General features: G+C 34.6%; 1 protein-coding gene across 2 annotated transcripts; it reads left to right on the forward strand.

Annotated features, from left to right (window-relative positions):
• Positions 1 to 21330: 21330 nt before the first annotated feature.
• On the forward strand, positions 21331 to 56515 carry Slc35f5 (solute carrier family 35 member F5). Of its 2 annotated transcripts, none has more exons than XM_046445538.2 (16): positions 21331 to 21629; positions 22410 to 22500; positions 22680 to 22821; positions 28572 to 28715; positions 30701 to 30763; positions 32516 to 32597; positions 34263 to 34453; positions 40009 to 40090; positions 40984 to 41071; positions 44476 to 44540; positions 46358 to 46462; positions 47627 to 47786; positions 49740 to 49830; positions 52138 to 52292; positions 53121 to 53225; positions 55659 to 56515. In XM_046445538.2, exons 1-15 carry the CDS (start codon positions 21590 to 21592, stop codon positions 53194 to 53196), a joined length of 1575 nt encoding a protein of 524 aa, XP_046301494.1. In that variant the 5' UTR covers positions 21331 to 21589; the 3' UTR covers positions 53197 to 53225; positions 55659 to 56515. The 2 variants fall into 2 exon arrangements, with proteins under 2 accessions (XP_046301494.1, XP_046300662.1); XM_046444706.2 differs by having other exon boundaries at positions 53121 to 53217.
• Positions 56516 to 72089: the final 15574 nt, after the last annotated feature.

Raw genomic sequence — 72089 nt, forward strand, 5'->3', positions numbered from 1 at the left:
GGCCTGTATTAACTATTTATTGCTGCAAAACAAATGATCCTAAAACTTAGTGGCATAATAAAAAATACTCACATGGTTTTTGTGGGCCAAGAATTTGAAAATAACTTAGTCTCTGACTCATGTTTTTTGTTTTGTTGTGGTTTGTTTGTTTGTTTTTGTTACCAGGGATGCTTTACCCCGGAGCTACATCCCCAGACCTTTTTTTTTTTTTTTTTTTGAGACAGGGTCTCACTAAGTTGATGAGGCTGGCCTCCACTTCCAGTCCTGCGTCAGCCTTCCAAATCGCTGAGGTTACAGGCCTGTGTTGCCACACCTGGCTGGCTCATGGTCTTTTAAGGGGTTGTGGTCAGGATGTCATCCAGGGCACAGTAAAGGCAATCTAGGGGTTGGAGGAGCCACTTCCAAAAAGTTTCACTCACCTGGTTGGTAGAAAGCCCTTTCTAAAGGGCTTCTGTTAGGTTTCTTTGAGGAGAAATGGAGAAGAAAGCATTGCTTTGAGAATCTTATTTTTTTGTAATGGATGCTATTGATTGCTACAAGATCCATCTCTTTCCTCACCTGGAACCCCCCCCCCCCCTTTTTTTCCCCCAGGAACACAGATTTCATTCTTCTTGGTGTTAGAGGTATTGAAGATTGACGTCTGTTAGCTAAGTCACTACAGAGAGCTCTCTCACTCAGGGTCACTGCCCTAGAAGCAGCCCTGATCCAAACATGGGAAGTGGGAGGATAATGAGAATGAAGGTCCTGCTGGGCCCAGAGCTTCTCTAGGGGCCATCTGGGTCCTTTTAGAATATTTCTTTTACTTATTACATTTTATACTACTGTACCTTCATTTATCACTTTCACATATTACTGTTTTGTTATGGTATATGAAGATTGAGTTCTTTTCATTTCTTCCTTCTTCTGATTGGGGCACTATATTAAATTCAACCATCCCTAAAGAGTTTTGAACATTAAAATTCTATTAGCCATTAATACTTCAATGTGAATGAACCCTCCCAATTTTTCCACATATGAAAGCTGGTTGAGATCACTTTGAATAAAGTTTGGTATCTGAATAGAAAAATAAATCTAGCAGAGAGATACAATGTGATGAGAGAGAGAAAAATGTGATTATTCCTACATTATTACCTATTGTTTTGGTGTTTGCTTCCAAATATCTAAATGACCCATAAAAATCTTGGTCTTAGTCATAATATCAAAGCTAGTAATAATATGGGACAGGAAATAGAGCCTTTTAGCTGAACACATTGCCAATTTGGATAAAATCTTGGTTCTCTTGGAATGGAAGGAAAGAGTGCACATCGAGTAGGTGACCAGCATTCACCACCATGTCTTTATAATTAAAGGTATTTTTCTATTTTAAAAATGATGGCATCTGATTATTTAAAGAGAAATAGTGGAAAATACTACAGATTGAGAAGTTTATCCTCCTTCTTCTCCTCCTCCTCTTCCTCTTCTTCCTCATTCCCCTCCTTCCTCCTCTTCCTCCTCCTCTTCCTCCTCCCTTTTCTTCCCCAATGTTGGGGATTGAACCCAAGGCCTCACACATGCTAACCATGTGCTCTACAACTCAGCCACACCCCCAGCTTAAAACATTTTAAAAATATGTACATAGACTACTACTTCTAATAATCTTACAGAGAACTATAAGGTTTTCAAAGTTGTTTCAGAGAATATTATACAAGTTGATGGTCCTAATAGTCTGGTGTAGTACATGTTATAATCTTTATTATATAGAGGATGAAATTAAGGCACAAAAAGAATAAGTATTTTCTTCAAGGTCATATGGCTCTGAGCTCTAATTAGTTCTCTAATATTCCTGCTTCAGCATTGTGTGGAAGTATTGTAGAAAGGAGAAAAGAAGACTCTTGCATGCAGGGTTTTGGTAGTGCTGGGATAGAGAGAAGAATCAATACTTGCAAACAGTGTACCAATGTCAAAGCTATTTGCCTTCTCCCCAAACTGTTCTTTCTCTGAATCACTCCAAATTTGTCAAATAGGGCTGGAAGGGCCATCCCCCTACCCCATACACACTGTTTGGGATCCCAGTCACTGTACTGTAGTAATAAATGTTTTCATCAAATGCTATTTGACAAGTATTGTGTGGATTTGTGAGCCTCAATAAGGGAAAGTACCAACTTGGTAGTTAGAACATTTGGTAATATTGTTAGTAATGTATATGTTAGCAGACTAGTCTCCCCATCCATCTATCTACCTATCTCTCTATATCTATATTGCATAAACAGAGCAACAAGAGTCAGGTTATTTAGAACTGCAGATTGTTCAATAATAAGTGATAGCTGGGTGTGGTGACATGTGCCTGTAATCCCAGCTACTCAGGAGTTTGAGGCAGGAGGATCACAAGTTTGAGCCTGTCTCAAAATTAAACATTTTAAAAGTGCTGTGTGTATAACTCAGTGTTAGTATGCTTGCCTAGTGTGTGCAAGGACCTGGGTTCTATTTTAGTACAAAAAAATAAAAAATAGACAAAGTGAATATTAATGTAAGTGGTTAAATGCTATATACATCTTGAAAATTCAGATGTCTTGCAATTATGGCTTTTATTTATTCATTTGAGTTGTGCATGAATTAGAAACTTTGTTAGTGGCAGGTCTAACAAAAAGGAAAAAATTCAGTCAATGGTATTGTGCCTTTAGGGAAAATGTTACTAAAGCATGATAATTTTTAACTGAAAATTAACTATTTCCCTGGAAGGATTTGGCTAATAAAATTCTTTAAAACCTTTTGCACCACACTACCAAGTACCCAATTGAGGTCTGTACTATATAATCTTTAGTAAACAGTTAATAGCCACTGAAGTAACTGACGGTATTTGAAATATAAGTTGTTTGTAAATTCAAACTCTCTCTCTATATATAAAATATATCATATAATGAATATATATTAGTTGTATTTTATACATACATACATACATACATATTAAAATCACAAATAATCTCAGCTCATCATTTTATATATATATATATATATAATGGTAATCTGAGGAAATGAAACTTTCTCCTTCAAACTCCAAATGTCTGAGAACCTATCCATAGTAGTAACTTGTTTAGGTTCTCTCTATGTTCAATATCAGTAAACATATATTACATACCATATACATAGTACCAGAAGTATTTCACTGACCTTGTCTTTCACATTACATAGCTTTTGGATAAAAGACAATTTAACATTTATTTTTTTTTGTAGCTTACTTTTAAAGGAAAATGTCAAGCATAATGAAAATAGAATAATGTGATGAACCCCCAGGTACCTATCATTTGGCCTCAGCTGTGATAAATTATTGACTAATCCTGTTTCATATTTTTGTCTACTCTCTCTCTATTCCTTTACTACACCAAATAAATCCCAGATAACATAGCTTTCTATTAACTAAGGCTTTTGGGTACATACCTCTAGAAGGTATCTACTTTTGAAAAACATCACCACTGTGGTGAATTGTAGATGGCATCCCATTGACACACTCCTGTCACTGGGAAGTGAAGTCTAATTCCCTTCACCTTGAATCTCAGCTCACCATAGAAAATTGCTTGATTAGTACAATGTGACAGAGTTGTATCATCCTGGCTCTTCAAAGTTAGGTCTTAAGAGACTCTAAGACCTTCCCCTGGGCCTCTAAGCCACCAAGAAGAGAGTCTTGGGCTGAGGCATTTTTACACAATTTGATTCCATACTTTTACCTGTTTCTCCCACCCTTCTCCCAGTAGGCAGGAGCCTTTTGCCTTTTGTTTCAAGGATCCTCAGCAACATGATAATTTTCAGTCTGCATTGCATTCATCCACCCATAATCCAGTGTTCTTTCATAGGAAAATTGGAATACCAAGGAGCTATTCTCTTTTACCTCTTGTGGGTATTGTCACAGTGAGTTTCAGTTTGCTTGTTAACCTAATTAACTACCTCAACACTAGTGGCTCAAAAGGATGATATTGCAATGTTTCACAGAAAGAAAAATTATACCAGAAGAGGTGAAGAACTGGGTCAGTAACAAAGTCTATCAGAGTGAAAAACCATGATTGGTCTTCCTCTGTTAATTAGCTAGAATACTTCTATAAAAAGAAGCTAACCAGTTTTTTTTTTTTTTTTTTAAAACAGCTGAAACTTAGAATTTTAGAAAATTCACAAATTACTTTTAAAGAGTTAAAAAATTATTTATGGACTTCATATATATTTGATATATTTAAGTCCATTGTAATTACTATTCTGATTATTGCTTGAATATTTACTATTCTGATTATTGACCCATCTATTGATAGTGTGAGTTCATGAAATTGCTCCTGAATTATTTTGATATGACCAGTCATCTTGGAAGTCTTGCTTGTTTCTGGGAGGAAGGGTAGGATGTTTTAGGCTTGAGATTGAGCATTCAGCACTTAATTTTATGTTATAGAAAAATCCAACAGTAGAGGAACAATTTATTTTTTAATATACCTAGAGAGAGTTTACTTTCAGTTGTTGAAAGATTTATGTTTTTACCAGGAAAAATGTGCTCTAAAAAATTCTAATAACTAGTGGACACAATTGTGCACACCTATAATCCCAGGTGAAGTAGGAAGACTGTATGTTTGAAGCCAACCTCAGCAATTTAGTGTGACCCTGTCTCAAAATAAAATTTTAAGAGAGTTGGGGATGTAGCTCAGTAGTAGAGTGCCTGAGTTCAGTCCTAAGTACTATGGGGGAAAAAATCAACTAATTTAGTATGGTGGTATAATTGTTTTCTTTCTTTTCTTTCCCTCCATCCCTCCCTGCTCCCCCCACCCCCCTCGCCCGCCTTTCTTTCTTTCTCTTTCCTGTACTGGGGATAGAACTTAGGGCCTCTTGGATACTAAGCAAGTGCTCTATCTCTGAGCAACATTTCCAGCACCGTCCCAGACCCCCTGGCTCTGTTTTAAACAAGAGTTTTACTAAGTTGCTGGGGGGCCTCAAACTTGTGATCCTCCTGGCTCAGCCTCCCTAGTAACTGGGATTCCAGGTGTGTACCTCTGTGGCCATCTGATGTTTTCATGTATTTAAGAAGGAAACCCAAGCCATATTTGATGAGGGCTGTCTTCAGAGACAGAAGATCACTGTCACATTTCATGTCGGCCTTTGTTCCTCTCTACTCTTGAAACAGGGATGTTCTGAGTGAAATCTTGCTCAATACCAAGGTCTAGACTTCATCTTTGGCTTTTTCAAGACCTTTGTGATAATAGCTACATCTGTCCTGTATTCAAGAGTACTTAATTCATTACTAAACTCAATTCAATAAGTACTAGTTGAATTTTAGCATTGAAAAAAAGCAACTAGTTAGACTTCATATGAAATATAGAAGAAACAAATGAGAAAAATAAAACGTACTACTTTGAAGAGATAAATAAATTCAGAAGCAATTCAATTATGTCACAGAATAATATGTGTTCAAACAAGTAGTAAGTGATACTATTTAGTACTTAAATTGCTGTAGGATTTCAGAGGAGAAAAAGAGAGAGAAATGAATTAGCTTAGATAGCGTGGTCAGAGGTAGATTTAGGGAGGAGCTATGTCTTGATCCAAATGCTGAAGAATGGGTTTCATCTCCGTGAGAACAAGAAACACATAAACATCCATAAAGGAGGTGGTAAAATGATATGGAGTCTAGTAGGAAAGCTAGACACCTTGGAATAGATGCCATCCACTTCTGGTTGGGAAGTTGGGCAGATACCTGTGGAACACATGGGCTGGAATCAGTTTCTTGGCAAGTTTAAATATTAATCTGAAGAGATTAGATTTCAGGACAGCATCTGTGCCCTTCATCTCAGCTGCCAAGGTCTTAACCAGTAGCTAGCATATTTATTTCTAGAAAAAATCCAGAAGTATAATTAAAGTTGGAAAAGAACTATTCGAGTTTGGTGTGATAAATGCAAGATATGCAGAATAGGAATTTAAATGAATGGCAAGAAAAAGGAAGTAGCAAATTCATAGAGGAGACTCGTTTGTTCATTGAACAAATATTTATTTAGTGCCTCTATGTGTAAGGCACGTGGTAAGCACTGAGGATAGAGAACAACACTCTTCCTTAAGAACCTATTAGTGGTCTGAATAATTGAAGAAGAATCAATACCTTGAAGTAGATGGTTTAATAATTTAGTCCTTAAGAGTAGAATTTCAGCCAGGCGTGATGGCACATGCCTGTAATCCCAGTAGCTAGGGAGGCTGAGACAGGAGGATGGGGAGTCCAAAGCCAGCCTCAGCAACATCAAGGCACTGAGCAACTCAGTGAAACCCTGTCTCTAAATAAAATACAAAATAGGGCTGAGGATGTGGTTCAGTGGTTGAGTGCCCCTGAGCTCAATCCCCAATACCTCCCCCCAGCAAAAAAAAAAAAAAAAAAAAATGTAGAGTTTCAGATGAGGCCATAGTTCAGGAGAAAAGGAGAAGATATTTTTTGTCACAGTTGGTTTTCCTATCATCATAGATAATTCTATGTGTACTAACATGTAAAGCCAAAGCCAAAAAGTGAATGGATCCCCTTCAAAATCTGTCTCCCTCTCTCCTATCTCTCTGTCTCTGTCTCTACTCTCCTCATATTTATGGTCTTTAAAAGATTGTAGAAGGACAAGAAAGAAGTGACAGCCAAAATTCTGGAAAGTTGAGAATGTTAGCACCAACATATTAATTGTAGGCTAGCTTTGTGGAGCAGGGGTCTTCTTAAGATATATTGTCAGATAGCATGTGTCACACATTTGATTCGTCTTTAAATGTGATTCAGGTTCCACAAACACACAACACACAACAAATGTATGTGATGGGAAGGTAAGGGCAATGATTTTAGATTGAGTAGCTTGGGGAAAACCTCTCTGAGGAAATAATGTTGACATGCATCAGAAATAGTGTAGGGAAAAGAATGGCAAATGCAAAGGACCTATGACAGGAAAGGCTAGAATGATGGAGCAAAAGCAAGAAGGTAGTGTGGCTGAAATGAAAAGTCAGTAGTGTGATACCTCCAGCTTTGTTGGTTTCACTCAAGTTTGCTTTGGCTACCTGGGGTCTTCTGTAGTTTCATACAAATTTTAAAATTGTTTTTTAAATTTCTGTGAGAAATGACCTTGGCATTTTGACAGGTGTTTCATTGAATCTGTATATTGTTTTAGTTATTGTGGATGTTTTAACAATATTAATTCTTCCATTCCATGAACATGGGATGTCTTTCCATTTATTTGTGTTTTTCTCATTTTTTTTTTTTTATAGATGTTTCATTGTTTTCAGTGTACAGGTCTTTTTCAGTGTCTATAGTATTTTTTTTTTTTTTGTTGTTGTTGTTGTTTTGGTTTTGGTACCAGGGATTGAACCTAGGGGCTCTTTACCACTGAGCCATATCCCTAGCATTTTTTAATATTTTATTTTGAGACAGGGTCTTGCTAAGTTGCTTAGGGCCTTGCTAAATTGCTGAGGCTGGCTTTGAGCTTGTGGTCCTCCTGCCTCAGCCTCCTGAGCCACTGGAATTATAGGCATGCACCACCATGCCCAGCTATAGTATTCTTTAAAGCATTTTCCTTCAGACCCATTGCCTTGCTTTTACTTGTCATTTTGTGACATATTTCAAGCTCCTCATCTCTTCCTATCTCTGTGCCTTTATGAGCTTCTATGTTAAGATAGAAGTCTTATGTTAAGATACAGGTCTTTCATCCCTTATTTAAGTCACTAAGCATCAATTATTTAGCACATGTTATGTGGTTAACATTATATTAAGCTAGAGGAAGACAAAAAGAAGTAGATATGAAATTTCCTACTGTATCATCTCTTAAAAACAATATTTCCATTTATGAAATTACTAGGTTATAGCTCCAGGGTAAACATAGACAAATGTGAAATCAGATGTAAATGCTCAAAGAATTGAGAGAGGGAAAGGATGGAAGGAAGGAAGGAAGAAAGGCAGGCAGACAGGCAGATACTGTAGGGTCACAATTAGCCTCTGGCTCTGTGTTGAGCATAGAGTTACTCTTCTTTACTAGAACTTTTGGTGTAACCTGGTCACCAAAAGTTTTTAAAATTCCCCATATAATTCTATGGTGGCCCTTAGATTGAGAATCATTGTACTAAAACCTGAGAAACATTACTGCAAGCAAAACCAGATGCTCATTTTTTTTTTTCATTTTTCTGACATTGGCTAACCTGTTTCGGTTTGTAATTTTGATATGTTTATATTAACCTCAAGCATTTAACTTTAAATGAGAGTCCCTAGTAAGTGAATTCCTCCAGAGAGGATTTAGTTTATTGTTCAGTAAATCTGTGAATACTGTAATTCCAGTCATGGACCAAGGTATCTCAGCCTTGGCCCTATTGATAGTGGATAATGCTTTGTTGTGGAAACTGTCTTATGTATTGTAGGATGTTTGCATCCTCCACTCCTCACTACTGCTAGATGTTAGTAGCACCTTCCTTTCTTGTTATGGCAATCAAATGTCTCCAGATATAGCTAAATGTCCTCTGAGAACTACCACATTAGTCTGAGCTCCTTGGAGACAAAGGTGATTTCTGATTTACTTATTGTATGTCACGCACTGTATCTGGCACACAGTAGGTACTTGATAAAGAACTAATGAATCAAAACATGAAATTTCTAACTTGCTTACTATGCCTACTGTATTTTCAGTGATTTGTATCCACTAGAAATTGTCCCAGGGATTGAATGAAGATGGGTTGGATTGGCCCATGTAATATTTATAATGAAACTGCATTTCAGTTAAAGTTCAAAGACCCAGTTGACCAATTATAAAGCATAGATATATCAGTATGCCATGCAACTAGCTTTAGAGAGTTTATTCTTTCCATTTAAGGAAAAAGATAATTGACAGTTGTAAGTCTGGCAGGGCAGGTGGTGGGATGACAACAACTGATATCCTATAAGTGAAAACTCATGTGGATATTCAAAGGAGCTGGCCTTAGTGCCACTGGTGGAGTGATTGTCTTGCTCTGTGAAGAATGTTGAGGGTTCAGTCATACTAAACTATCAGAGACCCTGTCTGAGCTACAATTAATTCACAATATGAAAAATAATATTTTAATTGGTTTATTTTTGTCAGACAAGGGAGTTGTGAAACTTTTTTTCCTAAAATTACAAATTTTAGGAAAAAATTAAAAATTCTATCTTGACATGGTGTGGGATGTTATCATGGGATAGGCCCTTGTGGGAGTGGGGCAGGAGTAGCAAGGGACACATGGGAACTTTGGTCTTTCACTTGGGTTTTGTTATGATTTAAATTTGGTATCCTCCAAAAGCTCAAGTGTGAGAAAATGCAAGAAGGTTTGGAGGAGAAATAATTGGGTTATAGCTTTAGCCTAATTAGTGAGTTAATCCCTGATGGGATTAACTGAAGTGGTAGGGTGTGGCTAGAGGAAGTGGAAATTGGGGCGTGGTTTGGGTATATATTTATACCTGGCAAGAGGAGTCTCTCTCTGCTTCTTGATCACCATGATGTGGGCTGCTTCCCTCTGCCACCCTCTCCCATGATAATGTTCAGCCTCACCTTGAGCCCTGAGGAATGGATCCAGTCTTCTATGGAATAAGTCCTCTGAAACTGTGAGCCCTCAAATAAACTTTTCCTCCTCAATAGTTGTTCTGGCCAGATCCTTTAGTCCCAACAGCGAGAAAGCTGACTAAAACATGTTTGCTATGAACCTAAAACTGCTCTAAAAATAAAATATTTGAAAAAATATTATCTTAACATTTGCTAAATATTAATGCTAAGTTTGGTGGATTCTAAACGTAGTTTTCCAGTTTTTCTATTTCATATGTCCTTCTCTTATAGTTAGTGACCTCAAAAATTATATTAATTCAGTGATAGCAGCTGCTCCAAGAATATACTAATGAGGCAAATTTCTGGTAGGAGGAGAAGTTGAAGTTAAAGTCATTCTAAAATGCGGACTCTCTGAGAGATTTTCGTTGCCTGGTCTTCTGACCACTCACAGATTTCTAATTTTGAAAGTACTTATTTTATTTTATTATTATTATTTTAAATATACATGACAGTAGAGAGTATTTTGACATACTATACACAAATGGAGTATAACTTATTCTAATTAGGATCCCATTCTTGTGGTTCTACATGATACGGAGTTTCACTTCACTGGTGGTATATTCATATAGGAACATAGGAAAGATATGTCCAACTTATGCTGTCTGTCCTATTCCCATCCTTCTCCCATCCCTTCATTCCCCTTTGTCTAGTCTAGTGAACTTCTATTCTTCCCTCCCTCCCTTATTTTGTGTTAGCATCTTCATATTAGAGAGAAGATTTGACCTTTGGTTTTGGGGATTGGCTTATTTCACTTAGCATGATAGGATCCAGAGCCATCCATTTATCAGCAAAAGTCATAAAATCATTCCTTTTTATGGCAGAGTAATATTCCATTGTGTATATATGCCACATTTTCTTTATCCATTCATCTGTTGAAGGGCACCTAGTTTGGTTCCATAGCTTAGCTGTTATGAACTGAGCTGCTATAAACATTGATGTGGCTATTTCACTATATTATACTGGTTTTAAGTCTTTTGGGCATATGCTGAGGAGGGGGATAACATTTGGGTCAAATGGTGTTTCCATTCCAAGTTTTCTGAGCAATCTCCATACTGCTTTCCAGAGTTGTTGCACCAATTTGCAGTCCCACTAGCAATGTATGAGTGTACCTTTCCCCCTACATCCTTATCAATACTTATTGTTGCTTGCATTCTTGATAATTGTCATTTGGACTGGAGCAAGATGGAACATTTTTTTTTTAATGTATTTGTTGACCATTCTTATTTCTCCTTCTGTGAAATGCCTGTTCAGTTCTTTGCCCATTTATTTATGGGGTTATTTTTTTTGTGTATGTGTGTTAATTTTTTTGATATATATATATCCTAGAGATTAATGCTCTATCTGAGGTGCAGTTCTCACTGATTTTCTCCCATTCTGTAGGCTCTCTCTTCATGCTCTTGATTGTTTCCTTTGCTGTGAAGAAGACTTTTAGTTAGATACCATTGATTCTTGATTTTTATTTCTTGTGCTTTGGAAGTTGGTGCCTAAGCTGACATAATGGAAAGTTGGGCCTACAATTTCTTCTAGTAGTCACAGGGTCTTTTGTCTAATGCTTAGGTCCTTGATCCACTTTGAGTTGAGTTTTGTGCAGGGTGAGGGATAGAGGTTCAATTTCATTCTGCTATATATGGATTTGCAGTTTTCCCAGCACCATTTGTTGAAGAGGCTATCTTTGCTCCAATGTATGTTTATGGCACCTTTGTCTAGAATGAGAGAACTGTATTTATGTGGGTTTGTCTCTGTGCCTTTTATTCTGTACCATTGGTCTTCATGTCTGTTTTGGTGCCAATACCATGCTGGTTTTGTTATTATAGCTCTGTAGTATAATTTTATATCTTAATTGAATTCAAATACCTTGAAAGCACAATAAAGAGCACTTTAGATGGAAAAGCAATACCTAGGTCTTTTAGATTTTGCAACATTTACTTTTTAAAATATAGCTTGGGCTGGAGTTGTGGCTCAGTGGTAGGGTGCCTGCCTAGCATGCGTGAAACACTGGGTTTGATTCTCAGCACCACATATAAGCAATTAAATAAATAAAGGTCCATCAATAACTAATAAAAAACTTATAGCTTATCCATATAATAATATCCACATATACAATAGCTAACTGTTTTAAAAAGAAAAAGGAAAAGGAAACCCAGCGGTATAAAGGTATTCCTTAGGGGCAAGTTGAAGATATTTTCAACTCTCCTACCTTTTATAAGTCAAGGCAGTTTTTTGGTTGGCATATCCCATCATTATTTAGTTCTCAACTAATTTCATTTTGAGTGTGCAGCAGCCACTCTTATTCTATTATTCTCCTGCCTCCATCCTTGTATAGTTGACCACCTATTTTCTCTGTAATATTCTGTAATGGGTATTAAAGTGACACATACAGTAGAATTTGATGACACTGTTCTATACTTATTTTTTTGTTCCTATGTTTCTAGATCCTCAACAAGTTTTACTTACTCAATAAATATGTTCACATTACTGGTACTCTTTAAAGCAGTACAGATATGCAGATTGTCTGAGATGATAATTTAATAGTCTCCATGTTAATTCCACATTCTGTTCATTAGTTAATACCATTTTTAAAATCTATCTCAATCTGTCCACCTCTATAACTTCCTCTCAAGTCTAAGACACTGTGAATGAACTTGATTATTACCATGTCTTTTGATGAGTTTCAGGGGCAAAACCAGTTCCTTGAACTTTCCTGAAGGAACGCTCTCTCAACATTTTCAGATTTCTATGGTACTCTGACCACAGAAGCAAGCCCCCTTCAGCAAAATCACTTCCTAGGAAGCATTCTCACATGGTTTGGGTGAGGAAGAGAGGTGAGATGGTTTTTTTCTTGTACTTATCAACACTTTTGAGAGTAAAACAGGCAAATAAGTGGTCAGAAGTCTACATGGAGAACTGCAAGGTCAAGAAGTCTACCTTTTTCCTTAGAGTTCCTAGGATTATTTTGTTCAGTCTTTTATGAAGGTACTAATTTTACCAAAGGGGAGAGGGGCTTTTCCATAGCTCCAAACCATAAATCTGCCTCTACCTGACAATTGGTTTTCACAAGTCCACTGGGGCCTGGACAAATAGAATTTCTGTGACATGCACTACAAAGCAAGAACAGCTAATAGTAAGGGCAAAATTTAGGTGCCCTCCATCAGCCTGGATTTGATCAAGCTTTCAAGTAGGTACACATTCATAGTAGTAGTTATACCTTACTTTCACTGGTTATACTCCAACTGGCATGCACACATGATATTGGATCTTGTCCCTCAAAAAATTTCCTATCCTTCTTTAATTATTTCTGGAGTCCCTAGATACTCCTCAACTGTACTCACATACAAGCTTTCTCTCTTTTTAACAATTATTTCATTAACTTTTGTTCTTAAGTTTAAAATCACAAAACGTAAAATTAACCATTACATGATGGGCTCTTTGGTGACATTTAATACATTCATAATGTTGTGAAACTACCACTTCCATCTAATTCCAAAACATTTTAGTCACTTCCAAAAGGAAACCTCATCCCCACTAAGCAGTTGCCACCTCATCCCCTGCCCATGCTCCCTTTCTGCATTAACTGGAAGTCAATGACATCACTGAACATGGATGTTTATATGTTGTTTATATGGATTTATCTACCCTGGATATTTTATGTAAATAGAATTATAGAATATGTGACTTTTTTATGTCTGGCTTCAACTTAGCCTAATGTTTTTGAGATACACCCACATTGTAGTATATATCAGTACTTCATTTCTTTGTGTAATATTCTTGAATAATATTTCATTATATATACGTACCTCAATTTGTTGATTCGTTCATCGATTAGTGGACATTTGGGTTGCTTTCCTCCTCAATTTCTTACAGGATTTTCAAAGGAAGTACTCCTTTCCTTGTTACTAGTCTTCAGTATGAATCATTTTCCAACAAATCTCAATCTTCATGTACTGTCAGGTATCAGTTTGCCAACCATTCCCAGATAATTCTGAATGCCTTTTAGACTCAAGCTAGAATTCCATCCCTGTCGAGATGACAAAGTTCACAAGAAAGTCTAACAGATTCGCAAAGTGACACATCTTGATTTGAGATAACTGAACTATGGCTAATGCATGTGTATTTGTTTATGTATGCATACTGTTTGTGGTGAAAATATGTCCATAAATTTGACATATTTCTCTACAAAAGGTGGAGCCTAATCTCCCTCCTGTTGTATGTGGACTAAGTGACTTACTTCTTACAAATTTAATATGGAGAAAGTGATGGTGTGACTTCTGAGGCTAGATCATAAGGACACTGTGGTTTCCTCTGGGGAAAGTGATGGTGTGACTTCTGAGGCTAGGTTATAAGGACACTGTGGCTTCTTCTCGGCTCTCCCTCCTATAATTTTTGTCCTGGGAGAAGGAAGGCAGAAAGCTGCCATGTCATGAGGATACTCAAGAAGTCTGTGGAGGCCCTGATGGTGTAGCTCAGTGGTAGAACCCATCTTACCATATGGTTGATCTGAGCTTTTATCACTAGCACTAAAAACAAAACACAAAGAACAAAAACGTCCTGTAGAAAGGCCTACATGGAGAGCTGCTAAGGCCCTGAGGCCTCTTGCCAACAATCAGCAAGGAACTAGTCCTTCCGCTGATAGCCATGTGAGCATTCTCTTTGAATTGGATCCTAAAACATCAGTCAAGTCTTCAGATGACAGCAGCCCCAGTATTCTTTGACTGCAACCTCATAAAGAGACCTTGAGCAAGAACCACTACACTAAGCCCAAAATTCCTGACCCACATAAATTATGAAATAGTATTTTTTAAGCCATTATTTCAGAGCCCAATCTCTCTGCTATTGTATGTGGGCTAGACTTGGTGACTTACTTTTAATAAATACAATATGGGGAAAGTAATGGTGTGATTTCAGAGGCTAGGTCAAAAGAGACACTGTGATTTCCTTTTTGCTCTCCCTCTTATACTTCTTATTCTGGGAGAAGCCAGTAAGCTGCCATGTCATGACAATACTCAAGAAGACTGGAGAGGCTGGGGGTGTACCTCAGCAAACACATTCTCAGGATACACTTCAGAGAAAATTCCTCACAGAAATATAGAATCAGGGTGTTTTGTTTTGTTTTGTTTTGTTTTGCAGTGCTTGAGTGCTATACCACTGAGCTACATTCCAAGCCCTTTTAACTTATGTATTTGAGACAGGGTCTCATTAAGTTGCTGCAATCCTTCTGCCTCAGCCTGCCAAGTCTGGATTATAGGTATGCACCACCATACCTGGTTTAGTATATGTTCTTGAATGAACGGGACTTTGTAGGACACAAGCAGAAAATCATGTTTTTGTTTCCTAACTTTCCCCCTAAACACTTACTTGCCCTATTTGTTCTTTATAGTCCTGAGATGAAAGAGTAGGCCTGTTGCTTTGCTTTACTGGGTACTTTAAATATCAGAAAGTCCATTTTAGTCTTATGGTCTTACAACACTTCTTCCATTAAACTTCACCTCTCTGCCAGTTTAGGTCTTTTTCAGGCCTGAAAACCTGCGGTTGAACTTAGCTCACTTTCTTTCTTTATTTTTTTAAACTGGGGATTGAACCCAGAGGTGATTTGCTACTGAGCCACATCCCCAGTCATGTTTGTTTTGAAACATACCTTCACTAAGTTTCTGAGGGTCTCACTAAACTGCTGAGGCTGACCATGAATTTGAGATTTTCCTACTTCAGCCTCCCAAGTTGCTTGGATAATAAACACATGTGGCTTCATTTCTTTATTCCTAGTCTTCTTCTATTTCCTTTCCCCCATTCACTAGGCTATGTCTGCTACTTCCATGGGTAGGAAACAAAGTAGAGGAAGGAAGCCACGTAAGAAGGAGAAAAGTATTACTTGATGGACTGGTCTGATTGTGATCTGGCTTTTGTGCCTTCTGGGAATGGTACAGTTGTATGCCAGAATCTTCCTGTACTGACTCACAAACACTGGTTGTTAAATTTATCAGGAATTTTACAAGGTGGTGGTTAAATCACTAAAAATTAAATTACATGTAAACTTATAATTAGATAAATATATTAAACACAAAGGTAGTAAGTACTTATTACCTCCCAGTTATTTAACTATTGTATACTTTACCATTATCTGTATTCTTGCGCTTACTTATATTTTTTATGTATGCATGATAGAAATACTCTATTATGGTGTCCTACTGTACAACTTTTTTCCAACTCCATGTTCAGTGATGTCATATTGGTAATTTGGAGTAGGCCTTGGTGGGAGTTGGGAACCATGAAATCACACCACAGAAATCAGACATACTAAAAATTTGGGCTTTTTACCTGGAGATCTGGTTCTTAAAACCTTTACCAGAATACTGAATAACAACCTATGTTCTCATGAATGCTTCTGCTGAGAGATATGTTATATTCCAATGCAGACCTATTTCTGCTAGGAAATGTAGGTCTTGTTTCCCTGACCACTTACAAATTTTTCAAGTAGTTCTCTATTAGAAGTATTATATCTCTGTAGGCATCCCTTACTGAATAAAATCCATGTGAAGAAATCCAATATGGCTTCTTTCCATGGGATCTCTTTCTGTCCTATAAGAAAGTCATCTTGATTTGTTCTGCTTGAAGTATACAGATCATTCCCATCAGTGTTCCCTTTCCTTATTTTGCTGTCAAAGCAGCAAGCTTCCTATAGGCTCCCAGATCCTGTCACACTCAGACTCAGCTATTAGATTTGCTTTTTGTTTATTCAGGCATGTCTATTGGTTGTAAGGATTTTAAACTATATTCAGAATTTTGAGGCTTTTCTCAATAAAAGGTGGAGCCTAATCTCTCTGCTATTGTATGTGGGCTAGACTTGGCGACTTACTTTTAATAAATACAATATGGGGAAAGTGATGGTGTGATTTCTGAGGCTAGGTCAAAAGAGACACTGTGATTTCCTTTTTGCTCTCCCTCTTATACTTCTTATTCTGGGAGAAGCCAGCAAGCTGCCATGTTATGACAATACTGAAGAAGACTGTGGAGGGACTGGGGATGTACCTCAGCAAGCACATACTCAGCATACACTTCAGAGAATATAAGCCAATATCTTTGAATGTTCTTTTGAGGTGGCTATTCAGGTCACCAGATGACTGTTTTAAAAAAATCCTCTCTTCCATCTTTTCAAATCCCTTTATAGATTCCTAGTTTACATATACAGCCTGGACATGAATGTTGTCCTGATGATAACACTGGGTTGAAACACCCCCTTTATAAATCTCACCTGGATTTCATAACACCCCACCTTAGACCATGACTATCTTTGCCATCTATTGTTTTTTTCTTTGTTTTGGGGGTGGGGGAGGTCTGCTCAAATGAGGAGACAACAGGAATAGTCACATACAACAACTTGCTACATATATGGCTGGTTACTTTTGTTTAGATGTTCTTTTTTGAGAAGCAAATCTAGGCTGTACATTTGTCACATGGGGTTGGGAAGGGTTCCAGGGACTATCCAGCTCAGGCCAGGTTTTTCACTTAGCAACTAGAAGAAGATAAGAGCTCAGGTGTTGATTGATGCAAATGAGAAAAGAGAGACAAGGTTGTCCTGGGCAAGCATTATCAGATATCAGGAGCAGAGTACATGGGAGGTAAGTGAACAAGTTAGAAGCTGAGGAGGAATAGAACATGCTGGGAAATAGGTGTGGCTGTAAATGCGCTCCTTAGTACTGTGTTCTTCTTTGCTCACATAGGCCTCTCAGCTGAAGAGAACTTGGTCAGCTGTTTTAAGGCAAAAGGTAGACACGGGGCAATGCTATTTTAAATTGTTCAGGAGTCAATCATATGTGCTTTTTACTTTCTTACCCAATTTCTTACCACTATGCCTTCAATATTAAGATATAAAAGAACGTGATTCTCCAGTGACCATTTTCAAAACATCTACCAATTTGGTGTCCTGAATGATACAGAGTGCTAAGAGGATACTATGAAAGGCATTTAGATCCAGTATCTCCTAGCTTAGCAAATACTTGGCCTAATTACATGATCTGTTTTATCTATAACACAATTTGAGGGCAGGCCCCATGGGTACTCCTACAACACTACACTGGTAGACATTGGGCAGATAACTAATAATATCTGGTTTACTTTATTTCTCTTTAGCTGGGGGTATAGGTTAGTAGTAGAGCATTTGTCCAAAAGTGTTTCTCTTACCTAAAATCCCTCAGCTTTCTGACTGCAATATGAATTAGAAGTCTGAACTCTCTTGCTTAGTTTCCATTTCTCTAAAACTCACCTAACCTGTCTTATTTCTCATTACTTCACTACATACATAACTGTTCTCTGTCAAACCAGTTTTATAACCTGTCTCTGGATACACCTTTTTCTCTTGGTCACACTTTTTTTTTTTTTTTTAAACCAAGAAAAAAAAATTTCCTCTCCTGTATTTAAATCAAGGTCAGATTCAACTTCTTTCTGAAATCTTTCCTGTCTATACCTACAGAAAGACATTATGTCCTCAGAACTCTGGTTCATGCACTCAAAACATGACAATGAGTCAACAGGGGAATCAATGCCTATTCTATGGAACTTTTATTTAAATATCTGCTGCTATCTTGCCCTTCCAACTTGCCCTCTAAATCTATAGAGTTTAATTGCATATTATAACACTAAACTTAACCTTAGATATCTCAGAACCTCCCAAGTTTATGATTTGTACCATAGCATATGATTTACTCCATAAAATGAAGTTTCAAATTTAAAAGAAATCTTTTACACATGTATTTTTTAAAATTGTGAACCTCAATCCATTTAACCATGTCTTAGAAGCAAATCAAGTCAACAAATATTTATTAAACCAACTATGTTTCCAGCATTCGGGTAGGTGTTGTAGAGAATATGACATATGTTTTACTCTTGCAAGAGACCAAATATGCAAACAATGGATCAAGCACATATAAAAATAGAACTCTGACCTACGACCTGTGCACTAACCAGTTCATTTATAACCTATTATAAATGAACAGGACTTGGTACCTGAATCTTTTTCTTTAGTCCACTATAGTTTTTACATTGCTCTGCTTGCCTTTGAATTACTACCAAACACAAGTGATGGTGGATGTCTGTATTGGCAAACTGCAGATCCAAGTCATCCTTTGGTATCCCTAGAATTGGTCTGAAGAACCCCTGGATTCCAAATTTTAAGGATGCTCAAGACCCCATATATAAAATGGTGCAGTACTTGCATAAAACCTACATATGTCCTCCCATATACTTGAAATAACTGCTAGATTATTTATAATACCTAATACAAATTAAATGCTATGTAAGTAGTTATGTTTATTCAGGGAATAATGACAAGAAAAAGTCTTTATGTGTTCAGTACAGATGTGACTTTTTTCTTGATACTTTCCATCTATGGTTGGTTGAATCCATGAACATGGAACCCACAAATACAGACTGATTGTACATATTCTTTGCTTATTCTCATTTGGATGTTCATTTATTTCCATACTTGGAATTCACATAATTATTATAGTTGGTTCCAACTATTAACTTAAGAGACTCCAAAGATTCAGGATGTAGTCATTTGCAATTTTACAAGGGCTTGAATTTAAATCGTCGTCTTATTTAAGAGTGGTATACTAGTTAATGACTAACCTGTATACACACACATATTGATTTTTCTATTCATATTGTGGCATATGTACTTTACTAGGGAAGCTACATTCTCTAGACTGCATTTCAGGTTGTTGTTTTTAATGTGTCAGATTTATAATATGATGAATTTTAAGAGACAATAGGGATTTCAAAAGGACCTGAGGAATGATTAACTTTGAAGAGTAAAAAGAAAATTAATCAAAATAAAAGATAAAGTCTATGAGAATAGTAAAACTGCTACCAATCTAAAAGAAATGGAGATTTGGGAAAGGAATTAGATACAATGAAAAGGGCAAGAGACAATAGGATGTTCAAGTTCAAAAAATATTGACTGCCAATTCTGTAAAAGACAGTTATAGATGCTGTGTATATACACACATATATGCATATGTACCTATACATATACATATGTATAGGTACATACACACATATACAGTGGAGAATAAAAGTCCTTACTCTTGTAGAACCCAGTTCAATACTAGCCTGGGAAACTAGCCAGACAGTAGAGTGCTTGTCTAGCATGTTCAAGAACCTGAATTGGATCCCCAGTTCTTGAGGGGTGAGGGGTGGGGAGAGTTGACTTTATCAGATCAGACAGCAATTTCAAGAACAAAATTTGAGGTAACTGAGGACTTAGCCTTTGTGAGAGAAATGAGAAAAATGTCATGTTGGTACCACAACACAGAAACCATACCAGAGCCTATTTTAATAGAATACATCCATGGAACTTCCTTCACGGAACCCAAGGAAAAAACATTAATACAAGAATTAAAATAAGTTTTGAAACTACTTGAAATCAGTCTGCCTAGAAATATTTTATCCAACATACAAATATTGGCATCACTGACCTTTAGCAGATACTTTGGAAATACATGGCAATAATGGTAACTTACACACAAAATACTATTGCTTGCATTATTTGAAGTAAGAGGACCATATTTATAGAAGGAGACAATGAGGCACAATAGAATGTTGATAATCTTCAAGATTACATAACAACCTGTGGTCATATTAAGAATTAGAACCCAGTTTTTAGGACTCTTAGATCCTGAGAGATATTCCTAACACTATTTTTTTTTCAGACTATACATCATACATGTAGCATAAAAAATTCTTATGCATATTATGAGCCTGATATCCTAAAGAATGTTAAGAAAAATAATCTAATTTTGGAATACTTTGATTAATGCCTGCAAACAAATTTTCCCAATAATTTCAAGTAGATGGTTATAGTTTTTCTACTCTGCAAAATAAATTTCTGAATGATTTATTAGAGGTGCTTCATGCTTATAATTAGAAACTGATTAAACCAACACAAAACTTCATTGATATTGTCACTAGAGCATGCATATAATTATACATACCAGAGTATGCTACATACATAGAGTATGTATATAATTTCATACACGAACAATAAAATTTATTTACTCTGCATTATCTGATTAAAATGTTAAAAATGCACTTGTAGTCGACAATTTCAGTTAAATTACAGAACCCTTAAGTCTCGTTTTTGTTTTCTAAATACAAATCAGGATGCTGGCCAAGCCTCCTTTCTTACTGGATATTTAAGGTATTTAAAAAAATTTAAATAAGACTAACATTTGTGAAGTTCTTTATGCATCATGAGGTTAATCCTTTACGTTTGTAAACACGTGTGATATTGTGCACGGTCCCGGAGCGCGCGCGCACACACACTCTCTCTTCTCTCTCGTTTTTAGATAAGGGCCAGGATAATAAGGAGCTTGCCCAAGGGCACACCTTGAAACTCCAGGAGTTAGGATCTAGTTCACATACGAAAGGCTCCAAGAATCCAAAGTAACCCCAAGCCAACTTTGCTTGTCTTCTCCTGAAAGGATATTTTAAGTTTCCTGCCCTCTTAAGAAAAGGAGCTGCCAGGGTGGGCTTAAACCCTCAGTCATTTCCTAAACCCTTCGCACTTCCCCAGCCACCGGCCCCGGCTCCCACCTTCTACCCTCCTATCTCCTCCCTTCACTGGCGCGCCTTCTTGCTGGGTTCCCTATTGCTGGCAGAACTCCACACCCCGCCGCCAAGTCACCGTGGAGACGCGCCCCGCCGTGGTCCGTCGTCGCACCGACGTGACGTAACCTGTGCGCCGCGGCCATCGCCGGGGGCGGGGCCGCTGGGCTGGCCGGCCGGGGGCGGGGCCGGGGCCAGGCCAAGCTCCGGGCCTCCGCAGCCATCGCTGCGCAACCTACGCTGTACCTTAGCTTTCCTCACTCCCCGTCCCGCTTGGGCCGAGTGGAGTTGAGTGGCCTCAACGGCCTCGCCCTGAGGGGCACGGCTGCTTCAGAGGCTCTGCCTCCTGCGCGGCGCGATGTCTGGCGCCGAGTCGACCCTCTGAGTCTGAGGCCGCGGCCGTGGCGCTAGGCGGCGGCAGGGCCGGGCCGGGTCCGCTCATGGTGCCGCCAGGACGCCATCGCGGGGCAGGAAGGCCAGGTAAGCAGGCAGGGAAAGGCCCGAAGTCACCTGGGGCCAATGCCGGAACCAAGTGCTCTCGAACTGCCCCGCCTCCGGGCCGCAGTGGCAGCGGTCTCTGGGGACGGGGAACGCCGGAGGCTGATGGGCGTCCGAGCAGGGTCTAGACTGGCAATAGGGGAAGCTGCTGGTGATCGTTGCCTCAGATTGACCACGCTCCCTGAGGAGGCGTCACCTGCTACCCACCAACTCCGAAAGAGGAGGATTCCTTTTAACAGCTGTTTCTCCACCCTCCTCGTAAATCGCTGTGGCGATCCGAAATAACTAGATGTAGTGACAGGGTAGGTGGGGGACCATGGGGTTCCTTTTCCTTTACCATGGGCGCTGAGCGGAAAGGTTCCTGCAAGACCCACAGCAAATCACTTCCTCTTAAGTAACCACATTTCGCTGGAGATCAGGGACAGAAGAAACACTTAGGTAAGGGTACGTGTCTACACACTGTCCCTGGGGTAGATTCCTCTGGAGGGAGAAGCCAGTGGGAGTTCTGTTATCTGCGAAACTCTCAGAAGCTATTTTTCAGTAGTTAACTATTCTTAAATATTTCTTTCCCACTATGTCATACACTAATCTGAGTATTAATTTGAACCGTAAAATGGATTACATGAAAGTCTAGAGAAAAGTATCGTTTGTATTTAACACATTTTTAGTATTTTTCTTTCCTTTTCTTTCAATTTGAAGGTGAGTAAAAAGGTGATGATTCTTGAGTTGTCAGTGTTTTCACAAGCAATTTGTGGTTTTTAGGTGCCCTGAGTTCTTCACCTCCTTTTAGACTGAGAGCTGCCAAGTTTTCAGGCTTTGCTTTTGAGAATCTAAGAGAGGCCATTAAAACCAGGTAAATTCTACACTTTTTGTATGCTGTATCACTTTCATACTGAACATTAGTTAACAAGTGTTAGATGTTTCTATTACGTTCCTTTTCTCATTTTTTTAATATGGTTTCTTTTGGAAGTCATTTTTTTTCTTCTTTTTTTGGAAGTCATTTCTAATTAGATGTATATTTTCAAAAAACAGATTGCAAATGGTGTGTGTATTTATCATGAACCGAATGAATTCCCAGAACAGTGGCTTTACTCAGAGAAGGCGAATGGCTCTTGGGATTGTTATTCTCCTTCTTGTTGATGTGATATGGGTTGCTTCCTCGGAACTTACTTCGGTATGTACCTTTTCTCTAGGAATGATGTTATAGTAAAAGTGTTAATGTTAAAAAAAAAAAAAAAGTATTTCTAGGCATTACTAGTTCATGCTTATTAAAACAGTATTTTAAATATCAAATTATTATGTTTTCTTTAATACTGGATTAGTGTCATTTCAAGTTATAACTGAAATCGTGTTCTTTGTTGTCTTACATAGTTTTCTAGTGTATTGTAGGGAGGGTTACATAAAAGGAGAGAATATATATATATTTTAATATATGCAGGTGATTTTGTTGTTTTTTTTTCCTTCCAAATTCAACTTCTTTCTCTATTAATATTATTTTGTAGTGACTAACTGTTCAGGATACAAAGCAATCTTTCAGCATTTAATAGAAAGTAAGACCACTTTTAGGCTGGGGTGTAACTCAGTGGTAGAGCACTTGCTTAGCATGTTTGGGGCCCTGGATTCAATTCCTACCATCACAATTGCATGTGCGTGCATGCACGCTTGCCTGTGGGCACACACACACACACACACACACATATAATTTTGGACAAATGAATAAAAGTGATCAGACTTTTCATGTACAGGTCACTTATGCACATGCCTGGGTACATTTACATTAACATATTTGCTGATACATACATTATATGAAGTAGTAGTATTCAATGATTACCTTCAGTTAAATTTTGTGTTTATTGATGGCCTGTTGTTGGTCGTAATGTATTGTGAGTTCACAGCTAGTTTTTCTTTTTACTTGTAAACATAATTCTGTCTGGTTAATAATCCCTATAAAAAAGACTGCAACTTTTTATTTTTAGAATAAACTCCATTTCAACTCACATCAAGTATAAAAGAGGAAATGAGTGTTTATAAAATGAATTTAAATGTCAAAAGGGGCACATCTTCTCACATCATAACTAAAGGTGAATAGTTGACCCTGGCATTCTATCCTGTGAATAAATAATTTTTAGCCTTTCTGGAATCAGGCTTAGGAATACAACAGGCCATTTGTTTTTCACTTTAAAACTTTTCTGTAATCTTCTTTTAGATTAACATTCTGTAATTTTACCTCAAAGAAATCTAATGTTGACAGAGAATTAAACCTAGCTATTAAGTTTTATAGTTTCAAGTAAATTATTTTATTTAGGACAAAAGAGCACCAGTTTAGCAACTTGTATCTAAACAATGTTAGAAAACCCCAACCAACTTGTTTTGGTATTAATTTCACAATGTATGCATGTATCAAAACACCATATTGTACACAGTAAATATAATTATTTTTTCATTCAACACCTCTAGCAATCAGGGAAATGAAAATGAAAACTACACTAAGATTTTAACTCACTCTAGTCAGAATGGCAATGATCAAGAATACACATAACAATAAATGTTGGTGAGGTTGAGGGGGGGGAAGTTACACTTGTACATTGTTGGTGGGACTGCAGCTAGCACAACTACTCTGGAAAGCAGCATGGAGATTCCTCAAAAAACTAGGGATGGAACCACCATATGACCCAGCTATCCTACTCCTTGCTATTTTCCCCAAAGATCTAAAATTGGCATACGATAGCCATACACCATATCAATGTTTATAGCAGCACAAGTCAAAATAGCTAAATTTTGGAATCAACCAGATGCCCGTCAGTAGATAAATGGATTAACAAATTGTGGCATATATATCAATGGAGTTCTACTTAGCCATAAAAAAGCATGAAATTATGGCATTTACCAATAAATGGATGGAAATGGAGAATATCATGTTAAGTGGAATTAGCTGAATTCAGAAACTCAAAGATCAAATGTTTTCTCTTATATGTGGAAGCTAGAGTAAAATAAAGGAGAGGGGGAGGGAAGGATAGGATAATATGAAGAACCAAATATAAATTAATAGTCAAATATAAATTAAAAGGCAAGTGAAAGAAAGCTAGTAGAGGAAGGAGAATGGGAGTGGGGAAGGAGGATTGGAAGAAAAAGGGGTGGGAAAAGGGAGGATTATGAACTGAAATAGATTTATTTCCATTTATGTATGAGTTTGTCGGGATGAATCCAACTACTATATATAACTGGAAAGCTCTAATAAAAACGAAAATATCATTACTTTTTGTCAATTATACCTCAATAAAGCCAGAACCCCCCCCCCTTTTTTTTAAAAAAAAAAAGCAAAAGATTTTATAAAGATTTTATAAAAGATTTTATAAATTTCTTATCCAAGAGCACATGCAATATATCTTAATTCTTCAACCAGATAAGCTTATCATACTTTTCAGATAAATTGTATATTTCAAAAAGAAAAACAGTCTTTTCATTATGGAAAAGTTCTAACTCGCAAAGTAGATAGAGTGGTATAAAAAATTTCTGTGTATCATTTACCTTCCGAAATTTTTCTGAGATTATCAATCCTGCTCAAAACTTTTCCTTGAGTACTTTTTTTTGTTGTTCTTTGTGGTATGCGGGATGGAACCCAGGAGTGCTAAGCTATACCCATAACTTTTTATTCATTTGAGAGAGGATCTTGCTAAGTTGCCCAGGCTGTCCTTGAATTTACAATCCTCCTGCCTCAGCCTCCCAATTCACTGGGATTACAGGAATGTCCCAGCATGCCTGGCTGCTTAGAGTATTTTAAAATGAATTTCAGCTGTATAACTTTTTTTCTGTTTCCCTCAAAAATAAAAGCAACTTTTATTTTTTAAAAAACATAATCATTTGGGGCTGGGTTTGTGGCTCATCGATAGAGTGTTTGCCTACCACATGCGAGGCCCTGGGTTCGATCCTCAGCACCACATATAAATAAATAAATAAATAAATAAAGGAATTGTGTCCAACTACAACTAAAAAATAAATTAAAAAACCCTACAATCACTATACCATTAACATATCTAACAAAATTAACAATAATTCCTAAGAATCACCAGATATCTAGTTTATATTCAATTTATTTTCAGCTGTGACAAGGATTTTTTTTTTAGGTGTTTAGAATCTAAACAAAGACCACATGTTGCTTTTGTTCTATCATTTAAGTCACTTATTTCTCAAGTGTATCTCCTCTTTTTAATTTCTTATGCCATTGGTTTGTTGGAGAAGCTGGATCAATTGTCCTATAAAATATACATCTTGATTTTGTTGGTTGCCTCCTTGTGGAGGTAATTACATTTTTTCTTGTTTCCCTTTTATGACACTAAGATGGTAGTTTGTTGTAAGGTCTTGATTTAGGTTGAGTTTTCAGGAAAGAACTGGATACTTCTTAAAACATCACAAACAAAGGCCCATAAATACTGAGTTAGGCACATAATGACTGTAGGTCTCATATTGGGTTATTTAGATTTATGTGCTATAAAATTCTTCATTAAAATTTAGGTGATGATTGAATAAACATATGACTATTGCCCTGATAAGAGTATTTCATTGGGTTGCAAAATAATGATCTTTCTAAGGACCATTTCTTCTGTATTTATTAGTTGGAATTCTTTAAGTAGAATTTTTCCAAAACTACTAATTATCCTTAAGCATGGTTTATACACAAAGATTGGGTAAATCTTGATTTTTTTCTGCCTTTGTTTATTTTAGAGTAGAATTACCTTAATGACTTCTGGTAGTAACAATTGAGAATTTTTTGGCATCATTACAAGCTCATGGATTTTTATGTATTTTATATATTTGACATGTATTTCAAAGTATTTTAGTTAAACGTCTTTTAAAGCTAAACTGTCCTATTGACAAGCGGGAACCCTTTTGGGTTGGCTCTGAGATTCTTTTACTATGACCCAGGAATGGTCCTATTTGCTTTTATTATTATTATTATTATTTATTTATTTTTTATTCTAATTTGTATATATGATAGCAGAATAAATTACGATTCATATTATACACACAGAGCACCGTTTTTCATATCTCTGGTTGTACTCAAATTAGAGTCACACCATTTGTGTCTTCGTACATGTACTTAGGGTAATAACGTCCATCTCATTCCACCGTTTTTTATACCCCCATGTCTCCACCCTTCCCCTTTTTCTCCTTTTGCTCTATCTAGAGCTCGTCTAATCCTCCTATGCTGTCCACCAATCCCATTATCAATCATCATCAGAGAAAACATATGGCATTTGGTTTTTTGGGATGGCTAACTTCACTTAGGATTATATTCTCCAACTACATCCACTTACCTGCAATGCCATGATTTTATTCTCTTAATGCTGAATAGTATTCCATTGTGTATGTATACCACATTTTCTTTATCCATTCATCAACTGAAGGGAAGCAGGGTTGGTTCTACAGTTTAGCTATTGTGAATTGTGCTGCCATAAACATTGATGTGGCTGTGTCCCTGTAGTATGCTGTTTTTAAGTCCTTTGGGTATAGACTGAAGAGTGGGATAGCTGGGTCAAACAGAGGTTCCATTACCGATTTTCCAAGGAATCTCCATACTGCTGCACCAATTTGCAGTCCCACCAGCAATGTATGAGTGTGCCTTTCCCCCCACATCCTCACCAACACTTAACCTGTTTGCTTTTTGACACAAGATGCTTCAGATTCATTTCCTGCCTCATACCTGAATTTGGTCATTGCCTATAGGAACCATGTTTCTTTAGTGCAAAATGGCCTAGAGTTTCTTATTCCTCCTGGTTTGTCATCTTTTTCTATGCCTTTTCAGTGCATGTAACTAGGATTATTTTTCCCCTAGAAGACAAAATGGTAAGTTCATACTGATACTTCTAATTCAAAGGAAGATTATAGGTTTTTGTAGGCACTAAACTTCATATACTTTTCTTCATATACTCTTCTTTGTTGATGATTTCATGTTGTTTCCTCTGGGCTGACTCTTCTTCAGTCCTTCACGCACAGCTCAGGAAGAGTCTCTCAAAAAACTTCTATAACCTTCCTGTTCTTTCTCTTTTTGGTGCTTTCATGGCATCCTGAACTTCTGTCATTGTACTTTGCACATTATACTGCATTTTCTTTGTATATACGTTTTAGCCTGCGACCCGCGCCAGCTTCATGAATGAAGGTTTGAGATGTGAGAAACCGCTAGGGAGTTTTGAATTAAAGAGACAAAACTCTAATTACCTTTAAACCAGCTCTAGGATGGCTCCTCCTAGCTCCAGCCTCCAGCCACCTATTGTGGTAGCGAGGCTAGCGAGAGAGAGAGAACACGCCAGGGAGTGGACTTTCATTGGGGAACAAAAAATTCTGGGGAAAATCCCATCCAATGAAGATTAAGGGGGGCAGGGACGATGATTGGGTCTTCAGGGTAGTGGCCAGACACGCCTCTGCAAGGACAAGCCCTCGGACCTGAGAAAGGTGGGGAAAACTCTTACACGGCTGTGCCTAAGTGCCTCTCACCCAGCCAGGGAAGTAACCCAAATCACATGGGAGGATGGCCTCCCACAATGTGTCTTCTCTATTAGATTGTAAACTCTTAAAGGGCAAGAAAGCTTTTTAAAATTTTCTTTAGCCCCTAGCATAGGTCCTTTGCCTAATAGGTTGTTAGTGGATGTTGAAAAAGCTTTTTTTGAATGCTGTTGCTACTTTGTTTAGTAATGTTATCCCTTATAGGTAAAGCAAATGCAATATTCAGAAATGAATATAAAATATTTTTATAATTCCTTTTGGCTTTTCCCATCCAAGTGAACTTCTAAAGTTCTTAGTTTTTATCATTTTCTTATCTGGGTTTATCTAAAGAGATAAAAATCATATAATGGTTTTATTTTATTGTGATGAGTAGTAGAGTTTAAGGTCATCTCATAGTTGTCTGTGTAACTTTTTCTTCTGCAGTATGTTTTTACTCAGTACAACAAACCATTCTTCAGCACCTTTGCAAAAACATCTATGTTCGTTTTGTACCTTTTGGGCTTTATTATTTGGAAGCCATGGAGGCAACAGTGCACAAGAGGATTTCGAGGAAAGCATGCTGCATTTGTAAGTTTTAAATTTTATTTGTTGGAGAAGGGTGTATTTTTTCTTTAAAGTCATTCATATTTTAAGTTTGGTAAGTGGGTAATGGTAGAATAGAAGAAAAACCTAATTTGGTCAAACATAAAATTTAATGTACAAAAATTTGAATGTGTATTACTTATTTTGGAAAACCAATACATATGCTTATAGAAGTGCATATACAATGTATTATATTCTACCTCTTTTCCATTTTATTTTTTATAAAAATGGAATTGTACAGTTTTTGGCCTATTTTGTAACTTACTGTTTCCATTTAATAGTATATGATGAAAAATTGTGTGATTTAGTATTACTAGAACATTTTTGTTAAGTATTTATAATTGTAACAGTTATAAATGTTTATTGTTGAAGATAAAATTATAGTAACAAGAATAAGAACAGTCTGTTTATAATTCCACTATCCCAAGATCGCTGTAAATATTTGATTTTATCTATAGTTATATACTTACGTGTATTATATTAAAAATTCTGTATAAAAGAAATTGACTTAGTTTTTATCATTTTCTTATCTGGTTGTATTTTATTTATGAGTCATGAAGCTTTCCAGGCAATTAAGTAAAATTTATTACTTTTCCCCTTTTATTTCATTCTCAACATATTTTTCCCACTTTTGCTTTTATATAGTAAGTGGGAATATCCTATACAAATCTATAATTATTGGAATAAATTTCTGAGAGTATAATGCTGGATAAGAGTAATGCCATTTTTAAAGCTCTTGATTCTTATTGTTAAATTACCATCTGCAATGTTTGCACCAATTCATATTTTCCTTAGCAATGTATGATATTTAACCCTTACTAAAATCCGAGCAATCTGATATGTTGATAATAATGTATTGTTTAATCTGCATGTTTTGGGTTACCTTTTCACATATTTGTTGGATAGTAGAATTCTTTTGTTTGTTTGGTTTCTATGTCTTGGCCATGTTTCTGTTTTCACTCCATTTAAAAAAAAAATTGATTAAGAGCTTGGTCTCTTATGTTTGAATTGTGTTTTGTCATGTTCTAGTTAGTAGTGTGATCTTGGGCAAGTTATTTAACCTTTTGGGACTTTCAGAGATACTGAAAGGGTATCTGTTGAGGGGGTGAAATGAAATTAACACTGTGTTTTAGTTTGTTTTTTCATTGCTGTGACCAAAAGAGCTGACAAGAACAATTAGTAGAGGAAAAGTTTATTTGTAGGTTCATGGTTTCAGAGGTCTCAGTTGATAGAAGGCTGGCTCCATTCTTTGGGGCTCAAGGTGTGGCAGAACATCATGGCAGAAGAGTATGGTGGAGGAAAGTGGCTCAGGACATTGCACCAAGAAGGAGAAAGAAAGACCAAACTCAGCTCATCAAATATATACCCCAAAGCCATGCCCCCAGTGATTCACTTCCTTCAGCCACACCTTACTTGCCTTAGTTACCAAATGCCACATTAGAACAGTGATTTTCAAAGTGTGTTCCAGTCCCTGAGATGCATTCAGTGAATCCATAAGGTCAAACGTATTCTCTAACAATACTGTGATATTACTATCTGCTTAAAACTGACCCACTCATCCTTTCCCTTCTTGAAATAGTATAATAGTTTTGTGAAAAAGGCATAAACTTTAACATTAGACAACTAATTTGGGTTTTTAAATTTTTTTCCTTTCCCTTTTTTTATTGATGATATTGAAAATTGAAACCAGATCTCAGCACATGCTAGGCAAGTGCTGTATCACTGAACCATGTCCCTAACCCTCTAACTTGGGTTTTAATCCTTGCCCTGCTACTTAGATGAAATCTCTTAACCTCTATTTTATCATAAAGAGAAAACGATAATACCTCCCCTGCAGGGTTGAATACTTGGCATTTGCTGCTGTTAATATTAATAATAGTTATATTCTTATAGGTTTATTTTGAATTTTTGGTTCAATTTGTTTGAGCTGTGAGTTTAATTGAATTTTATGTCTTGTTATCTGTATGTAGTTTGCGGATGCTGAAGGTTACTTTGCTGCTTGCACAACAGATACTACTATGAATAGTTCTTTGGTAAGTGTGGCTTTTCTCATTTAGTGTGGCAGGAAGATTCAAACAGCTCTGATAGCACCACAGCTATATTAGGAGACATAGCTCAATACTGAGTGCCCTCCATAAGAGTTGTAATTTGGTACTTTCTTTCCAGGGAGACATAGGGCCTACAGATAAGCTACCTCTAAAGAGAGAGGGGAAAGGGATATTAGTTAAAGAGTGAAAATAATAAAGGACGATCCTTTGTTTCTTACAAACTTTTCAACTTCGTGTTCACTGTTATCATCATTTGGGAACATATTTTTTTTTTGCTTGACATTGAGACTATATAAGCAAATTGTTTATTCATTTATTCCACAATTTTTTTTAAAGTACCTGATAGGTGTGACGCACATGTTCTAGGTTCTGAAAATATGGCTTATGTTAACTATTTATAATATAATCGAAGAGAATATGTAAAAGTCCATTCTTTTCAGACCGTCTCTAAAGCATCTCTTTTAAATGCCTTTTTGACAGTACTCCTTTTCAAATGTGAGAAAAATTTTTAAGTCACTCTAAAATGTAATACCTATTTGTGAAGCACTCACTGTTTTGGTGACCTAATTGACAGTACAATCTTTTTGTTTTTTGATACCATTGGTGCATGCTGAGTAGGTTATTAGCTACTATTAAGAGTTTATGAAGTTTGGAGAAAATGCCATTTCTTTTCTCTGGGATCTTAAGCATTGACTGGATAGTTTAATATTATTTACTTTTTCAGTACAAAAGGTGGAGTTGAGATGGCAGCCTTGTTTTTTTAACTACTCTTACATCTTGCTATTATCTCTAAGATAAGTATGTCAAATTGCTTTAGGCCAAATGTTACAAATGAAAAGTTCAATATAACAAAAAGATTATGTCTATTTCCACACCATATTGTCTCTTCATTTACTGAATATGCTTTATTATAAGATTTCTATACCAAGAGTTAAAAGAAAAATTAAAGAAAATTTTAAAATCTACTAATGTTTAAGAAACAGCCTAGTGGGGCGTTGTGTTTTAAATATAGACCATCTGAAGAACATTTGCCAAAACAATTGAGGCATTTAGAATCACCTAAAAATATGGACATTTAGAATCACCTAAAACAATCAGGCAAATATAAATACATATGGTATATTTGATTATCTGTTCATTGTCTACCTTCCCCTTTAGAATATATGATCATTGAGGAAGAGACTTTGTCTTTTCTCATCCTTATCTCCAGGGCTTAGAACAGTGTCTCACAAGTAGAAGCACAGTATGACGGTATTTTTTTTTTATTCTTGGGAGACAAGGTATTGTTTATGTTGCCCAGGCTATTCCCAAACTCATGGGCTTAAGCCATCCTCCTGCATCAGCCTCCTATGTTATGGGGACTACAAGTCTATGTCATTGCGCCTGGCATTCAATATGTATTTTTTAAAAGAGTGAATGCAGAGACAGAAGATAATCTGTTAGTTGAGACAGAGGTTTCCTTTTATTTCATTTATGACATTTTATGACATTTAGTTGTCTTACTGTGCCAAAGTTTACATTTCTAAACTTTAAAACTGATTCTTTCCTGTCATTGTACCTGTGTGGATTGGTTTTAAATTTTTAACTTGCATTTTGGCAAAGTCATGCCATATAAACATACTGATTGAAGCCATGTTTTGGATGGTATCTGTGTCTGTTGTACCACCCATTTGTATTTAGCCAATATATTAGCTTTTATTTATGTTTATATTTGTTTCTGTTTATTTTACTTCCCAGAGTGAACCTTTATATGTTCCTGTGAAATTTCATGATCTTCCAAGTGAAAAACCTGAGAGCACAAATATTGATCCTGAAAAGAGTGAGTAAAACTTAGAATTTTATGACTGAGAATGGATGAAAATTTTGCTTCATTAAAGCCATCCCAGAACTTAGTGATTTTGTGGATTGACTAGGCCTGTAGTCTTCTGAAAGTTTGATTGGATCATGAATCTGATACAGGATAGATTTTATATTAATTCAATTGGAAATAATTTCCAAATACCATAAATCTCTATGATTTCATCAAAGTATATAATAAAACACGAATAATTTTCTTTCCAACATGCCCCGAAAGACCCTACTAGTAAATTATAGTAGTTTTTGCCGGTTCTGTGAACTTACTAAATAAAAAATATCAGTTTTAATGAAATATACAATATTTATCCATAAATTCCTTTGCAAAGAATTAATCTATATAGAGAGAAATATTCTGCATACTTGTCTAGGAAAGTAATTCTTATAAGTTGAATATTCCTGAGAAAATTCAAATAAAGTTTCACTATAAATGCTAAAATAGTAATCATACTAAAATCCTGAACCAGGTGATTGTGTATGTATACAAATGCAGAAACTATTTTTTATATTTGATAATGACTCTATTGAAATATAATTTATGTATCAAAATTCATGCATTTAAAGTATACGGTTAAGGGATTTTTAGCATGTTCACGTCACTAATAGAACAAACAACAACAGTCAATTTTAGAATTTTTTTTTATCACCTGTAAAGAGAGTTTGTACCTTTTAGCCATAAACCCTAACATCTATCTCCTCAGCCATAGCCAACCACAATTTTACTTTCTGTCTCTGGATTTGTCTATTCTAGACATTTTATATAAATGGAATCATATAATATGTGGCTTTTTGTGGCTGGTTTCTTTCACTTGGCATAATATTCTTGTTCATGTTTTCATTTGTAACCTGTTAGTGCTTCATTTTTAATGGTGGAATAATATTCCACCTATATGTATATACTATAGTTTGTGTATCCATTCTTTAGTTGATGGACATTGGATTCTTTCAACCTTTTGGCTATAATGAACTGTGAGTATTTGTATACAAGGTGGCTTTTTATTTTTTGATAGATAAGTTTTCATTTATCTTGGATATATATGATTGCCAGGTCAAATGGTAGCTCTGATTTACACTTTGATGACCTGCCGTGCTGTTTTCCAGAATGGCTGTGCCATTTACATTCCTATAAGCTTTGTATAAGTGTTTTGCTTTCTCTGCATCCTTGCCAGATGTAGTTATTTCTCTTTCTTATTCTGCGCATCCTATTGAGTATGAGTGGTGTTTCATTGTGACCGAAATCCTTATTGGATTTCACTGGATATGTATTTCATTGGAGAAATCTGTATTCAAATACTTTGCCCATATTTTGTCTTTTTGTTATTGAGTTGTGAAAATTCTTTATCTATACTAGACACAAGTCCTTTATCAGATACTTGATTTGTCAGTATTTAAATGCAGAAACTTTGAATGTTGGTCTCATTTAAAATTTTTAAAAACATTTTATAGATAAAATCATTTATTCCTGTTAACTCTTGAGTAAACAAAACTACTCGAGGTAATAATATAACTGGTTTTCTTTGTCTGATTATAAATGAACTAAATAATTTGCGTATATTATTAAAAACTAAAACTGGCTTTTGTTGGACGAAAGGATACATGTAATGATTTTATACTATGAATTCTTTTTAAGCTCCCAAAAAGTCTCGGGTAAGGTTCAGCAATATTATGGAGATTCGACAGCTCCCATCAAGCCATGCATTAGAAGCAAAGTTGTCTCGCATGTCATATCCTACTGTGAAAGAACAAGAATCCATATTGAAAACTGTGGGGAAACTGACTGCAACTCAAGTAGCAAAAATTAGCTTTTTTTTTTGCTTTGTGGTAGGTCTTTTCTTTATTATATATTTGGCACTTCATTTTTTAGATGTAGTGTTGAAGTATAACGCTATTAGTCTGTCACTTAGTAAATGTTAGTCACACTTCAAAGAATTGGAAAGTCAATAAACCCTATAATATTACATCTATTCATATACATATACATATATATGTGTGTATGAACAGTCTGAGAAGTTCCTTAGAATGTCTTTCCATTGTTTTAGGGTCAGAAATATGAATAGAATTATTTTACACTGTGATGTATGTTAGGGCTGTTTAGTAAATATCCAGATAAGGGTTTATTGTATGTGTTGATTTTTTTCAGATTTCTGCAGTTTTACTTTAAATTGATGTTAAGTGCTGTCAAGTATTATTTCAGCAAGTACTGGTAGTGAATATTTCTATAGAATTTTGGTAGTATCATTTACAGTATGTTATTTTAATATAGAAACTGAAAATTGTACTTAAGATTTCATATAGAATAATGATGTAATAACTAAAGTATTATTATTTTGGGCTAAACTAGGACTAGAGTCTTGTCTGAGTGAGAACTCTAAAGAATTAAAAAATTAATTTCAGGGCTACTTTGTATATACATATCATTGAAAGTATCCAAGGTTGTTTAATCTGAGCTTTTACGATTCAGATTTATACTGAGCATTGTAAAACACTAGTGTGTGCCAATGTAAGTATAATTGAAATGATTGTTATTTCCTAATTTTGGGTCCTGATTCCACTCAGTAGCCCATTTTTGTCCATTCCCTGGCCAAATAACTTCAACTTAAGTGATACCTTGATTAAAATATTCTGCTGCATAATCAAAGGAAAATCTTTGAGAATTGTAATCTGCTAATTACATATGTAATAAAAATAATTTCAAGGCTTATATATTGGGGTTATGTTATTAGTTGTGATTTCTGTTTGCTTGTTTTAAATAACTGTAAGGCAGACTAAAATTTATTAATTATATGTTTCCCTTCCAAGGAGACCTTAGGTGATGTGTGATAAAAGCATTTATAAGAAAAAAGTTAAAACAAAGGTACCTTTGTTTTAAGAGCCAGTTAAATATGCACTAGGGGTAGGAGCTGGCTGTGGAGTAGGAAGTTATATTAATAACTTTAGTTTAATGCTACTTAAGGTGGGCATAGTGTAGACAAAGTGACAGTATGGTAAAAAGGAAAATCTTTGAGTTAAACACAGCTTATTGTCTCATAAAAGAAAAGATCTACCTTCCTTGGATAAAGCAAACTTTGTCTTAACATTAAACTTGGAGAGAAATGTACTGTGATGATAGGTTCCAAGACCCCTAGTGGTCTGAAGCCATGGAGAGTATAGCACTATGTGTACTTTTTTTTTTTTTTTTCTCTACATACAAACCTTTGATAGTATAAATCATAAAATAAAATAAACACAGTAGGAAGTTAACAACAACAATAATAAAATAGGACAATTACAAAGATACACTTTAAATAAGAGTTATTTAAAACTTATGAATTGTTCATTCTACAATTCTCCATTTAATACTTTTGGACTGTGGTTCACCACTAGTAATCGAAACTGGAGAGTGAAACCATGAATAAGAAGAGACTATTGTAATATGTAAATTCTTACATATTATAATAAATGTATTACCACTGTTCTTATGTATAATCACTATTCTGTACAGCAGGTTTAGAGATATATGCAGATAATACCCTTTTTAAAGAATTTTTAAAAAATTATAGTAAAATATAATTTTAAGCTTATCATTTGAACCATTTTTAATGTTACTGATATTACATATATTCACATTTTTGTGTAACATCCATCTATAGAACTTTTTGTTTAATTATAAAACTGGAACTCTATTAAATAATACCTCTTCATTCCTACATTCCCATCTCTGGCAATTACCATTGTGCTTTCCATTTCAATGAATCTGACTAGTCCAAATATCTGTCGTGAGTGGAATCATACAGTATTTGTCAGTATTTGACTGCTTTATTTCACTTAGCATAATGTCCTTTAAGTTCATCCATATCGTACCATATGTCAGAATTTCTTTTGAGGGATGATTACTATTCCATTGTATAGCTATACCACATTTTATTCATTCTTCTGTCAGTAGACACTTGGGATACTCCCATTTAACTACTTTAAAAAAAAAAAAAATCAACCTGAAATGCATGTTGTTCTTTAGTAAAGGCATTTCTATAGGAAGTCAGAATAATATAGTCCAGGTATATAGCTTTTTGGAAATCTGACTTAATAGAATGATAAGCCTAGATAAGATCAAGAGCAATGCTGTTCAGTAGAAATATAACATGAGCCTCAAATGCTGGCCACATAAATAACTTTAAATTTTTTAGGAAACAAATTTTTTAAAAAGATAAAAAAACCCCCAAAACCTAGAGGTATTAATTTTAATGCTATATTTTAATTTCATGCACTATATATGAAATATTTCAATGTGTTATCAATATAAAAATTATCAATGAGATAGTTTATATTTTTTGTATTACTACTATTTTCTAAAACTAGTGTGTATTATACCCCAAATATGTTTCAGTTCAGACTAGCCAATTTCAGTTGCTCAATAGTCACCTGTGGCTTATGTCTAATGTATTGGACAGAACAGGTCAAAATATTGGTACATTTTCCCATTTTCTTTGAATATCTTTTGTCTTATTAGGACTTAATGGTACTATTTTTTTTTCTGTAAAATATATTTAGGTTATATTGACTTTATCAAGACTATCTCCTGTTATATATCCAAAGGAAATGAGATCTATATCTTGAAGAGATCTATACCTCCATGTTCCTTGCAATACCTCCATATTCACATCAGCTAAGATAATGGGAAAACCTAAGTGTCCATTGAAGGATGGATAAAGAAAATATGTATGTGTGTGTAATATATGTAGCTCTATATATCAAATATGTGTGTGTGTGTGTTTGTGTGTGTGTGTGTTTGTGTGTGTGTGTGTACACACACAATGTAATATTTTTCATTCACAAAAAAGGAGGGCATACCATCATTTGCAACATGGATGAACCTGGAGGACATTGCTAAGTGCAATAAGCCAGGCACAGAAAAACAGATACATTTGATCTCTCTTATAAGTGGACTTTAAAAAATTTGAACTCAGAAAAGCAGAAAGTAGAATGGTGGTTGTAAGGGATTGGATAATAGGGAAATAAGGAGATATTATTAAAAACTTTTAATTATAAGATAAATAAGTTCTGGAATTCTAATGTACAGCCTAGTGATTATAGATAATAATACTGTATTGTTTACTTGCAATTTGATAAGAGCAAATTTTAAGTGTCAAGATCATTAACACACATACACACATACACACACCATGCTAACGATGGGTAGTGATGCTAATTAATTGGTAATCAGTAAACAACATGTATTTATCAAATCATCATGTATACTTTGAGTACAATTTTTGTCAAGTAGCTTTTAAAAGACAATTAAGATAATTATTATCCTTTCAGATAATTTAAAAATGAATTACTGTTGTAACTTTTTTTGTTCTATCCACAGTATCACAAGGAAAAAAAATACTATTTTCCATGTAATATGCTTATCTTTTACATTGAAATAAGTAAGATTTCAAAGGGAATAAAGGCTTGTACTTATCTTATTAAAGCAAATTTTCTTAGATAAACAAAAAACAAAAATTAATTTTCTATTCATGAAATAATGAATATATAAATTATTTGCTGCAATTATTAGTAAGATATTTTCTTCAGTTCTGGAATAATAATATGATTATTATTGTATAGAAATTTTTTATTGGAGGATAGTGGAGATGTGTCTTTTTTTTGTGATGAGGATGCCTTGGGCTTGAGAGGGAATAGGAAGGTCTTTCTGGAAGGAGTTTGTAGCTAGTGAAGAATTCTTAAGATCTTTGAATGCCTGCCACCTTAGGGATTTGTTATTTCCCTACTTTGCATTTGTAGGAGCCAGTGAGATTGGTTGGGTAATGAGTACAATATTTAAGTATTAAGGTAATAAGAGAAGTGGGTCAGGAAAACTAATTATCATCCTATAAGCAGATGTTTTTGCAGAAAATCTCCAAAAGATAATTAAGGGCAGACTCTGCCTCTTTTCTAGCATTTCAATTATAGGCAGATTGTAGCTCCTATTTTCATGTATGTTTGATATTTCACATCTTACCAGTTGATACTCATTTTCTTATTTAGATAATCGAGTGAAATTACCCAAGAAGCCAGGATAACAAATTAAAACCACTTTTGCACAGTTTCACTTTGGCTTTAGCCTTCAGCACAGTATAGATCAAATGCAGACTACTGCACTCTCAATCATTTGTACCTTTTGGTGCCTAAAATTACGTATCTCTGGTGCTTTGAAGTGAAACTACTAATAATTTTACTACTTATTTCACTGCAAGTCCTGAGATAATTCAAAAGATGTCTCTCCCTAAGTAGAGGCAAGTTCTTTGGTGGAGTAATTCTTCCAGTCAGTCTATGTAAGTAACTTACTGGAAACAGACTAGCAGTTACTTTGCTTTAGTTAGTTGATTGGGCAATCAACATCTTAGAATGCACTTTTGTCACACTCACACACATTGGTACAAAATGGTATGTCCTAGAATATTCATAGTAGCCTTGTTTAAAATAGTTTAAAAAAAAATGTCCACTCACCCCCCACCTGCACAAAAAAAAAAAAAAAGAAAAAGAAAAAGAATTATCAGTGAAAGTAGATGAACTTTGGACATATACACACCCTAGGGTTCACCAAAAGGAGGTGTTATTTCTCATTACTTAACTCAAAGCAGACACATGTTTGGGAATGTAAGGGTATCCTAAACACAGATGTGCAAATGAAAGAAAAATGAAAAGTCCTCATAGTTAGAAAACTTCCTTCACTGTATACAAAGTTACAAGAGCTTTTTGGGTTCTGTCTCTAAATGGAGAACCAGAGAAACAGTCACAATTAGCCAATGACAGTTTTCATAGTATATTTTTAATTTTCCAAAGTAAATATAGCCTCTTATGTATCAGTTTAGCTGTTAGCTGTTTACATCCATCGCCATGAGCATCATCAACTTTATTAGAGTTTTCATTATGTTTTTCATCTGTATATACTTTAATGTTTAAGAATTTTCCCAAATTCAAATTTGATTTAGATAAACTTAAATTGCTGACTGTACTTGAATAAAACAAGTTTTTAAAGTTGACGATACTCAGTTTTATCCTCATATTAAAAGCTGAATACTAATTTTTTTTCTAACTTTTGTTAATTTATAAGGGAAATTGGATAGGGAGTGATTGGGTTTTGGGTTTTTGTATCTTTCTTTCTTTTTTTTTTGAACCTGGGGATTGAGCTCAGGGCTTTCAGGCAAGCTTTTTACCAATGATCTTCATCCAAGTTCCCCTACTTTTGTCCCTTTTGCGGGGTCTGTGATTTTTCATTATTATACAAAGTGGCTTCTAAAAACCTCTTACAGTAACAGTTTTGAGGAGGAGGAGAAAAAAAGGGGACTGTAAATTGTAACAACAGATATAAGCATGTCTCTCATTAGATTTCATTTTTTCTTTTTCTTTAGTGGTTTTTGGCAAATTTGTCATACCAAGAAGCACTTTCAGACACACAAGTTGCTATAGTTAATATTTTATCTTCAACGTCTGGTAAGAAATTTGTATTATAAGTTGAATATATATTGAATATATATGATATATATGTGTGTACATATTTCTATCTTGTTATTTCATTAGTTCTAATGTACATTAGTATTTTATCACTCCTTAATATTTGTAGTTTCCTTCCTTAGTTCTGGGCTATTTATATTTCTTCAAATACTTTGCTGTTTTTTTTATGCAGAAGTATATTAAAAGTTTTATAGGCTGGCTCTTTGTATTGTAGGTGTTTTATCCTGTACATTTCCTTTCAAGGATCTTTTTCTGGAATCTTTGGTTAAATGTAATTGCTTATTTCAGAACTGTAATTTGCACTATGGTAGGTGTTTTATTTTTAAAATTAAACCACCTTCCAAATCTAGGAGATAAAAGAAGTATTTTTGAAGCTGTAAAAATAACTTCAGTACACAGGCTCAATTATGATGAGGTTCACAATATGTGGCTTTGAATGTTAAATTTAACTCTTTTATTAGCATAAAAATAGCCAGGCACATGGATCATGTTTATAATTCTAGCTACTTGGGAGGCTGAGGCAGGAGAATCACAAGTTTACTTAGAAAGACCCTGTCTCAAAATAAAAAACAAAAGGGCTAGGGATGTAGCTCAGTGGTAAAGCACCCCTGGATTTAATCCCTAGTACAGGGGTAGAGGAGATGAAAGAAAAAGGAAAAAGAAATAGGACTATTCTTGGTTTCTGTTTTTGAAATAAACACGGTTTTGTTTAGAGGCTATTTTATTGTCTTGAAACATTTTTAGCCTAGGTAACTGCAGATCTCATTCTTAGTTATTTAAATATCACACACACAAAAAACCTGGTTTACTTATTTAAACAATGTACCTGCTGTTAAGTCATTTACTTTTTTTTGGTCCTTTTCTCCCCATAGGACTTTTTACCTTAATCCTTGCTGCAGTGTTTCCAAGTAACAGTGGAGATAGATTTACTCTCTCTAAACTACTAGCTGTCATTTTAAGGTAAGAATATAGTGTAAGTTAGTTTACTCTGTTTAAAAATGTGATGTTGAAAATATTTTTGGTTGTGATACAGGATAGTTTATTTTACACAGCAACACAGGCAAAGAGAGAGGAGGATAAAGAAGGTTTAAATGGACTTTATGCTACCCCATATCACATGCTAGAGCAGTTTTCCAAATCTTCCTGGGTAGAATAACCAGAGGAAAGCATCCCCAAACAGTATTGGTTTCCATTCATATAATTGCAGACTTAAGTATTAAGTATTATGTATTATGTATTAAGTATTATGCTGAGATTCACATTTAACTTAAGGTGCCAATGTAGTCATTATATCTTCCCAAGTATCTGTTTCATTTTCCTAAGGCAAGTGCCCTTTTTTGTTTTGGCTTAGATTTCTCCTCCTGCTTCTGGAAATCTAACATTTTGTCCTTTCTAATTGTTTCAACCTCCAGTGATTTCTTACTTACTTTCTATATAATTCATTTGGAAATTCTTTATCACTGCACTGCAGGAGTATTGTCAGTAACTATACTTAAATCTTTATTTAATTCTTTGTGTGTTTCTTTTGTCTTCCCTTCTGAATTGTAAACCTTTGAAAGCTGAAGTCTTGTTTTATACTTCTTTGTGTCACCAAAGCCCTAGCACTGAGCTTTGCCCATAGACTTTACTTAAAAAAAGATTTGTTGATTTCATAAAGTTATTATTTTTGTGAGAGAAAATTAGAAAGCAAAGAAGGTAGCAGAATGGTTTAATGGCAAAAGTAGTGCCATTATTTCAAATCTGTCAGAGCTGGGATTGAATCAGAGCTCTGTTATTTGCCCTTGAGCAGTTCCCTTAAACTTTGAGAGGGTTTCCTACTTGAGAAAATCATGAAAATATTACCTGCTTTTCAACCTTGTTTTAAAGTTTGGCAATGTAAAGAAAGTGACTGTCCTAGAGATTGATAGTTGGCAATCACGTAAGACTGGTAGTCCTTGCTATGTGTTTTTCTTTTTTTCTTTTTAAGTATCTTTTTAGTTGTAGATGGACACAATACCTTTTATTTATTTATTTGTATGTGTGCTGAGGATCTAACCCAGTGCCTCACATGTACTAGGCAAGTGCTTTGCCTTTGAGCTACAACCCTAACCCCGTGTTTTTCTTTTAAATATAAAGGAAAGTTGACTGTGGTAGTTTCATTGAGTAGTCTGGTTGACTCAACTAGCTTGCCATTTAGACTTTATAGTCATCAGGAATTTATTCTTTTGCATAGTTGGCAAGTGTTTTAACCAAGCGTGTTTTTATTTTGGGCAAATACAATGTATTTGTATTGGGGAAGTAAATGAGGTTTTATTAAATTTTATTCCAACTATGTGCTAATTTCTAAATTTTCTTAGCACTACTTAATAAAGAAAGGTTCAATAATGGAAGGGATGGATATGAAATGTTGAACTTGAAAGTATTTTTACAGTCTGTTACTCCTTTTCAATAAAATAGGTCTAGAAATGGGGTTGGGGTTGTGGTTCCGTGGTACAGCACTTGTCTAGCATGTGTGAGGCCCTGGGTTCGATCCTCAGAACCACATAAAGATAAATAAGTAAAGGTATTGTGTCCATCTACAACTAAAAAAAAAATTTAAAAAAATATAGGTCTAGAATAGAGACTGGCAAACTAAGGTAGACTATCTGCCAGTTATAGTTTTTGCTTTTGTGGTGCCGAGGACCTAACTCAGGGATTTGCATGCACATGCTAGGCAAGCAGTTTACTACTGAGCTTCATCCCCAGCCCTGCCATTATTTGCTAATAAATGAAGTTGTATTGGAACACAGCCGTTCTCATTTATTTGCTTACCGTCTATGACTGATTTAGGGCCACAGCAGCCAAGATGAGTTCTAACAGAAAGCATATGGCTCACAAGTCTAAAATATATATTTTCTGTCCCTAAAGAGAGTTTGGTTGACATGTTGTCTAGATAAGTTGATACTTAGAAATATTTTTTATATTATATGTTCTTACAAGCACTGTATTAAACATTGTTTAACACTTTGTTTTTGAACTGGCTTTAATGAGATTGACTTTCTGAGGTTATGAGAATAATTTGACAGAGCAATAGAGTTGAAGGAAATCTTCTGATGAGCCAAGAAATCTCATTTCACCACTTATAATCCAAGCAGTTCCATCTTCATCATTACTAATTTTGAGATCTTGGGCAAGTTTTTTTTTTTTTTTTTAACCTCTTTGCCTATTTCTTCATCATTAAATTGGGGATGATGGTAATAGAATTTGTCTCATAGTATTATGAGGATTAAATGAATTAAAACTTCTAGATAACGCTAAGTGAAGTTAGTCAATCCCCAAAAACCAAATGCCGAATGTTTTCTTTGATATAAGGAGGCTGATTCATAATGGGATAGGGAGCAGGAGCGTGGGAGGAATAGACTAATACTATATAGGGTAGAGGGTTGGAGGGGAAGGGAGGGGGCATGAGGTTATTAATGATGGTGGAATGTGATGATCATTATTATTCAGAGTACAGGTATGAAGACACAAATTGGTGTGAATATACTATATATACAACTAGAGATATGAAAAATTGTGCTGTATGTGTGTAATAAAAATTGTAATGCATTCCACTGTCATATATAAATTAAAAACAATATAGTCTTATTTTTATCTATTAAAATCACATATATGAATATACCACAGTAAATCTCCACATCATATATAACCATGAGACTGGGATCCTAATTAATATTTGTATAAATATGTCAAAATATATTCTACTGTCACGTATAACTAAAAAGAACAAATATCTGCAACATGTACACTCAGAAAAATGAGAAATTATATCCCATCTATGTATGAATATCAAAGTACATAAATGCATTCTACTGTCATGTATAACTAATTAAAACAAAAATTTTAAAAATTCATGGGATTAATGGAACTATTTACATATGAAAGGATAGCTTACTGTTAATTTAGGTTTTACTAGTAAACAATAATAGTGCCATTACTGTATTTATTTGGGTTTAATTTATTTATACCTTCAAAAACAAAGATGAGCAGAGGGATGACAATTTAGTTTATTTTTCTGTAATTGAAAGATAGTCACACCGGGTTGCCTGTGTTTCATTCTCAGCTGTGTGATATTGGTCAAGTTATTTCATCTCTTTTTTTTCTCATGTAAAATGGGAATGGCAATAGTAATATCTTCCTTATAGGGCAATATTAGGCATTTTATAGTACAATTTTTGTACTATCCTATTCTGATAGTATTGTTAGCTTTTAATCACTAAATTCTTTGACACTTTTATCCAAAGTTGAGATTAGTCATGATCACTTATAAATCATTTGTATCTTTATGATTAGTCTCTTAAGGAGTATATTATTTTGTTCATCGCTTATGTCTCTTATTCTCATAGCATTGGCGGTGTTGTTCTGGTAAACCTGTCAGGGTCTGAAAAATCTACTGGAAGAGATACAATAGGTAAGTTCCTGACTTGATTCTCTGTTATAGTAAAAAAGTAAGTTTTGTGTTTATTGTCATGCATGCACACACATGCATCCTCCTTTTTAATATTTTCCTTTGGAAATAGCAAAATGCAAAAATAGTTCACATAATTCTTATATAACCTTCACCCAAATTCTCCAGATATTAACAACTTATATAAATATACCACAGTTATAAAAGTTCATTGATTATAATACTTTTATCTACTCTATAGATCCATTTTAAATTTACTCATTTTTTCCATTAATGTTCTTTTGATCCAGGATCATTTGTTGCATTTACTTGTGATAGCTCCTTAGTTTCCTTTAATCTGAAACTGTACTACAACCTTTTTATCTTTCATGACCTTGACACTTTTGAAGGGTACTGTTCAGTTGTTTTGAACTGTGTCCTTCAGTATGTGTTTGTTTGGTAGTTCCTTGTGGTTGAATTGAGTTTGTGTGATTTTTGGTAAGAATATCATGACCATAATATTGTTACCTGATCTGATCAGTGTATTTTGTGTGATGATACATGATGTTGATTTTTGCCCATTATTAGTATACTAATTTTAAGGTGGTGTCTGATAGGGTGCTCCAATGTATAGTTATTAATTGTTCCCTTTTTAGGGAATAAGCATCTTGTGAGGAGATACTGTGAGTCCATGCTATCATACTTTCACCCACTAATTTATTCACTGTTGGTCCTTGCCTGAAAGTTACTCCCTGGTGAACACTTCGTTTTTGATCCTTTGCCTAGATTTAACAAAAACAAAGGTATATCAGAACCCAGCTTAATGGTTTCCTTCAATATTTGAAATTTATTGAATAGAGTAATGTTTTCCAAACTGTTCCTGGTTATTACTCTGTGAACTGTGTGTGCCTTGTACTGCTTCACCTCTCTCTCTCTGAAGCTTCTTTAGTACCTGAGGCAATGCATGTGTTTGTGTGTCCCAAGATTTTGTTGACAGGTCTTTTTCCCATTGCTTAAAAAAAGGTTTGAAACTAATTTTGAAATAGATTTAATAATACATTGGCCTTCTGAATAATTGATTAAAGTACTGAGTGGTCAGTTGACAGAAGCACATCATTTAGTTGTTTTTAAAAGCTTAATTTTTCAAGAGTTAAAGAAAAGATCTACTATTTATTATGCACATACTGTGTGCTCCACATTAAATTAGGTATTTTGGAATATTTATAAATTGTGTGTTTATAGTGTTTGAGCTGTTCTTGATTTGAAATAGAATATAAGATTATGAAAATAAAATTACTAGATAACAAAATATTTAATTGTTAAATTAATTGTTAAATATTTAATTGTTAAATTCTCTAAAACAGAAGACAAATAGGTTGGAAATTCAGCAGAGTAGTGGGAGGATGCCTTGTGGAATAGGTGGGACTTTAACAGAACCTTGAAAATGGGCATGGTAGTGGAATATATATTAAAAATGATACATGGGTTGAGAAAAACTATATTAAGCTATAGCTTAGGGTAGAAGCATTTGTTAAGTTGGTCAGTAAAGTGTCCAAATTGTTTATGTAGGGAAACAAAGTATGCATTTCAAAATTAAAATGAAATGTTACTAATATGAAATTTATTATTAACACATAAGTGGTTAGTTCATTGAAGTGAATGCTTTTGCATTATTTGCTTACATGATTCCTTAATGCTCTACTGGAGGACATGGATGGGATGAGTTATACCATATATTTTAATTTTTGTATTCCCACATTATTCAATTTTAAATAAGTGTATATGGAATTAGTTAATGGAATGAATGGGTATTTTAAATAATTATATTGGTTTTTTTATAGGTTCCATTTGGTCTCTTATTGGAGCCATGCTTTATGCTGTTTATATTGTTATGATTAAGAGAAAAGTAGACAGAGAAGATAAGCTGGATATTCCAATGTTCTTTGGTAAGAATATAGTCAACTATGAGACTGTTTACTTTAAATGTTTATTTAAGATTTTGCTTTTGTGTTTTGGAAGGAAAAGGGAAGTTTTTTCTTTATAATCTTAATGTTCACATGTACATTGTTTTATATAAATGTAATTTCTATAATAATAATAGCTAAGTTTATTAAGTGCCTGCTATATGGTAAGCAAGCATTTTGCTTTATCTTCTCAGCAATATATTATTTCATATTTATAGATTGGAAAACAAAGGCTTCAGAAAGGGTTCTCCTCATCTTGCATAAGATTTACATTACTAGCAAATGCCAGAGTGGGGTGGTCAGACTATGGAGCACAAACTTTTAACTGTTATATAGCATAACTTTTTCTTCTAAGTGGTCAGTCTGTACTTATTTCCCATGTTGAATAGCTATTTGCCATATATGTGTTATCTCACCAACTAGTGGGAGGGCAGGAACAAATAATTTTTTGTTCTTCAGAACTTTCCACCATTATTCCTAGTATAGCACAGGTTCGTAAGTGCAACTTGAATCAGAGAGCAAGCCATCTGATTCCTTATGATCAATTTAAGTTGAATACACACACAAACACACACACACGCATCCCTACCAGTTAATTCTTTAAATTTCTAGGATACTATATTATTAAGGTTAACAACCCTTTGTTTTTAATTGTCTTAGTGATTTATTCCATAGTAGTTGCTCCCTTACAATATGAATCATTGAACTTCACAGGTAGTGGTCACCAGTTGTTTGAATAGCTTAATCTAGTATTGCTTATTCACAAAATAGACTTAAAAACAATCCAATAAGATGGGCATGGTGGTGTACACCTATAATTACAGTGACTTGGGAGGCTGAGGCAGAGGGATCGCAAATTCAAGGCTTACTTCAGCAATTTAGTGAGACCATCTCAAAATAAAAAATGAGAAGGATTGTAAAGCCCCTGGGTTTGATCCCCAGTACCAAAAATGAAAAAAGGAAGGAAGGAAGGGGGGGAGGGAAGGAGGGAGGGCGGGAGAAATAAAAAACAACAGCTAACAGAGTTGTAGTTACAGAAACCTATTGGAATCCTTTGTACAAATTCTAATCTTTTTAAATTTTAGTATAGAGTTCGGAAAATTGATTCAAATCACAATTTTGTCTTTTTTTTTTTTACATACTTAGGTTTTGTAGGTTTGTTTAATTTGCTGCTCCTGTGGCCAGGTTTCTTTTTACTTCATTATACTGGATTTGAGGACTTCGAGTTTCCAAATAAAGTAGTATTAATGTGCATTATTATTAATGGCCTTATTGGAACAGTTCTTTCTGAGTTCCTGTGGTTGTGGTATGTACTATTTATTCTCCTATGTTAGTTATTTTTATTGACTTTTAGATAGTTTAAGTATTTATTTTTCTTCTGTCTTCCTGTAGTCCCTCCTGTGCACCTTTCTCCCACACACACTTATAATAATTGAATGTATTAGCTCCGTTATATCATGGACTTTAATTTTTAACTTCTTGGTGCCCACTGCAAAGAGTAGTGTCTTACACATAAAAGGAGCTTAAAAATACTTGTAGAATAATGAATGTTCAGATATGTAAATGAATGAATAGGAATGTTCTAAATTTGTAAAAGTATTTAGAATGTTATGCAAATGAAAGTAGTCATTATTTAATGGACATCCAAACTTAGGAGATGTGTGTGCCAAGTATGAATTTATGAATTATGAGATTATAGAGGATGTTGCTTTACTTAAGAGACTTTGAAGTATCTGTTTTGTTCTTAAGCTTTTTCGTTTTATTTATTCTTAATATCTTCTATATGAGTAAGTTCGATAGGCATACCATAATTGAATTGAGATGTTGACATTTTATTTTATTTTTTTAATTTTTTTATTGGTTGTTCAAAACATTACAAAGCTCTTGACATATCATATTTCATACATTAGATTCAAGTGGGTTATGAACTCCCATTTTTACCCCAAATTACAGATTGCAGAATCACATCGGTTATACATCCACATTTTTACATAATGCCATATTAGTAACTGTTGTATTCTGCTTCCTTTCCTATCCTCTACTATCCCCCCTCCCCTCCCCTCCCATCTTCTACCCCATCTACTGTAATTCATTTCTCTCCTTGTTTTTTTTTTTCCCATTCCCCTCACAATCTCTTATTTTAATATATTTGAATATTTGACGTTAGCTAATATGTTGATATGTGATAACTGGCTTACAGTAACTTTGAACACAGTATTATAGAGTTTGTGAGACCTTTCAAATACAGTTTTATACTTTGTCCTGTTTCTGTCCAATAGGAATTTTAAAAGAAATATAAATTATATTTAAACTCCAAAATTACTTTCATTACATACAAGTGAAACTGCTGGCTAGTTTTCCCTTGCAGAAGACTACAACAAAAGTAGCCTTTTCCATGAAGTCTTCTTTAGCACTCTGCCTACACTCTACTTCCACCTCTGCCCAGTTAAGGAAATGGCTGTTTTGTTGATAATATTCCATACTCACTCCTTTTTGTGTAGTACTTAAAAATTTAGTTTGTTGTCTAGTAATTTATGTACTTTTTTCTGGTCTAAAACTCTTTGATAGCAGAATTCATTTACTAGTTAATTATTCTTTCATTACATGCATTTTAAATGCTGTTTTTTAAATCTGAAATATTAATAGATGACAATAGGATTCAAACATTAGCTAAATAAAGAAAAGCTAGATTAAGTGTTTTAATGAAGTAATTTTAAAAAATAATTCTTTGCATGGTAAATATCAAAAAATATGTGCTAATTTTAAGAAATGGTAATTACTCATCTGACCCTGAACCCTCTTTTTACAGAGCAGCTCGTGAGTAGTATGAACACTAGTGGAAACATTAGTATTTGTGTTCCCTCTCATTAGTAGGAACTAATTGTCCAGCTTATACTGATATTTGTAATAATACTTTCTCAAAGTGGTAGCCTTGTACATACAAGGTTGAATATTATCTGTAAGCAAATCTTGAAAATAGCTTAAAGTGCTTTTAATTTTTTATACTTATCTTTAATTTATAAGTATATATATGTAAGTATAATTTTATGCTTATATTTATTTTCTACTTATTATTTATATTTGAAGGTAAACTTTGGATTCATCTTAAAAACTTCATTATTTTTTGCGTTTCAGTCCATCCTAATCTTTTATTTTTGGTCCTGATCTCTCAAGCCTATATTATAGGATAGAAAAATCTTTCTTCAGTGTTTTTCTTTTATAGTTTTCATATAGAAATGTATGTCTTCTTTCTTTTTAGGGGCTGCTTTCTTACCTCATCATTGATAGGCACACTTGCACTAAGTCTTACAATACCTCTATCCATAATAGCTGACATGTGTATGCAAAAGGTAAGGCAAACTATGAGATGTTTTAGGTATGTTATTGAAACAAACCTAATAAGAGTTAAAGGATGTCTCTAAATTAGGATGCAAACATAAAATAATACTTGACACCTTTTCTCCCCAGGTGCTTTACTAAATGAAAATATAAAATGTACTAAAGAAATAGTACATTTCTATTTTCAACTTTTTAATTATTTTCTAAATTTCTAAGTCAAGGGTAATATCTTTATGTGTAATTTTCTAGTTTTTTAATTGATTATGTTCCAGATAAGTGTAAATTAGTGGTATATGGAATAGAGTATACATTTCATCACATAAATAGTAGTATTTTGGTTTCCGGACATTCCTCAACACTATGATAATACTACCATAAAAATGAGCAGCACATGAGTAATGTGGTTTCTCAGCGAATGTTCATCTCAGCAAGTCGAGTGTCCCTTTCCTTTTCTATGAAATCCTGGTCTGGAGTAGGAATTCCGGTGATAAATACTGGCAATGATAACTTCTCAGTAAAAAGAATTTAGGGTGTCTCTACCAGCAGTCTAGAAGGGAGAGAGAGGTTTTGCTAGTGTTCCCAGTGACAAGAGGAAGAAAGAGGTGTGCCTTTGCCTAATGCTGGAAGATGGAGTGGAACCACTTATCTGCAGTCCAGACGTGTTTATAAGCTTTTTAGCTCCCAAATACTAAGAAATAAAAGTATATGTCTATGGGTTTTGATTATTTTTCTTGAGGTATTTGTACAGTTTGGGGGATGAAGGCAGAATATTTTCCGTGAAGTATACCTTCTATTTAAAAAACAATTCTGTGCTGATATTTCTTGATTATTAAATATTGTGGTAAGTGTTATAAGAAAATGTTATAATTTAGCTAGAATTTGGTAACAAAATGAAGATATTTTAATTTCTCTTAATGACTACTCTTTCTTGGGTGGTGTTTGGCTGACTTGACCCCTATGAGTTGGTATCATACATATAGGGTATTAAAAAATTTCCAAGTGATTATTCTTGCTTTATGCATTGTTGAGTATTTCACAAAAAATTCTCACAAAACCCCTTTGTGTCTGACTAATGTTGCCATTAAATGGAATAGTGTATGTTTTCTAGCAGAGGGAGTCTTGCCTTTGATTGTAACCTTTTTTTATTTTATTTTTTAACTCTCAGAAAGGGCAAACAGTTTTTCTTCCCTAATTTAAAGATAGGAGTTACTATTTTCATCATTATTTTTAAAACAAAGGACCAGTGTGCTGTTCCTAAGTCTCAGTAGTTAATCAATATAGGCTTCTTTGAAAATCATTTTTGATACCTTGTAAGTCTAGATGGTAAAGGTAAATTAGTAAAAAGGAATAATGAGTTTTTTCTTTCCTTTTGGTAAATTTGTGGCATCTCATAATTTTTAGTTTTCTTGACAATACTGATGAATGATGGATTAGAAGATCACACTTGGTGGCATTAGAGAGTTCTTCACTTCTGAGGCTTCTCTTGATGCTTGTCTTTTCTGGCTAACATTCTTAGTCAAAATATTCCTATATATTGTCTTTCTTTGGTCGTTATTTTATTTTTGAACTTTTTTCATTTGCAAGAACTTATTGAAAATTGTTAATAAAAGGTTTTTAAAATTTGTGTTTAGGGTTTTATTTGGTTTTAGTAGTTTTAAGAGCTGTCATGTAACACAATGGCAAAAAATATAACATTTTTAAAAATTGTGAGTTTATGATGATGACTTCAGAAACTGAGGGGAGGAATCTACTTGAGAATGGATAATAATCAGTAATAAAGAAATGACCAATGTAGTATGCAAGACATAAGTTTTACTTATAAATAGTACGACTCTTGATATACAGTGCCTAATAAATCATAAGTATGCCTTCTTGATTTTTCTTTGGCACATTTTCCAAGCAAGAAGTATTGGTTTTGGTAATTTAGGCAAATGGAATAATAAATTTTTATATTTAATAAAATATATTTAATAATATATTTTATATTTAATAAAAAGTCCTAAATTTTTATATTTAATAATGATATACTTAATGTATTTTCAAGGCTTAGTGTTATCTTTGAAGCATTTTAACTTTTTCCTGCTAGTATTTACAAATGGAAAACATATGTTAAAGGGAGAAATTGCTTTAATGAAAATTGAGTTTTGGGGCTGGAGTTGTGGCTCAGTGGAGAGCACTTGACTAGCATGTGTGAGACACTGGGTTTGTTTCTCAGCACCACATATAAATAAATAATAAATGTAAAAAAAATAGAAAAGAAAATTGAGGTTTTTTTTTTTTTTTTTTAACTTTTTTCTCCTCTGTCTTCTTATTTTTAGGTGCAGTTTTCTTGGTTATTTTTTGCAGGCGCTATCCCTGTGTTTTTTTCATTTTTTATTGCAACTCTGTTATGTCATTATAATAACTGGGATCCTGTAATGATAGGAATCAGAAGAATTTTTGCCTTTATATGCAGAAAACATCGAATTCAAAGGTAGGTTTAGTTCCTATATAACTTTAAAAATAATGTTTGCTAAGTAAATTAAGAATCATATCATGCTGACCTGCCCTTTAGAGATTTTTTGCAAGGAATATTTGAAAGATTATGTTATTCGTGTGTTATGTCAAAAAAAATATATTGGGCTGAGGTTGTGGCTTAGTGGCAGAGTACTTGCCTTGTTCATTTGAGGCACTGGGTTTGATCCTCAGCACCACATAAAAATAAATAAACAAAGATATTGTGTCCACGTATAACTAAGAACAATTTTTTAAAAAATGCTTTAAAAAATAAAATATTTATTCAGATCCTTTAGGTGATAAGATAGTTTCTTCATTGCTATTTTTGGAAAAAAAAGTTCGGAATCACAGGTAAAACCAAAATGTTCATTGTTCTTCTGTGATGAATTTAAATATAGAAAACTTTCGTTGATTTGAACATAATTCATAATAGAATATGTTAGTGTTGCTTCAAATTTTTTCTTTCTTTTTTAAAAATATTTATTTCTGTTAGTTGTACACAATGCCTTTATTTATTTATTTTTATGTGGTGCTGAGAATCAAACCCAGGGCTTCGTACACACCAGGCGAGTGCTCTACCGCTGAGCCACAACCTCAGCCCTCAAATTTTCTTTCTTTTTAAAGAGAGGACACTTTACATTTTGTTATAAAAACATGGAGTAAATTGTTGAAGAATCTTACCTTAGTCTTGCTTCTGCCACTGACTTGCATTCTGACTTCACAGTCTTAGTCGGTGGAATAGATAATTTTTAAGATTTCTGTTCATCTCTGAAGCTTTCCTTAACTGTTGCTTTCTTTTATTAAGAGTTCCAGAAGACAGTGAACAGTGCGAGAGTCTCATTCCTATGCACGGTGTCTCTCAGGAGGATGGAGCTAGTTAGCTGTTGTTGTCTGTAGTCCAGGTTTGTATGTGAGTGAATATTGGTGTTGAATAAGGTTCTTATTCTTGTAGTATACACAGAATTGATTTTCTGTAATTAGTGTTTGAGAGGCAATACAACATATAAAGGCAGTATATCCTCTGGAGTTGAATGCCTGGGTTATAATACCAGCTTTACCATGTTCCTGACTGTGTGACCCTGTGCAAAGTTCTTGGTCCCTTTGTGCCTCAGTTATTTTATTTGGAAGTGATGTTACAATAGAATTAACCTTCATAACATTTTCCCTAAATACTTGGTAAATTCTAAGTTTGTACAGTAGTGCCCAACTCAGATTAGTGATTACTAAATTTTAATTCTTATTTATATTTATGTTACAGGTTATTGTATTTAATGATATGCTTTAGAAAAAATATTTTTTCTGATTATAAAAGTAAGAAAATATGTATTACTTGAGTAAATATTCAGTCTTTTCTGTATGCATGTGTGTGTGTTTTTTTTAACTGGCACATTATGAATCCTGTTGCTCTGTGCGTGCCTTTTCACTTTGCAATGTTTTAGAGACATCATTTTCAAAATTTTAAAAGATTTAAAAATTTTTAAGAAATATTATCTTACATTTTTTAGAGAGCAGAAAGAGTAGATGATATTTAGTGATTTGCAAATTCAGCATTTTTTTGGCAGATTAAAAAAGTGTTTAGAATAAGAGAAGACGGTAAATTACTAGAATTCTGGAGATTCAGGTTCTTCTGAGATATGATTAGGCAATTTTTATTGAAATGTTTCCTGATTGCAACTGGGTTTTCCCTCCCAGTTTTCCTAGAACATGGTACAACTTCTGTCAATTTCTAGCATTCTCTTTGGCCCCAAAGCTTAAATTTCATTATCTTCAGGGTAAATTTGCATGTAATCTAAATCTAATCTTGGTTTTGTGTTTCTCTTTGTTGGGTTGTTTTTTAACCTAGTTTTTATTGCTGTGATGGTTATACATGTATATAATTTGAGTAAAAATTTTACAAGACTATAAAACAAAAGCCCTGTCTTGCCCTCCTGCTTTCATTCTTTTCCCACTCTGAGGAAATCACTTTAAACTTAGCTGATTCTTTTGGTATTTGCCTCTCTGCATCTCTACTTACCATTTTTATACGTCTGTTTGATTTTTCAGTTTTAGGCATCTTCATTTGACTTTTTCACTAAAGTGGATGCCAATCTCTGATCCACATGCCTACATCCCAATTACATATCTTTCCTACCTTCCCATCATCTCTGTATAGTTGTTAAATAATTTCAGATCTATATGCAATGTTTATATATTTTTTTTGACTAAATAAATGTTAATTATAACTGAGCCATGTAGGATTTCCAGAGTCCCTTTCTTACTACTCTTTAGTGAATAAACCGTGAGTCTTCTCTTGGGATAGAGAAGAGGTACTAGACCAGCTCTAAACATTAGGGGCAGGGCAGGGCACCTGAGTGCTTAACTGTTTTTTTTTTTTTTTTCTGACATTGTACCGTATTCCTGTTTTTAGTTGCTTCTTCACCCCTCCTTACAGAAATACCTGTTTGTATTTCTTCATTGCTAGCTAAGAGTGGCTGCTATTTTATTGTCTCTCAGTTCTTTATTTTTCCAGGTGGGTTACTCCTTTAAAAAAAAAAAATCTGTTGTTGTCTATTTAATAAGGTTCTGGGGGGAAAAATGGGACTAAATATTATGTTTATTTGCCATCTTCAAATTAAAAATTGCCACCAGAAACACAATTGTTTTTAAAAGTTTGTTTTTGTTTTTGTTTTTGTTTTGGTACTGGGGATTCAACCCAGGGGTGCTTTACCCCTGAGCTACATCTCCAGCCATTTTTATTTTTCATTTTGAGATAGGGTCTCACTAAGTTGCTTAGGGCCCCACTAAATTGCTGAGTCTGGCCTTGAACTTGCACTCCTCCTGCTTCAGCCTCTCAGGTTCCTGGGATAACAGGCATGTACCATCATGTCCAGCTTCTTTAAAGCTTTTTAATGCCATAATTTATGCATTAGCCTTCTCTGCTATGATGTGTATTACTCCCATGCTCACATTCAAACCCATCTCCACCCAGGCAATATTTCAGTAGTTTTGGGAATGAGAGCTGGATAAAAGGGAGAGAGTAAAAACTAAAGATAGAGTGCATTCAAATTGAACAGTTTGGCAGGAGTCTGTCTCTATAGGGGTAATGGAATATACTAGCAATAAAACTGCTAATACACAATCTTTAGGTAATATTGGCTCTCAGTCTTTGACATTGCTATAGAACTTTTTTTTCTTTAGTTCTTAATTGGGTTTAAGTATTCAGTATACATCCATATGAAATGTATTTCAATGTTAAGATAATTATTATGCTTTAAAAAATATAAACTATAGAACATGAAAACTGTGAAAATTAGTAATCTAATCACCTCTGCTTTTTTTTTTTTTTGTTTTGCTTTATTTTTAGCTTGATGATGGAAAATTATGCAGCGAAGAGACAATCTCTGGCAAGTTTTTGTAGAAAAATGTTTCAGTGCCTAGTCTGAAAAATAACAGTTTCAGTTCTTTGAAACTCTAAAATATATATTCCTTATGTCTGTTTTCTTCATTTTCATAATGAAGTACTTTACTATGTAGCTGTGTACATATCACTACAATTATAGGAAGTTCCAGTCCATAGTCCATCTAAAGGACCCACCTGCCTTACATATCTCAAGGAATTCAGTTGATGAAATCATTTGAACTAATCAAGGAATAAAATCCTAATGTTCTCAAGACTTGGTTTTCACATATGTGTTCAGTGCTAGACTATATTATGAAAACGTTTCCAAGAAATCACGTATGTATGTAGAGCAATGCTTTTGACAGATAAAATGCTAAATTAAGCTGCCTGTAATAGGTACGGATTGTAATTTTCAGTTTTGTAGAATATTGCAAATTAACTACACAGAAAACAAAATGTTTAATTTATGTAACAACCATGTTCATGCAAATTTGGTGAAACTTTAAAGAGAATAAATGTTTGAGAAAAGATCTGGTACACTTACACTACATATACTGTATTATTCTTTCATAGCATTAGGTGCCTTGTACTTTAAAAATGTGACAAACCATGACAAATTTTTAAAGGAGAAGTATTGTAAAATGAAGAATTATGTATTTCTAAAGGCTGTATTGCTGTAAATTTCATCGATAAAGCTCTGATTAATTTAGAGTTTTAAAGAAATATTCTCTTCAATTAAGAAATTTTCATAATGGAATGATTTAAATTGAAGTGATAAAAAGTATTATTAAAATAAAATGTTTATATATATTTGTGTATTACATATGTATCAAGTGATTTCATATTTTTTCACATTATAAATGGGTCAAACTACTGTAGAACTAAATAATTGTTTTCCTAATTTTTTTTTGGGGGGGGTACAAGGGAGTGAACCCTTGAGGTGTTTAACCACTGAGCCACATCCCCAGCCCCCTAAATTTTTAATGGTTAAAGTATCAATAAAGGAAGGCAAGATGGGATTGCACTTTAAAAAATTACATTTGAATTTTTTCTGTTCCAAGATAAAATTAAGATATTCCTAATAGCAAATCTTAAACTTAGGTGTTACATGTGCTTCTTGTATATCTGCACCTGGATTCTTATTTGCTATCAGTAAAGATATGTCCCAGGATTCATAGATTTTTAAATTATGATTCATTCCCTTTTCAGGTTTTGTGAGAATAGTTTAAATTAGTTGTCTTCTGAATTTCTTAATGAATCTGATTTTTAAAAATTCCTTTTGCAGGATTCAGCTTCAGTTTATCCTATTCACATTCTTAAATTGCTTTGGTGTTATCATGAATCTAAAGTGAAGTTTTAGATTCTGCTTAGTCCTGAGAACTTTTATATTAATGTAAAAGATTGCTCTGGTATTAAATTTAAGAGCAGCTGTCTTCTCACTTGATGCCTACAAATAATTCTTTAGGTAAAAATAATGTCGATTTTATTATACTTTTGACCTATTTAGCTTGATAGCTAGCATATTTAAGAATGTCCATAAAAGAAATGCGGACTTCTAAGGAATTTTCTTTTTAAAATAACTTGCTGAAATAATTCAATTAGTGAAGACTAATTTTGGTTGAAATTTATTATTTAGATAATAATATAATTTATATATTATTTAGGTAGTATCTAGTTTTCTGTTTTTGGTGTTTGTTCACAAAGATTGAGCAATTTATAAGGTAAAATAGTAGAGACAGTGGAGAACATACTGAAAATTTAAAATACTCTCTAACTGGTAGGAAAAGAGGTTGAATTTAGTATTTTTTGCTATTCATTTCATCCATATAATGTGTTATTACTTGGAATGGAACTGGTTAGTGAGCCTTAGTTAACATGCTGAGTGGACAAATTTTCAGCAGGGTTTCTTCCACTAGGCTGCTTGTTTTTTATGGAAGACCTTCTTTAGAAGGAAGCACAATTATATTGGTTAGCTGACATATGAATTACTTCTGCATTACTCACCCACCTATTACCTTTTCTCTCAAGTTTTATCTATCTGGATGATTGTTGATTTTGAATACTGTAGCCATGGGAAGTAAGCAGTTGAGGACTTTCTTTTTGCATCTTTGTATTTACCATTTCTCTTTTCAAGAAGTCAAATGCTGGAAGTCTGGTGCTTTGGTGCATGCCTGGTAGTTTAGCTATTGCACAGACTGAAGCAGGAGGATCATTGGGGCCGAGGAGTTTGGGGCCATTCTGGGGAGCATAACTAGATCCTCTCTTTTAAAAAAAAAGAAGGAAAAAAATCCATTCTGTGGATTATTAGAAACTAGGCAGTAATCACAGTGCCTGCTTTACATGCTCAAAAACATGGTTGGGAGAAGTCCCTTTCAAGGAACTGCTAATGGCCTTCCTCTTTCAGAACAGTATTGACCCATGATCATATTTTTCTGAAATCTAAAGAGAATTCTGATACCTTGCTTTCAGTCTTCTATTTTTCTTCCCATACATAATTTAAGTTTCATTATTGCATAATGTTTCAAATTATGACCTTGATTGAAGGAAGTGAATTTTTTCTTCAAAGACTTTCTATTAGATGAACATCAGCATCTCGAGTAGAACAAAACTGAAGAATGAGGCAACTTTAAACGTATTTAGATGAATGCTTTTAAAGCTTAGAAAGGACATTAGGTGTGTGTAATGCACCTATATTTAATCCTTTAAATAAACTTTGATTTTTTTTAATTGAGATGTTGGCTTCTGTCAGCCTGACTAAATTAATTCCTTACATTAAACTGATTTTCCCCCTGGCAGCTGATTGCATTGTTCCTGTAGGTGAAGCTCTGTAAAAGTGAGCTCACAAGGTTAAATGTGAATGTTCTCAAAGGTATACAGCTCGTTTCAAGAAGAATGTTAATGCCTGCTTTAAAATCAATCATGCAAAGCCAATTTGGGGTTGCAAGGTATGACCCTTTGGGAAACCAGGTTTTCTTGTAAGGCACTAATCCTTAGTGTGCTGGTTGAAGAAATAAAATGTCTTTAAAGAAGGATAAAGGTGAAATCAATTAGAAAATACTATTTTCCCACAATCTATTAGCAAATGTTATTTCATTTTAAGCAATACTAGTTGTTATAATCCTGCTTCATTTCTCCCTATTCTCCTTTTGGAATATTATAAGGATATTTCAGGAATAATTTGCAAAAGTATGAGATGACTATTATCTGACATTTGCAGACTTATATCACTAACATATTGTCTGCTATTTTTTTAAAATTGTGATATACCATTTATGAGATATTCAGTTTACAGAATTTGAAGTTAGACTTCTATTTTAATGTCTTTCATGTTCTTAGAATTCCATTTAGATAAACTGGTACTTTTTTTTTATGTAGACTGGGAATTTTTAGACAATATCTGTCATTTTTTATAATATCAGCCTTATTTGCTCGGACAATAATTAATAATACCGTGTTCCATGGGTGTGCTATTTGTGGTTTGCACACAGCAAATTTTCCTTTAGATCTCCAGAGCCCTTAATAAATAGAACAGAGAGGTTCATTATAAATTAGAAACAAATGACTTTTGAAAGTGTGCATTTTAATATGGAGCTTTTTCTGTTTTGCTATCAGGAGTAAAGATTGTCTAATGATTTGAGCATTTATTTTACCTTTAACTCATATTTGATTACTGCATTTTCATTCATTTTTTGGGTACGTAAAACTTCGTGGTTTATATATCTTAAAAACTATCATTTTAATGTCACTACATTTTGAAAATAATACTTTCCTATACTCAATATGTATTATTAACCCTTAGATGCCAAATAATGAAATTAGTGACCTATCTTTAGGGAAAAGTTACATATGAAAAGTTATTAATACTCTGATTAGGCATATTTGCTGAAATATTAATGTGCATGGCAACATCTCCAGTGAGACCATTTTTAATTTATAATGACAAAAATGGGATTTTTATTTTTGAGTTAGGGGTTTGGGGCAGGGAAGCACTTTGAAGACAACATTTTCTTCATACATTTTTTAGAAAAGTAAAACTTCCAAACTGGAACTTTTAAACAAGTCATTTCATGAAATTTTTAGTTTTTAATTTAGTATGTGGTTTCTTTCTTAAGAGCTACTTTTATTAACTTTCATTAGATCCTTGCGTGCTAAGCATTCAGTATTTTTCTACTTGGTTTTCCTGTGCCTAGTTTTAATTATGATAAGTAATAATAAAGTCAGTCATGTGAAAGTATCTATTAATTTCAGTGGATCCTTGCAAGGCAGGCAGAAAATTTCTGTTCCAAGAGTCTTATTTTTGGACCCCAGGTGAAAATAGTGCTTTAGATTTTTACTACCAATATTTGCTTACTTGGAATAGCTCTTATATTAATTTTTCTTATGAAAAAATCCAATGTCAATTAGTTATACCATGTAGGATCCAAAGCAAAACTATTGAATGTTATGATTGTCTTAATTATTTGGAAATAAAGCATAACCCATTAAATTCTTTTGACCTTTGTAGTAGTGTTATGATATACAGGCACTCCTTGACTTATGATGGTGTTATTTCCAATAAGCCTGTTATAATTTGATACTAAGTTGAAAATGTATTTAATACGTCTAACCTGTTAAACTTCATAGCTTAGCAGCATGTTACATTGCAGATCATCAGTTTACCCTGCATTGCTGACTGGGAACTGTGGTTTTGCTGCTGCTGCCCAGGATCAAGATAGTTATACTGCAGATAGCAAGCCTGAGAAAATATCAGAATGCAAAATTGGAAATACTGAATGTGTATTGCTTTCCCACTGTCATAAAATCTAAAAGTTGTTAAGTCCAGTCACGTTAAGTTGGGGACTGTCTTTATTTTAATAAGCATGTTCCAAATAAAACTTCAGGGAGACAGCAAACTCCCAATTTAAACTTGTATCAGCACATCACTTGGCAATCTTGTTAAACAGATTCCTAGGGTCACCCTAGAGTTGATGGTTTAGTTTTACTGAGGTTGTGCCTGGGAATTTGCATTGCTGACAAGTGTCCAGGTGATGCCTCATTCCCAAGGTCACATTCTTGTGAGTTGTTACTCTGCAGGAGAGTATTAGTTGAATTCCTTCTCTTCCCTATTAGCAAACTTATTTGGGGGAAATTATTTAAAACAGTAGGCCTACATTTCTTAGCTGTGAGATTCATGTTAACGTTACCTGCCTAGAATTGTGAAAAGTGAAAAAATGCTCAACCCAGCATAGCTGGGTACTTGAAAAATGCTGACTACTTTGGTCAGTCTTCCCTTACTATCCTCCACTGTAAAGTGAGGAGCTAAAGTCAATATCTTACAAGGTTTCTCTCAGCTGTAACATTCTGTGATTCCAAACCTATGTGTGTTTAGTGCTTTATACAGAGTGGTAATAATAGAGACCATTGTTTTTTTTTTTTCTTTTATTAGAACATCTAGACGATAAAAAGTTTTTAGTCTAATTTATAAGGCAGTATATTTAAGAAATATTTGAGTACAGTTTGAATCTACCACATTTTTATGGAAGCTGAAACTTAGAGTTATTGGCTTTATTAGACTCTTTGGTGTGTGGTATCCTAGTGACCTAATGCATGTTCACAATATGTGGTTTTCTTCACTGCTTGATTTTAGCATAAAATCAAGGGTCAGATCATCAGTTTACCCTGCATCGCTGACTGGGAACTGTGATTTTGCTGCTGCTGCCCAGGATCAAGATAGTTATACTGCAGATCGCTAGCCTAAGAAAATATCAGAATACAAAATTGGAAATACTGAATGTGAAGCAAATCCAAGCTAATGATTTAATATAGCATCATTTTCCAGTGTTTTATTTAAAAATCACCATTAAGGTATTCACTATTTTTAATTTATAATCTTAAAAATCATGGGTACTAAGACTACCAGGCTTAAATACTAATAGATTTTCTCATCTTTTAATTCTATTTCTTTACAAAATGAAAATAATCACCATCAGGCTCCTTTTGCCTTTCCCCAGATCTGCTCTACTGTAAATATGGTAAAGAGCATACACAGTGAAAAGCATATGTAAGATTGAGGTCTGAAGACATGGAACTTTAGTATTATGCATCCAGAATGGTCTCCTTGAAGTACAGACAGCTGGGTGTTTGCAGAAAGAGTACCAGTGACTTGAATGGAAGGCTTTCCCCACACATTGGACCCTGCAATTACATTTGGAATATGTTTTTTTTTTTTTTAAATCTAAGTAAACAGTCTACAATGAATGTAGACAGACATTAAAAATGCTTATTCTCTTTATTAGGATAATGTGAAATATCTAATAATGCCAAAAAATTTAGAAATTCCAGAATTCAATGTAGGGCAAAAGTTTTAATCTGAGATGAGTCTTAAAATTAGTAATAGAAGTTAGATAACAATACTTGTGTGGGACCTAGTGTGCATTTATTTGTAGTCATATATCTTTTGAAGACTTTCATGTAGGAAACATCTTGGATTTTTTAGTACATCTTTAATCCTCTTTGATGAATAAATTAAAGCTGAATTTGTCAAATGTTAGCATACTGTGACTCATATAAGACAAAAGTGCATCATTCTGGTCAAGTTGCCACATAAATTTTACCTGATAGGTCTATATTGAGTAATCAATGGCTATATGTGAATACTCCCAGGAACGGTGATGGTTAGTACAGAATTCAAGTCAGCTCAATTACCAGACCCAAAAGGCCAGAGGTAATGAAAGAAGATGAAATGTTTATGATAAAACAGTGTTTGAGATATTTATTGCCTTGGTGTGAGTAATTTAATGCAGGTTTTTAGCCTCAATTTTGTGATAAAACAATTTTATTCCTCATCTACTTAATAAGATGAATATTTTCAGATTCTGGGGGATTTAAAATTTAAACAATTTTTTAAAAATTAATTGTAATTGCTACTTAATTTTACTAGTTAGCTTCTGATTTAGGGCCAAAACTGTCCTGGTTTGGGATGCAATTTGAAGTATTGCTTATTTTTATATGTACAGTATCGGAAACATTATTTTACAGACTATGAATAGCCAAATGTGAAATATAAGTTATTTTAATACATTATTTGTACAAAATCATTTGTATATTTTATCCTATTTTCTATCAGTAAAAGAATGCAAAAACTTCAGATTTGTGCAAACAAGTAATTTGACTTCGAAAGTTTCCTTGTATTAAAACATTTCAATTTAATCTTTTTTTAATTATTTATTTATTCTAATTAGGTATACATGACAGGAGAATGCATTTTGATTAATTGTACACGATTGCAGTACAACTTTTCATTTCTCTGGTTGTACACGATATAGCATCGCACCATATGTGCGGTCATACAAGTACCTAGGGTAATGATGTCTATCTCATTCACCATCTTTCCTGCCCCCATGCCCTCCTCCTCTCCGCCCTTTACCCAATCAACAGTTCTTTCATTTTTCCCACTTCCCACCCTACCCCATTATGGATCAATATCCACTTATCAGAGAGAACATTCAGCTTTTGTTTTTTGGGGATTGGCTTACTTCATTTAGCATGATAGTCTTCAACTCCATCCATTTACCATCAAATGCCATAATTTTATTCTCTTTTAATGCTGAGCAATATTTCATTGTGTATATATCACCATTTTTTTAATCCATTCATCTATTGAAGGGCATCTAGGTTGGTTACACAGTTTAGCTATTGTGAATTGAGCTGCACATTAATGTGGCTGTGTCACTATAGTATGCTGATTTTAAATCCTTTGGGTATAGACTGAGGAGTGGGATAGCTAGGTCAAATGATGCTTTCTTTTCCAGGTTTTCTGAGGAATCTCCATACTGCTTTCCAGAGTGGTTGAACCAATTTGTGGTTGCACCACCAGCAATGTATGAGTGTACCTTTCCCCCCACATCCTTGCTAACACTTGTTGTTGTTTGTATTCTTGATAACTGCGATTCTGACTAGAGTGAGATGAAATCTTAGTGTAGTTTTGATTTGCATTTCTCTAATTGCTAGAGATGTCGAACATTTTTTCATGTATTTGTTGATCGACTATGTATCTTCTTCTGAGAAGTTTCTGTTCAGCTCCTTAGCCTATTTATTGACTGGGTTGTTTTTTTGGTGTTAAGTTTTTTGAGTTTTTTATGTATCCTGGAGAGTAGTGTTCTATCTGATGTGCGTGTGGCCAAAATTTGCTGTCAAAATGTAGGTTGTCTCTTCACCTCATTGATTGTTTCTTTTGCTGAGAAGAAACTTTTTAGTTTGAACCCATGCCATTTATTGACTCTTAATTTTATTTCTTGTGCTTTAGGTGTCTTGTTAAGGAAGCGGGGGCCTAATCTGACATGATGAAGATTTGGGCCTACTTTTTCCTCTAATAGATGCAGGGTCTCTGGTCTAATTCCTAGGTCCTTGATCTACTTTGAGTGGAGTTTTGTGCATGGCGAGAGATACAGGTTTATTTTCATTTTGCTGCATGTGGATTTCCAATTTTCCTAGCACCATTTGTTGAAGAGGCTGTTTTTTCTCCAATGTATGTTTTGGTGCCTTTGTCTAGTATGAAATAAGTGTATTTATGTGGGTTGGTCTCTGTCTTCTATTCTGTACCATGGGTCTACATGTCTACTTTGGTGCCAATACTATGCTGTTTTTGTTACTATAGCTTTTTAGTATAGTTTAAGGTCTGGTATTGTGATTCCTTCTGCTTCACTTTTCTTACTAAGGATTGCTTTGACTATTCTGGGTCTCTTATTTTTCCAAATGAATTTCATGATTGCTTTTTGTATTTCTATAAGGAATGATGTTGGGATTTCAATTGGAATCTCATTGAATCTGTATAGCACTTTGGGTAGTATGACCATTTTGACAATATTAATTCTCCTATCCAAGAGCATGGGAGATCTTTCCATATTCTAAGGTATTCCTCAATTTCCTTCTTTAGTGTTCTGTAGTTTGTATTGTGGAGGTCTTTCACCTCTTTTGTTAAATTGATCCTCAAGTTTGTTTTTTTTGAGACTATTATGAATGGGGTAGTTTTCCTAATTTCTCTTTCAGAGAATTGATCACTGATATATAGAAATGCATTGATTTACAGGTATTTATTTTATATCCTGCTACTTTGCTGAATTCATTTATTAATGTCTTTAAGATGTCTCTCAGGTGTTTGATAAAGTAGATCTTCTGAGGAGTGCATCTTCAGCTTTGATAAACCAAATGTTAAATGCAGTTAGTTGCATTTTATGCATGTTAAGGTCCAAAGCTAACATAAAAGGTGAAGCTTTTGAATAATTATATTACTCTTGGAAGTGTTCCATGTAGGAGATTTACATTCCATCTCATGATGAGGCCCTTTCAGTGAGTTTTTCCTCCAGAGTTGGTATAACTGACCATTTTATTGATTATTATAGCAGTTAGGTTTCCACAAAGGGGGAAAAAAAAACCTTGTGTTTTTAATCTAGGGAATTTAAAACAAAATTGATGGCTCAGTTATTGAAAGAGATATTAGGACAAGCAAAGGACTAACAGTACTCAAATAAATATTACAGAAAGCTAGTGCTGTTGGGCTGGTGGAGCAAGGGGAAGAAGAGTTCAGAAAGCCCAAGACCAGTGTTGCCCGCAAGTAGGGGCTGCACAGCAGTGAGAGCAGGAACCTTTGGGGAAAGACAGCCAAGGCAAAAAAGGAGAGGAAGAACTATTCTGGTTTTTTTTTTTTTTTTTTAATTCCCTAGTTCCCATTTGCAGAATCTGCCTGGAAGCCAGCTGGCACAGGAGCCTTGTAGTATCAACTTCCCTGAGGTAGAGTGGACCAGGAGATGATCGCAGGTGAAGCAGGTCCAGAACTGGCCCAGGCTATGTCTAGCTTGCACTGGGGAACTATATTGTAAAGACAACCATTAAATAAAAGAATCACAGCTTGTAAAGATGTCACAGTGCAAGGAATATTCTAGAACCAAGATTGATTTTGTCCATTTCAAATGCACTCCAGAAAGTAGAATTAAGGGAAATTTCCCAATCTGGACATCTATTTTTTATTCCTGTTCTTCCTCCTCTTCTATTTATTCCCCACCTCCCTCCTTTTTATTTTCCTTCTCCCCGCAAACTGGGCTAGGGAATTATGAAGGATGATATCACCTCTTTAAAACCAAAAGTCTATGGAACAGAAAAATATTTTTTTTAAAACTGAAAAGAAGGAAAAGCATTTGAGATAATGCATGCAAGGAAGTGTTGGGAATGAGGAAGTAAGAATGATTTCTTAATGATTTCTTTCTTAAAAGCGTCATGAAAGAAAGAAAATAAAAATCTTAAGGAAATAGTGGTCTCAAATCCTTGTTTTTATTACTTGAAATTTCTTTCTTTATCCACTAATTATTTTTAAAATGCATCTTAAAGGTGAGATCTAACAACCTCAAATATATTTAATACCAAGGGTTTGCCTTTTTGCTAAACATTTGTCAACCCTAATGTGTAGGGTTTAAAGATAAAAATTTAAAGCTAGTTCTCTGATCATAGCATTATTCTTTAACCACTAGAAGCAGCTCTGGAGACTATCTTGTGGCAAAATAGGGTAATGCCATGAGCCAGTTTGCTAAGAACAGTCTCAGTTTACATTTTTTTTTCTGCCCTTGTCCTGGTGTAATCATTAAAAGAGATATTAGGGCAAGCAAAAGTGCCCCCCTTCACTTTTAGAAGTGTCACAGTTTAGACGATAAATTATATGAGTATCATATGTACAGTTTCTTGACAATTAGGCCACTACCAAAATTTGTTTTCTCACACTCAATCTAGGGTCTTGATACTATATTTGTGTACTTCCATAAAGGAAGCAACAGGCCAGCAACTCTAGGTCTTTGGATCAATGTTATGAGCCCGCTTTTCCCCTGGAGCTGACTTTATACAATCAGTAGGTTACTGCGGGTGGAAATGAAGATGAGGTCGCTCCTGCCTGCTCTTGGCCCAAATTCTTCCTCCAAAGGCTTTACATCAGTTATTGTCAGGTAACAAAAATCAAGCAATGGGAAGGGAAATACAATCAATTCTCTTATAAGAAAGGGCAGCAAATACCTTGAACAACACATCAAAACCCTGAAAACCAGCACAAGTCCTTTGGACTTAGTTCTTTAGATCGTTACAAGCCATGGCAAATTTTTAGTTTTCAATTGGCATTAAGGACATCTAGAATCAAATCTAGCCAAATAGACCCAAATCATCCCACAAGCTGAGGACATCTAAAATATGTAATGATTACTGCTTTCACAAAGATTCAGAAAAATTCTTCTTTTTAAATATTTATTTATTTTTTAGTTGTAGTTGGACACAGTATCTTTATTTTATTTATCTATGTGGTGCTGAGGATCGAACCCAGGGCCTCGCATGTGCTAGGCGAGCACTCTACCGCTGAGCCACAGTCCCAGCCCCCAGAAAAATTCTTAACAGGCAAATTGTACCTTCAAACAAAAATGCAGCAGGTCACCATGCTTTTGTTAAAACAAATAGCCAATTATACCATCTCTGAATATCTAATATCATCCCAGAATGAAGATGATGAGTCCTTAAAGAAATATTATGCGATTTGATCATTGTTTAATATTCACAAACCAAACGCCCAAGTCTTGAGTGTACTTGTATATATACATTTTAGAGAGAGAGAGAATTTTTAATATTTATTTTTTAGTTTTCGGTGGACACAACATCTTTATTTTATTTTTTATGTGGTGCTGAGGATCGAACCCAGTGCCCCGTGCATGCCAGGCAAGCACGCTACCGCTTGAGCCATATCCCCAGCCCGTACTTGTATATCTTTTAACCTGAGTTTTGATCTCAGATCATTTTGGGAGGGTACTGGGGATTGAACTCAGGGGCACTTAATCACTGAGCCACATCCCTGTTATTTAGAGACAGGGTCTCAGTTGCTTAGCACCTCGCTTTTGCTGAAACTGGCTTTGAATTTGTGATCCTTCTGTCCTCCCAAACCGCTGGGATTATAGGTATGTGCCACTGTACTGGCATTTTTTTTTTCTTTACACTCATTTTAGATGGACAATCTGTGCTTAGCCTACATGAAGTTATTTATCATTTCAAGTTCTGCTCAATGCTAGTGTCCCAGGAGATTAAATTAATGGGTATTACAAAACAAAGCAAAAGCTAATTCTGTGGTTGAATAAGTTGAAGATGTATTTACATGTTCCCGTTTCACTTTAGCTTTGTATATTAAACATTATTTTGTGTATATAAAGGTGATTTTTAAGAGGATGAGAAAATTTTAAAGAAGGTAAGATCTAACAACCTCAAATATATTAAATACCAAGGGTTTGCCTTTTTGCTAAACATCTATCTATAGATATTGCCATTCCACAGAATATGGTTTAGAAAATACTGAGGAAAGATCAGGAATCTTATATATAATTCCTAATATATAGGAAGTATCTTCACCTTTAGCTTGTAGAAAAACATCACACAGCACAATATCGACAAGCAGTTCAAAAATAATGTCTCCTATCCTTTTTAAGTTAGATTCAGAAAAACCTGGAGCAGCTTTGCTATTAGTGTTAAAATGTCTCATAATAGGGTGCTGGGTTAATAGAAGTGGGAGAAGAGAAGACGTAGCTGCTTGTCCCAGAGAATAAGGACTCCACTTGTTACAAGAATTTGTAGGGGCAGCACTTTGCTGTTGGGAGTTACTAAGTCTTTTGAAATTGAAATTATATTTTATTGAATTTTAATTATAAATGGGGAAGTACATTTTCCTAGATATAAGAATGTACCTTAGCTAGTTTGGACCATAATTAGAAAAATCATTGCTTTTAGCATATGAACTGTCACAATAGAAGCAGTAACTTAGGATAAATGTGACATAGTTTTTCCTTGGTGAAAGTTGGCTTTCAAACCTTTTTGACTAAGGGAAAGAAAGAGCTGAAGATCAAGAGGTGCTAATTTTTGCAGATGACTGGGAGTGTATGCATGGGGAAGAAGGAAAAGGGAGGGGGGAGAGATTAATTTAATTCGGAGCTATGTTTCATTCAGTAGGAATCTTTGCTATTAGAAATAATTCTCCCAGCATCTTAATTTTGCTTCCTCAATGAGTATGTTAAATGTTCTTTAAAATCTACCTTAAAAGCATCATAAATATATTAAACAACAGTTCTCTCATTGAGAATGCTAATTTAATTTAACAAATATTTTTCATGGATACCATTTGCAAAGCTTCAGGGAATACATTGATGAATAAGATAGTTCATCTCAAGGAGTTCATGAACTTTGGGTGCAGGAAGTATGGGATATGAAAGATACATAAAAACAGTGAAAATAAATGGGTTATAGTAGTTGCCATTATAGAGGGTTAATAGGAAAGGATGCTCCACCCCATCAAAGGAATGAGGAAAGGCTTTATGCAGAAAGTGACATTGAGATGGACTTTGAAGGCTGAGGTCAAATTTTGAGAGGTGATGTTGGTAGGCAGGAGAAAATAGTAAACAAGTGCTTAGAGTCACAGGAATTTTAGTGGAAACAAGCAAGCAGTCCATTCTGGAGTTGGAACTAGCAATGGTTAGAAAACATTAGAAAAGCAAATTATGAAGTACTTTGTGTCACCCTACACAAGGTCAGGTTGTCCAAATCCCAACAATACCACAAGCTTATTTTTCTCATACATTGCATTTCCCTTTTGGTCAGCCTGTAACTCTGCTCCACAACATCTTTGTTCTGAGCCCAGGCTGAAAAAGCAACCCCTACCTGGGATGTGATCAGTTTTGACTGAGGCACAAAAAAATATGTCAAAACTATGTAAGCGTTCTTACAGTGTCCTCTGGAAAATGATAGCTCTTGCTCCATTGGCCAAAGCCCGTCACTTGGCCAAGTCCACCATTAATGGGGAAGGGAAATACAATCAATTCTCTTATAAGAAAGGACAGCAAATACCTTGAACAATGTACCAAAAACCTTGAAAACCAGCCTGAGTTCTTTTCACTGTTTTTTAGATGGTTACAAGCTATGGCAAATTTCTAAACATTATGAAACAAATCAAGTGATTTTATATCCTCCCTGTGTGTGTGTGTGTGTGTGCACGCGCGCGCGCGCGTGCTTATACAGAAATTCTCTGTGACTTGTTAGAAATGTAGGTTTCAGAATTCTAGAAGGTCTTGTTCAGGGGATCAACACATCTGTATTTTTCAGTAAGCAGTCAGGTAGATAGTACGCAGATGATTCACAGATGTTGCTTTAAGAAACCCTGGGTTAAGGAATAAGGGGGCAGGTCAGATTGGGGTTGTGGGTGAAGGAGCAGAAGGTTGTATATATATGCAAAGATAGGTGCAGTTTAAGCACCTAATAAGTGGCCAGTGTGGAAGCAAATGGATACAGGGAAGAGGAGAACAGAGAGAACTGAAGTTACTGAAGTAGGGAGGATGCGACACCAACAGCCAAACAACAAGGTATTGAAGAGCAAATTATCAGAGTTGAAATTAAGATTATCAGATTTTGATCTTTCCTGAAAGGTAGAAGGCAAGCCTATTCGATGAGAGAAAGACTTGAGAGTTTAAGGAGAGGAGAGGCAGTAAGCAGGAAACGCAAATACAAGTAGGAGAAAATGCAACGGTTTTAGAGTAGCTATCCAGTCACTAAAAATTTCTATTTGTTTTTTTACCTTTGGCCAGCAGGGGGCGCTAAGGTAGCACACATCCTGACGGGCTCCTAGATGGAATAGGAACAGGATTATTATTAACCCGACCTACAGTGCAGTATTTTGGGTGCTTCATTTATTATTTTTATGGCTGTGAACCTTCATAGAATGAACTTTTAAGGTTTCTCTTTAATTATTAAGGCGTCTAGGTTTTTTTGAACTGCCAATTCCTGTAGTCAAAAAGAAATTAATTTCACAGAGTTTAAGGGAATTATTACTTCACTTGAGGCATAGAGTAGAGAATAGGATGGAGGGAGAAAAGACCCAGAAAAGAGAAAAAATGCATTTCTAACATTACTCCTGGAAGGGGAGTTGCTGCATCCAAGGTATGGAGATTGTTAGATGCTGCCCAACTGATTTCTAGAGAGATTATGCTGTATTACTTTTGTACCAATAACGCCTGAAAGTCTTCTTATCACCTGTGAAAACCCACAATGTAAGTAAGCTGTTTTTTTTTTTTTTTTTTTTTTGTATTAGGGATTGAACCCAGGGTGCTCTATCACTGAGCCACACCCCTAGCCCTTTTATTTTTAAATTTGAGACAGGGTCTAGCTAAGTTGCCCAGGCAGACCTTAAACTTTCAATCCTCTTGACTCAGCCTCTCAATAGCTGGTATACAGGCGTGTGCCACTGTGCCCAGCCTTAAGTTTTTTAATTGTGTCATTCTGACAGGGAAAGCATGGATGTTTTGGGTATTTTAGCTTGTATCTTTCTTGTAGGAGAATGGATCCTTTTTCATATTTAAATCTTATTTTTACATTTTTTTCTTCCATGAACTGTATGTTCATGTCTTTTGCCAATGAGTCTTTTATGTATTGATTTGTTCTCTTTTTATGAGGTCAATCAAAAGACTCAGTTAACAACAGAGTAAGTGAATTGTGCTTTTCAATGATTTTTGGATGATGAATGACCTTTGAGCATTGCCCTCCCTCCTGTACCTGCATGCTTGATCCACTAATCATGTAACTTGTTGATGTATTCCTAGAACTACTTTAAATTACCTTTGGGTAATCTGCTATGTAGAATTCTTTGTCTCAAGAGTACCACATTTCTTTCATTATAGAGTTCATTTCAGTATGGAGAAAAGCCAAGTGATGAATCAAGTGAATATGGTGGCTGGAGCATTTTTACTGGTCTAAAATTAATAAATGGCTAATGATGTGCTCCGATTCACAGCATTTAACATGGAACATTTTCAGAGAATGCCCTGGACATGGTGGACTGTAATAATTGCTCATCGTTCGGTAGGCTCTTGAGTTGTTCCACCATTGATTCCCTGGCACCCCCAGGCTTGCATTCCTTAGTAATGAGATTATATTTGTTTTGCAGCAACTTCATTGAGCTATAGTTCATTCTCTGTACAGTTCACCCATTTAAAGTGTATAATCCTATTGTTTTTAGTATATCCCTGGAGTTGGGCGACAATCACCAAAGTCAATTTTAGAACTTTTTCAGTCATCCCTAAAGAAGCCCAGTATCCTTTCATTGTTATCTTTGCAATTCTCTCATTGTGCCCAGTCTAAGCAGCTACAAATCTACTTTCAACCTCTATCTGCTAGCCCATTATAAACATTTCCTGTAAATGGAACCATATAATATGCGTTTCTTTGGCTTCTTAGTATAATGTTTTCAAGGTTCTTCTATGTTGTAATATACTTCCTTTTTGTGGCTGAATAATATTCTATTGTATGATCTATCACATTTATTTATCTATTTGTCAGTGAATAGACATTTGGGTTGTTTCCCCC

This window comes from Marmota monax, unplaced genomic scaffold (assembly GCF_021218885.2).
Source record: "Marmota monax isolate L192 unplaced genomic scaffold, Marmota_monax_Labrador192_F-V1.1 WCK01_AAM20220418_F8-fsc00154, whole genome shotgun sequence".
Classification (NCBI taxonomy): domain Eukaryota; kingdom Metazoa; phylum Chordata; class Mammalia; order Rodentia; family Sciuridae; genus Marmota; species Marmota monax.

Bases quoted from the DNA above. Each gene is read 5' to 3' on its own strand.
- Slc35f5 (XM_046445538.2), top strand. From the start codon at position 21,590: ATGGTGCCGCCAGGACGCCATCGCGGGGCAGGAAGGCCAG. The intron at 28,716-30,700 runs GTAAGTTTTAAA...ATCTGTATGTAG, and splicing joins GAGGAAAGCATGCTGCATTT to TTTGCGGATGCTGAAGGTTA. The intron at 30,764-32,515 runs GTAAGTGTGGCT...TTTACTTCCCAG, and splicing joins CTACTATGAATAGTTCTTTG to AGTGAACCTTTATATGTTCC.